The 60,948-nt window shown below is 42.2% G+C and overlaps 1 protein-coding gene and 1 long non-coding RNA gene across 2 annotated transcripts; one reads left to right on the forward strand and one right to left on the reverse strand.

The window, feature by feature from the left end:
• Positions 1-4,903: 4,903 nt before the first annotated feature.
• On the reverse strand, positions 4,904-54,658 carry PLCXD2 (phosphatidylinositol specific phospholipase C X domain containing 2). The gene is made up of 4 exons (XM_081542657.1): positions 53,915-54,658; positions 18,201-18,661; positions 13,136-13,377; positions 4,904-7,253 (listed from the first exon to the last, which is right to left on the reverse strand). The coding sequence occupies exons 1-4, from the start codon at positions 54,072-54,074 to the stop codon at positions 7,094-7,096; spliced, it is 1,023 nt and encodes a 340-aa protein (XP_081398783.1). The 5' UTR covers positions 54,075-54,658; the 3' UTR covers positions 4,904-7,093.
• Positions 51,910-60,392, forward strand: LOC145526586 (uncharacterized). Its single transcript, XR_014069003.1, has 4 exons — positions 51,910-53,021; positions 56,512-56,730; positions 58,056-58,851; positions 59,058-60,392. It is a non-coding gene; the product is annotated as an uncharacterized LOC145526586 (long non-coding RNA).
• The last annotated feature ends 556 nt before the right edge of the window (positions 60,393-60,948 follow it).

The raw sequence follows: 60,948 nt of genomic DNA on the forward strand, positions 1-60,948 counted from the left end.
GAAAGAGACATGGGTTCGATCCCTGGGTCAGGAAGATAGCCTGGAGTAGGAAATGACAACCCACTCCAGTATTCTTGCTTGGAAAATTCCATGGGCAGAGGAGACTGGTGGGCTGCAAAGAGTTGGATACCACTGTGGGACTGAGCACACTCATTCATGCAGGTGACACTTGCTTCACTTCTGTTTGGAGCCAGCCCTGTCTACATCCTGTCATTTTTTATTAAAACCAAATGGAATGATTGGAAATGGTGCTTATCAAAGCCAACCAAAGTATAGTATGGTAGATTTACTCAGGAATCACTAAAATCACAGGCAGAAAATTCTGAATATGACTATTTTCTTTAATTGTTGTGATAACTTGAATAGAAATATAATTATCCCTAATTACCTGTCCTAAAATTCAACTTTGAGAAATGATTACTTAGAATTAATTTGATCTCTGTTAAACTTATAAACAGGACTTTTATCCAACCTATTATTTTTGTGGCGGATAGGGGAAAAAGAGAAATTCACCAAAACTCAGTGGCCTCAGATACACTATCAAAAAGAATTATGAATGAGGAAAATATTGAAATCTTTATTGCCAACAGAAACTGTAGGCCCACTTTTATTTATTCTTTACATGCACAAACACATGATCTCTTCATTGCTCTATTTCTGGGCATTTGGCAACCACTCAGAGTAACATGGGACAGAGGTGTTAGTCAGATGAGAGCATGAATGTCAAGAGGACTGAGCCCAAGCCTTGTAGAAATAGCTGAAGTGCTGAGGGTGAAGCCTGGAAAAGCAGGGGTGACAAGGTTGTGTACATTTTATGCAAGGCTCATTTTGGGAATCCCAGGCATGTGCCGTTAATTCCAGTATGTGTGAGACAAGGCTGAAAAGGTCTTCATCTAATATACTATAGTCAGACATTTTATTGATGCTGAGTCTGTAACTTTTTAAAACAAAATTAGAAGTGAACCAATAATAAATTGTGCACACCAACAAAGGAAAAGTGCCTGACAGAGTTTTATATTTATTTTGAGTTTAAGCCTATTTAGGTAGTTCAAATAACATACAAGAAAAAACATCATGTCACCATACCTATTAAACTTTTTTTCACAGTTAAAATGAGGTAATCTGGCTTTACAATATTTTAGGTTGAATTAAACAGTTTGATCCAGGTTACAAGAAAGACGAGAGAGATATATTTGAACAATTATTTCCTAGGGGGGAAAAAGCCATGTGAAATGCATATGGATAAGATAATTATGCCACAAATTACATTTCAGAGTGTCAAGTAGCATATATGCAAAATTTTCTAACCTTAAAATTAGTATAGCATTATTATTTTTTACTTAGCAAACAGCATGCATTGTCATATAAAACAAGCATAGAGGACAAAATATATTATATAATAGACATTTATCAGATTCACATCATCATCTGAATTGACCAAGACTTATTTTCACTATGACAATCTGTGTATTTTCTAGTCAGTGAGGTTAAGTATTACATTTGGCATATACACAATACAAATAATGCCATACATCATCTGTATGTAATACTAGTATCAGGAATTTAGTAAGTATAATAGCAGCAAGGTACCACTGTTTCTAGAATACGTTCTAAGATTTATCATATTGATACCATAGATTTATGATTGAAGTGTTATTAGTGCTCTAAACTAATAACAAGTGTAAAACTGCAAATGTACAAAGCTACGGAAGGCCTATTTAACTCTTCAAAGTGCTGTGCTTCTCGTTGGGCTCAAAGCTTATGAGCAAGCCCCAACTATCTGAATGAAGCCTACTGGCCCCAGTTCTGGGTTCAAATCAGGTCAAGTTCTAGTGATGGGGTGGGAGTATGGGTGCAGAATAATGCATTGGAGGAGGGTAAGGTGCAAAACCCACTGTGGTCAGAGTGCATTTGCACATTGCTGAATGTATGTGCTTTTTATTGTAAGTTTTGCCAGCATCCACAGTAATCATCAGTTGATCGAGGATGACCACGAGATAAGAGGAGGCAGTGGTATATATGATAGAGATGAGAGGGAAAGAGAAGGAGAACGTCTCTAGGTTATTGATGGAAAGCCTCAGTAGACTGTGAGATCGAATTTTCAGTGAAGAGAAGATTTATCCAAACTATGTGGCTTAGAAACAAACTTGAAAAGTCCTAAGAGCAAGTTTTGTTGGAGTAAAGACTAGACTACTATATCCACTGCAGGATAGAGTTATTGTAGAATATTTTTACAGTATCTTAAGACTGTGCTATTTCAACAACGTCAATAGCATTTTGTATTGTATTCTTCTGGTTTAGGACCAATTCAGTGATGACAGTGCTGTTAGCGTCACTATTTCTTGTAAGAAGCTGGGGAAGCCACGGGATAAGGAGACAGTGGAGCTCTCGGAACAGTAAAGAGCTGTGTTTCGAATGAAAGGTAAAGTTTCTAGCTAAACCACTTATCAACCAGTCAGGTCACTCCTGTGTGTCCCAAGGCAACATCTGTGAGTGACAAAGCTCTGGTAGCAAATACTAGGAGGCAGTATGAGGAAGAGGGAAGTTAGTGGAATTTAGAATATGTTTGTTAGGGGACAGGCATTTCTCTGCCATACAAAATAAATTTTCTATCAGTCTGCCCATTTAATGTTATCAACTTCTATTCACTCCCTTTTGGCATAACATGACTATTTTAGTGTGTATTTAGGAAAGCTCAGCTCACTAGCTCAGGTATTTCTTTCAGTCTCACTCATCTCATCTTACAGATCACTAAAGGTGCTACTGATGGAAAAGGTCTGTCATCCTAAGCCACTCTCTTGAGAAATGAACCCAGGTAGCATTTCTCTACACATGCCAAACAAGGAAGATTACCACCCCTGTGTACCCTCTGAGCACAGGCATTCAACCTAATTATTAAGGACCTGATATTTGGGGGGAGCTAGTCGACCGTGGTTTGCAAAACTGCAGACAGTATCTTTATCCTAGATGAAAGAACCAATCTGTGCAGATTGAGCACAGAAGTGCTTCTTTGCTCTGTAAGGTGGGGGGCGGGGGAGGAGGTGGTTTCTCATGGCCGTGCCCTGATCATTAGCTCATTCTGTTGCCCCTGGAACCTAAGAGTAGAAATCTTCAATCAGCCAATGAAGAACATTACAAAAACTTCAGCTGTAGCATGAACAGATTCTGTAAGAGGGCCTAAATTTGTGTAGGGCTTTTGCTTCCTAGAAAAAACAGCAGTTTAATCTCTATCTTAATCTCTTCTGTTTCTCCACCTTTAGTTTGGCACTAAGCCTCCCAGCTGGGTTGTATGTGATAATAACATCTCTGTGGGCAGCACTTTCTTACTGTAAGATTCAGAAAAAAGTGAAAGTAGAAAATCATTAAATTCCAGAATGCTCTACTACATTGTCTTCTTGAACAGAAAGATAATATGTTTGATGCGAATATAAGGTCATGTTAGAAGTAGGACTTTTAAGAACGATCATTACCTGGGCTCAGATCTTGTGCTTTTGTTTGAGTTTATATAAAATCCTGGGTTTGGGCTGTGGCTTAACTGTTCTTAAGAATTCAAGGGTCTGGACTCAGTGTTGAGGAGGAAACTTAAACTTAATTACTATAGAGTTTAATACAGCAAATGTATAATTTTTGGCATAACCCTCTTAGATCTGCCATTAATTTAAAATTTAATCCTCAATAATTGTTCATTCCCTTCCATTAATTCCACCTTGACCTTGGCCTCTAGTCCTAAGAATATCTTCTGTATCCATGAAACCACGTGGTACCTCAGAAGGGTTCAAAGTTCAAGCCTTTGAACACTGCTCTACTCTGACAGGAGATGTTGTCTGCTGTTTTGCAAACCACAGTCAGCTAGCTGCCCCCAAATTTCAGGTTCTTAGTAGTTAGGTTGAATGCCTGTGCTCAGAGGGTGTACAAGGGTGGTAATCTTTCTCCTGCAGCACGCGTGGACAGTCCCCTTTGCCACGAAGCCATGGCGGTGTGGCCATGAGGGAAAAGGTCTAGGGAACTGTAGAAAAACTCAGTATATTATTTCAGAATAAATGTGGCCCCAAATCCTGTGAAACCAAAGCTCTCTTTGGCTCAGTCAAGTGGCTTTTTCGCTGATCTTGAAGTTCCTCCTGAGTGAATGTTATAGCCTTGTTTGACCTGAAAAGTCCCCAGAACTTGTAAGAACAAGAAATGTGATTGGGTCACCATTTTTTTTTTTTTCTTGTTGGCAGTGGCAGAGGAGTCATAGACCTAAAGTCTCTTTCCGATTGGTCCCATCAGTGAGTCTCCTGCTTGACTTGAGGTCAAGGAGCAGAACACACACATCCTTTACAATATATTAAGCAACTGGGTCTTAGGGCAGCAATTCTGCCAATTCAGGGGTGTTTATCAAGGATGAACTGTAAATAATCCTCCTCCTATCTCCCAGAACTCCCTGTGCAGAATTTCAAAATGCATGCACGAAGGAGTGAGCATCTGACCCTCCACAAAGAGCAAGGCTCCATGCATGCGACCTTGGTACTGTTTTCTGTGCTTTTTTATCATGCGAACACTGAGGTGCACTTAAATGTTACAACCCAAGTGAAGTGCAACTATGTATTTTAACACTAAAGGAGAAAATCATGTAAACATTTTACTGAATAGTCAGCAGCCCTTGGGTGTCATTGGCATCCTGTGTAGATACCTGTCAACACACCTGGCCTCATAGCACCAAGCACCTGGGCAAAGCTGAGGCTGAAATAAAACAGAGCAGAACAATTCTCCTCTTGCCTCCATATATCTCTTTGCCAAGTAACAAAGTATTAAAAGAAAGGAAATGATCTAGTCCTTAGCAGTTGACCAAGTACTAAGATCAAGATCAAAATGAAACAATGACAACACAAATAAAACCCTGAGGGTAGGCTAGGGAATTTCAGAGCTTATCACTGAAGTTTAATACCAGAATTGAAGGAAAATTAAGAAAGCGAGGCACTCACTTTCTTCTGCCTTTCCACAGAAAGCCTTAAAAAATTAATAGCAAAATCCCAGAAACCTCTTTGGAGAGAGATTCAAATCCAAGAGAAGGGACAGTTAAACCATATTTCCCCAGAAGCCTTTGTGTTGTGACCTCTCAAGCTGTGGAAGCTAAAGGCTGGGGCTTAAATTACTCTAAGCAAAACAAAGGCTGGAAGACCAAGCATGGGGTGGGGGTGGGGCGGTGCATGTGCTCTCAGTAGCTCAGCTCGGACACCACCACTGCAGGCAGCATGCAAAATCCAGCCATGAGCATCAGAGAACACGATGGGGAAGCTGCTGGGAGGGTGTCCAACCATCCACATGAACGCACACAGCTGTCCAGCATTCCAGATTATCTTTCCGCCTTAAGATCCAGATGCTGGCACTTCTTTAGGGATTCTCAGAGAGTTGTGAGGAGCACTCAAGTGCTCACACTTCTGTGCCCAGCATTCTTTCTACTACCTTCCTTTTCATCCCTCTTCTAGAGGGTTTTCCTCTGGAACCGAGAGCTCCTTATGACCCATTTCGTCTTCTGTTCCAGTGTGTGGCTTGGTAGAGGTGTCTCAGGTCTGGACCACACCTACACCTACACTTGAGCACCATCCCCAGCATGACTGGGGGGTGGGGGTGGGGGCAGAATGTCTACAGCTTCTACAGTAGAGTCAAAAGTCACTCACGGTCCTGAGATGTGCGGTCCTCTTGAGGGCCATCTGGCCTGCTGAGAAGAGATCAGGAAGCTCCTTGGTGAGTGCTCTTGAAGGAAGAAGCACTGAAGATAGTTAATCTATAAATACATAAATGAATATATAAATAAATAAAACACAAGAGGGCTCTTTGTAGTTAAGCACCTCTTACCAATCAAAAATAATGATAATAATAATAAAATCCCCTCTTGAGTTTCAAAGCCCTCCTGCAGTGATTAGTAGGCTCAGAATAACCTGCAGAGAGTAGAACAATCAAGACACAAATTGGAAGTGTTCCGACACTGGGTATTACTTGCTGGATGACATATCGTCATCCTAAATGTTCCCGAGGTAGTCTTGTGTTCAAGGATTTACAGAATGGCTCCATATCCACTTGGAGCCTCCTTAAATCCATTGCACTTTCCCACGCATCCTGTGTCTGCCTCCATGGTGTCACGGACAAGGTGCCTTCCTTTAGTGTTGAGTCCCACAGAGCAGACTCAAGCTCTAGACAGACAGCAGTGAAATGCAATTCCAAAATCTGGCTGGAAGATCCCACTCCAAAGAGGACTTTGCCAAAATAATGCAGGCACTTGCCTGGCAGCCATTTTGGGGAGACCTACAGAATTAGATCAAAGAAATATGGCATGCAACAGACATGCATGTCTATCTCTTGTTGGGCCTCAGATTGAAAAGATGTACCAGTGTTGTTCCTTTCATTTTTAAGAATGGGTCAAAGAAATGGAGAGGAATCAGTGTTTTAAAAGTGGGAAACATCTTTCTGATACCAGGGACAGTATGCACTGTTTATCTGAAGAATGAAGGTGACCAATTACCAAGCACAAGCATGCCAAGAACAGCTTGCGGCTGAAATACCTTGGTGATAGATACATCTTACTCTTGGGGAGGAACTGGTGACATTCAACACGCCTAGAGAAAACTGGTGCTTGACCTTTCTCCCTTCAGAGCCCCAGGGTGGTGAATGAGCCACCCACAAGGCAGTCCACATCTGCCTTGAGCCATCCTTTGGATCAGGAATGCCTTTCTGCTTCAGCTCTCTCTGGCTCAAATACAGCATCTTAGAAGACAACAGGGAACTGGGCCAATCAGGGGACACTCAGCATCCCAATGGAAACTGGAGACCCCATTTCCATATCACATTCAACATCATATGCCATTAGGGAGATGCTGACCTTGACCATAAGAAACATGCTTTCTTCCCTTGGACTTCAGTTTTTAAAAAGTCTCATTTGGGAAAAATGCAATTAATAGCCCTATAATTTTATCCAAATAACCCTGTGAGGAGGGGAAAAAAATGTCCCGTCCTCTCACTCACTTCACCATCACTGCCCAGGGGCCAATAGGAAACCCTTCAGAACTCTAGCCTGGATCAACAACTTCAATATTAAGTTAAATAAAAAATTAAATCAGCATTTAGCCAAAGCTCTATCCTCCTGTAGGAGGTCATTCAATTCAATGACTGTCGTGGCAAAGTCCACCAGGTCTACGAAGTCAGACGTGATGATGTTGACCCCCATGGCTCCTGGCTTCTGAGTCTTCACCCAGTCCAGGATGGCAGGAAGATTTCTATGCAGGAGAGTATTGGGGCAAGAGAGAACAGAGAATTGTGTTTAGAAAAGGAAAGAACACATTTCTGTTAATATAACAAAAGCATGCCAATAGAGGCATAAACCACAAACCCCCACCTTTGCCTCCAAATTGGTCTATATAAATAATCTCTTTCAGGGACAGAGTGATGTCTATTCCATCAGACACCTGTACTTTCAGAATTTCTGTGCTGGAAGAGGAAATTCTTTGCCTCAATCACCAAAAAGACAAAATGTCAACAGGACCTTGAAAAATTAAGATCAAGAGCCTAATTACTGGAGGGTTCTTTAATTTTTTTTACCATGAAATTTTTTTATCATTAAAACTTTAAACATATTGCAACACTGAAATAAACTTACAGGAAGCATATCAAACATCTAGATTCTACCACTAACATTTTACTCTATTTGTTTACCACATATCTGTTCATTGTGCTCAGTGCATGCTCAGTCGCACAGTTGTGTCCAACTCTTTGTGATCCTATCAATCCATATTATATTTTTTGACAAATTCCAACTACAAATATTTATATGTGCATGTGTGCTAAGTCGCTTCAGTCATGTCTGACTCTTTGGGACCCTATGGACTGTAGCCTGCCAGGCTCCTCTGTTCATGGGATTCTCCAGGCAAGAATCCTGGAGTGGGTGGCCATGCCCTCCTTCAGGGAATCTTCTCAACCAAGGGATCGAACCTGCATCTCTTATGTTTCCTGCATTGGCAGATGGGTTCTTTACCCCTAGCACCACTAGCATTCCCCTCAATACCTCAGTAAGAAGATCATTAACTAAGGTTCAGTATTTCTTTTCATTTTTTCTTTTGACATAAAGTTTGTACAAAATAAAATGCACAAATCTTAAGTGAACACTAGTTGAGTTTTGACAAATGTATATACATAACCCATAGCCATCTCAATGTAGAGAACATTACCAGCATCCTAGAAAGTTCCTGAATTCATATTCCCCATCGAGCCCTGCCCCCACTCTCCCAGAGGCAGTACTTACACTGATTTTCTTTTAACCATAGATTAAATTTGCCTGGTCTAGAACTACACATAAACCATGCATTTTCTGTTCTTGTGTGTAAGGCTCTTTCACTCAGCATTATGGTTTTGAAAGTCATCTGTGTCACTGCACGCATCAGCAACTTGTTCTTTTTTTTAATCACCAGATAGTATTCCATTCTATGAATACACTGCAATTTATCCACTTTCTTACTGATGGGTAAACAAGCTGTTTCCAGTTTTTGGATATTATGAATAAAACTGTTATGGTCATCTTTATATAAGTCTTTTTTATGGACATTTATTTTCATTTTTCTTGGGTAAATATCAAAGAGTGAAGTTGTTTCATTATATGTGAGATTTACATTTGGTTTTATAAGAAGCTTCCAGATCTCTTCCCAAAGAGGTCGTTTCATTGTACATTCCATGAACAAAGTGTGAGAGCTCTGGTTGCTTCACATTCTCTCTCAAATTTGGTGCTATCAGTCTCTTTTAATTTTAGCCATTCTAGTGGGTATGAAAAGTTATCTCACGGTGTTTCACTTTACATTTTTCTGATCACTAATGATGTTGACCAGTTTGTCATGTACTTACTGGCCATTTATGTATCTTCTTTGGGAACTATCTGCTTAATTCTTTTACCCATTCTCCCTTTTGCTCTTTTCTTTTAACTGTTGAGTTGTAGAAGTTATTTATATATTCTGGATATTATGCTTTTGAAGTTTATCCTCACCTGTAGCTTGCTTATTAATTTTCTCAGTGGTCTATTTTGGTGAGTTGAATTCCTTAATTTTGGTGGAGTCTAATTTATCTTTTATTTTCTTTTATGGTTTCTGAAACTTAAGAAACTTCTGCCTGCTCCCAAGTCACAAGATATTTTCCTGTTTTCTTCTAACAGTTTTATAATTTTATCTTTTATATTTAGATCTAAGATCCATCTCAAGTTAATTTTAATATATGGTGTGAAGTAGGGGTCAAAGTTCACTTTTGCCATATGGATACAGCAGTATATGTGGCTTCTTAACAGACCAATGCTTGTTCACAGTTGTCTTACAGACAGACTGTCAGTCTCATGTTATAATTTGAGGACTTTTATGTGAAAGCCAGAATGTTATGTCCAAAGAAGCTCACAATTCAGAGATGTAAACAAATGATGACAGTTTAATGTGATAGTTCCTGTTAGTAGTAAGTGTAAACACCATGAGTGGTATAGAGGAGGGAGTAATGAAGCACTAAGTTTTACATTATGGGAAAATAGCTCACTAAATGCTTGCAACATTGAGGATGCTGTAAGGAAGACACAAACCAGGGCTAATGTTTGGTTAAGAGATTGGAGTATTTTTAGGAAGGATTTTCTCTAGGTAAAATCTGAAAATAAACTGAGTTTATTTCTCAATGGCCCCATTTCTCTTCTTTTGGTAACACTGTCCTTGGTTGTCACCTTCTCTGCTCCTTGTTCCTGGGAAGCTGCCCTCCCTCTTCTGAGCACACAGCCGACTTCTCAGTCTCCCCCAGGCAACCCAGTCAAAGCCAGGCAGCATTGTGTCTTTCTCTTTCTCTCCCTTTTATCCTGACAACTATAATCAGTCCTGGGTCTCTTCCCTTGCTCAGTGGACTCTACGGTCAGCCATGGGCTAAAACACATCTCATATATTGATTTGCACTTTTAGATTCATAGCTGATTCATTCATAGTAGGTCACTATCACAGGGGTACTTCCATTTTTAACTGGGACTCCTGAAGACTTAATAACACCCTTGATTTGACTATAACCTATACAAAGTCTCTGTGGCTCAGTCTCTCCCCCAGTAAAATGGAGACCATAATAATACTTCATATAGATTTGGGGGGAATTAAATAAAGCAGTGGGGGCTTCCCAGGTGGTGCTAGTGGTAAAGAATCTGCCTGCCAATGTGTGAGAAACGCAGCTTTGATCCCTGGGTCAGGAAGATTTCTTGGAGGAGGGCATGGCAATCTACTCTAGTATTCTTGCCTGGAGAATCCCATGAACAGAGGAGCCTGGTAGGCTATGGTCCATAGGGTCGCAAAGAGTCAAACATGACTGAAGCAACTTGGCACAGCACACACATCACAAATAAAGTTGGCACATAAAGTAATATGTGTAAAGTGCTTAGAGGAGGGCCTAGGATGTGATAAGTATTATGTAAGTATTGGGAGAAGGAATCATAATAGTAGAGAGATTCGAGGGTGGAGGTAGGAAACTTTCCTAAAGCACAAAATGCTGTGTCCTGAGAGGGGAGGGTCAAAAATGCAGTCTTCCTTTGGAGACAGATTTGGAACAAGGAGTGGCCCATGGGAAGGCCACAGCAGCACAGAATCTGATGCATTCAAGCCTTCTTAGGAAAAAAAAAAACCACCCGCTTGTCTGTATTTAAGTATGAAATGCAGGTGCCACCTTCTGGTCATCATGGGGAAATGAGAATTAAACGTTTGGTGGAGGCACGTCAGCTGACTCAAGCCAGAGCCAACAAAGAGCTCTGTGTCACCTTTGGGTCATGGCAGCGTTCCCCAGGGCAAGGATCAGATAACCAGGATTGCGCACAAAGAAAGGGGAATGCAGAACCCGCTGTGAGCAGGAGTTGCTTTATTTTTTTAACTCTTAGCCTTCCCCAAGGCCTCTTTACCAAGAGATCAGCGCAGACAGCTGAGCCACATACTGCTTATGGTCTGTGAGGCGCCGAATCTCACAGGCTGCAGAGCAGCTCAGAAACGTCCTCCCTGGCTTTGAGGCCCACTGAGAGCAAGGCTGGTCCATTGTGGGGATGGGCTTGGCAGGCCTGTTTTGTGCCAGGCACTGTGGGAGGCACTTTCCTGTTAAGACTCCACAATCTTGTGCGGTATTACTAACCCCACTTAACTGGTGAGAAAAACCACAGCTCAGAGTCATCAGGAAACTTGTCAAAGGCAGCCTGTTGTAAAGGGACTGCGTTAGTTTTTCAGGGCTGCTGTAAGAAAATGTTTGAACACCAGAACTTTGTATCTCCACAGCTCTGGAGGTCCGAAGTCCAAGATCAAGGTGTTGGCAGGTTTGGTTTCTCCTGAGGCCTCTCTCCTTGACCTGCAGACAGCCACCTTCTCCCTGGGTCCTCACAGGGTCCGTTCTCCGTGCACACCCATCCCCCAGATCTCTGCATATCCTAATCTCCTCTTACGAGAACACCAGTCAGATTGGATCAGGGCTCACCCGAAGGGCCTCGTTTTAAATTAACTACCTCTTTAAAGGTTCTTTCTCCAGATACAGCCACATTCTGAGGGACTGGGGGTTACGACTTTGACATGTGAATTTACAGGGAACACGTGAGTGTGTGTTCAGTCTTGTCTGACTCTGCAACCCCATAGACTGTAGCTCACAAAGCTCCTCTGTCCATCGGATTTTCTAGGCAAGAATCCTGGAGTGGGTTGCCATTTCCTCCTCCGGGGGATAAGATATATCGGGCTAATAAGATATAACAATCCTTATTTTTAAAGACTTCCTCTCCCATGTAAGTACAACTCTCTGCACAGACTTTATCATAGAGAATCCCATGGACAGAGGAGGCTGGCGGGCTACAGTCCATGGGGTTGCATAGAGTTGGACATGACTTTCACTTCACTTTTTTCAGTGTTACACAGAAATTTACATGTTTATTTTTCCTCACAGAATGTACATCTGTGGAGGCAGAGACTAGATTATTCATCTTGTGTCTATGGATCTAGCTCCTATTCATCAGTGAATAAATAAATAAATAATATTACTTGACAAATTTACCAAAGGCATAAGGAAATGGTATGGATATGTGAGCATATACTATACAAAGGAAAGTTCATAATCCTGATCTTGGTTTATGAAACTCTTTCCCAAGTTAAGCACAGGTAATTCACTGAAGACAGTAGAGCCAAAAAGAGCCATGTTGCTCATGGCCAACACAATCAGGAGCTCTCAGGTTGTTATCCAAACCACTGCCAGGTGAGCTCCTGTTATGGGAAGTCATGCTACCCAAACTACCCAGATAGACAGGGACACATTTTTTGGGTGGATCTTTCATTATCTGAACACCAGCGCTCAGCACCTAGAATAGAACTTGGGAAAGAAGTGATTCTTGTAAATATCCCTTGTTACCCAAATATATTAGCTTTCTCAGCTCCGACTGCAAGGGATGCCCTATTAGGTAAATGTATTTATAACATTGCATTTATACACAGGCATAGGCATACACGCATACTTGTACGTATATACAAGCCATACTTTTTCTTGACAACAAATGTAATTTATCAGTGTCCAGGATAAAAAACATCATTTAATACAACATTTCTGGAGCTTCTCCTGCCTAACTGTACAGTCAGGATCAATAATGCTCCAAGGATGTATCTGAAGCTATGACATGGTATCCTGAGCTGCTTCTTAGGACTGTCACTTAAGGAAGGGAGAAGGACACCCTAAATCCTGGGTGGGCCACCTCTGAATCACTAGCACCTGGCCCAGAAGCTTCATTTAATGCTTCATAACAGCATGCACTCTTGGGCAGTTTCGAGGGCAGGGGCAAGAAAAAGACAGAACTGCAAGCCCGACACGAACAGGAGCAGACTGCTGGTGGCTGAAAGAGCTTTGCTTTCCTATTGAAATTTAGAGTATTCATGGTATGATATGTGTATTTCAACAGAATATTTTATTTAGAAATCCTCTGTCTACAGTTCATGCAGGTCACCTCAAGTGCACAGCTTTTTCAAATACTATGCTTTTGAAATTTTGTTATTTTAAATCTTCAAAGTATATAGTTTTACTGCTGTTTATTCAGAAGAAAATCAAGATAAAGAGATTTTTTTTTTTAATCCTCACTTGTGGGAAGGAAGCTCATTCCTACCTGTGGACCAGTGTGTTCTTGAGGCCGCCAACCAGGCCCCGGGCAATGGTCTTCACTCTAGGCGTGAGGATAGCCTGAGACACGTGGAAGGAGCCATGGGGGGAGCGCTCACTCAGTGTGGTCTCCAAGAATAGGATGAGTTTGCGCACACTCGTGGTATTGGCCCAAGGTGCTGGGATCTTCTTTCCAGGCCACAGGAAGGGGTATTGCTTGTAGAAGGGACAGTGATAGAAGATAAGAACCTGAAACGTTCAGAACAAACAAAGGAGGGCAATTCATGAGCCACACTCCTATCAGTGGTTATGCTGATATTCAGTTAGAGGCTGAAAGTAAATAGGCAGTGCTTTTCCCATCCAAATTCATGGACTTCTTCAATTCTACCCTGAGCCCCTTCCCTTGGGAATCTCTGGACCCCAGGTGGAGAACCTCTGCGGTTGGTCCTGTGTGTAAATTAAGACTTCTATGCTCACGGAATTGACCCTGAGCCCTTGGGTTGAGATCGACACACTGAACTAATCTGGGAGGTCTCAGGTTTTCAGCTGTGTGTGCTGATTCTGAATGAAACCTTCCAGATGAGGAAGGGAGAGCAGGAGCTGCACAAGACAGGGAAGACTTTGAGTAGGGGATGAGTCTCCACTGGGACCTCCCAGGATGGTGGTGATACTAGCAATATTGCGAAAATAATTAGCAAGCTACATCGCAGCATTACTTAGCTTCTGAAGGCAGCTGAGAGACAGGGATTGTCCCAGTCCAGAGCTCTGCTGCTTAGGTTTCCAGAGTGAGTGAGTGGAAGTAGCTCAATCATGTCCGACTCTGCGACCCCATGGACTGCATGGTCCATAGAGTTCTCTAGATCAGAATACTGGAGTGGGTAGCCTTCCCCTTCTCTAGGGGAATCTTCCCAAACCAGGGATCGAACCCAGGTCTCCTGCATTGCAGGCAGATTCTTTACCAGCTGAGCCACAAGGGAAGCCCAAGAATTCTGGAGTGGGTAGCCCACCCCTTCTCCAGCAGATCTTCCCGACCCAGGAATTGAACTGGGGTCAGTACTGTATTTTCTCTTCTCCTGGGTGGCAGGGATTCTTTCCTGAGGGAATATCCAGCCTGTGTATTTACATTCCCTGGACTGCAATCCTTGGATAGCTGGCCCAAGAGCATAATCCTCCAGGCACCTAGGGGCAAGACTCTGAATGTGGGTCTTGTTTCCAGGGCACATTCAGCTGGTGGCTAAGGAGCCTAGCTGCTCTGGAAGGCATGGAGCAAGGGAGCGCCAGGCTCCATGCACTGAACAGACTAATGGTTGTTCTCGTTGTGTTTAAAGGCTCTGAGTAATGTCTGACTGACTACTAATGATGTCTGTGGTAAACACATGTGTTAATGAGGTTAATCACAGGCTCATCGTAAGCAGATTGCCTGGGAGATTGGGGAGGATTTCCTGCTGGCATTGTAACTGGCTTGTTTGGAAGGCCGGGGTCTCCAGCATCCAGAAGGGTGAAGAGCTGGCTGTGAATTGGACAGTGGGAGGAGAGGGGGAAGGCTGCATGATCCTTCAACACGGCCCGTCAGACCACTTCCTGTGCTCCTGGCCCCTGGGCAGAGGGTCAGGGGTTGAAAGGACAGTGCCATTCTTCACTCTGCCTTGGAGAATGTGCAAAAAGGACACATTCTACAAAAGGGGCTTTATGCCTTTCCTCAGGAGCCTCTCAAGTAATCTGATCCTGAAGGCTAGAGGGGTAATTTCCTTCTACAGCAGGAGGTTGGCCTAGCACACCAGGACTCCTTTTACAGAACTCTAGGGGCAGCAGCTTGCCCAGGGCCTGTGTTTGGCATCAGACTCCCGACCTCACTCTGCTGTCTTTCCCATTCGAGATATTCTTCCCTCCAGCTCAGCGATTCATGTGCCGGTTGTCTCCCGAGACTCATATTTAAAATCTCATTTCCTGTAAGAATTATTCTTTAACTGACCTCTTCTTATTTTGATCATTCTTTTCCAAGGGCCCCGGGATGTAGATTTAGACTATATACTATTTTTCAACTGATGGCTTACAAACCCTTTTCTTCCTACAGTACATTTGAGGCAGTTTTGACTTGTTATTGTATATCAGTTGTCTTATATTTAACTAGTGTCACATATTCTTCTTACCTTCTCATTAAGATTCTAAATACTGCCAAGTTGTAGATGAAATCTTCTCATTCACTGTATCCTCAAAACCCATAGCCACTAATGTACCAGCATATACCTGTGAGCTGGGATGTAATTGCATATGGAGTAAATGAAATGTGACTGAATGGTTGTACACTTCTTGCCATTAAATTATGGTAATAAAATACTCTGGGGGTTACATGCAAGGCAGCTCATTACATAATGAATATTTAAAGTTTAACCACCAGTGTGGCATGCCCCAGCAGTGGGGAGGTGACTGAGGCTCTGCTGGAGATCTCTCTGTTCAGCTTTGAAGAGGCATGGCAGGGAAACCTTTGGGAAAGAAAGTGGAATAGGGAAGCCCTGAAATTCAAATTGACGACACAAGCCTTTTTTCTGACATGTCATCACAGTCTCTTTCCGTCATAATTTTAGGGGTGTTGGTTGTTGAATGATATAGATTAGCCCACACTTAAAACTATAACAGAGCTTTACTCTCTGCTAGAAATTCACTGCCCACATGATTCGTTACTCCTGAAATTACCTGTTTCTCTTGCAAATTTCTAAATGATCTAGTATGCAATATGGCAGTCTATCTGTGTACAAAATTATAAAACTATAACCTGTTTACCAACTTAGCTCAAAGTTTAACCTTACCCAAATCCTCATATTCAAAGGCCCATTCACAGATCTTCCTTGTCTCCCATTCAGCTAACCTTCTGAAAACCTATGATAATAGAGGCTTATAAATAAAGCCAAAGTGTTTTTGTTAGCATAATCTATGACTCTGGTTGTGAAAATTACCAAGGTGTGTGAACAGCCCTGGGAAAGCATTGAGAATTGTGGAAACTCTGGGGAGCTGACAGCCTGTGACTGTGACAGCCTTGCCACTCACCAACAATGTTCTCCTAGGAAAGCCTCAGTTTTCAAATCTGTAAAATGAGGATAATAATGACAATCTATGTCACAGTGTTGTTGAGAGAATTTAATGAGTTAATCCTTGTACTTAGCACACTGTAAAAGTCCCATAAATGTTATTATTGCTCTTGTTACTAGTATTATTTAATGCTGTACGAGAGAGATTCCACTGGGGAAAAATTTCTCCAAATTAGGCTTGTGAGTCCAAACAGATATAAACTTATGTTTAGGGGAGAGGTGTGGTAAATGTTTGGCAAAATATCACTTATGAAAGTTTTAGTGAAGAAAAATAGCTTAGATAACTTTAACAGACACTAAGAGTTAACTCTTTAGTCTTTGTAGAGCCAAAGGCTCATTAGGCTTTGTAGAGCCATTTAGGGGTGCACATTGCAACCCAGTGTTTCTCGCTCCTCAGGCCACGTCTGGGAGTCATCGTTGAATCCTCATGGTCCCATCAATGAGGAAACCCTATTAGCTCTAACTTCTCCTGGATTCAAAATCTGACCACTTCCCACTGAGATTCTCCTCGCTGGTCTCCATACTTCCCTTATGTCTCTACTCCAAGTCTCTGCTTAGTAACCAGAGGGATGCCATCAAAACCTAAGTTAGGCCATAGCACCCTGTGCTTGGAACCCTCCCAGAACCTTCCTCACTCAGAGTAAAAGCCAAGTCCTTACAAGGCCCCTACGATCCCACACTATCTCTCTCACCTCCTCTGCTGCTCTGTTTTCTAGCCCCACAGCTCCTGCTTTTCCTCAACAATGTCGGGTGCCTTCCTGCTTTGGGGCTCTGCTCTGGTTGGTTCCTCTGCTGGGAAAGCTCTTCCCCCAATAGATTAAACTCCCTCAAATGCCATCTTTTCAACGAGGCTACTCTGATCAAACTATTTAAAATTGTGACTGACTCTCCAACCCACAGATCCCTGGTTCCCCCTTACGCTGCTTGCCTTTCTTTTTCCATTGCTCCCAGGACTTTCTAACACTTTATATATTGTATTTATCATATTTATTACCTATGATCTATCTCCCTCCACCTGAATGAAATCTCCATCAGGGCAAGGATCTTTGTTTTATTTACTGATTTAACCCAAGTGCTTTAGTTTGGTGCTTGGCACACACTTGGTATTCAACATATATTTGCAAATTAGTAATCTTAAATTGATTCTTAATTAAAAGCTCTTCTCTCGGTTCAAAAATAACTGCCTCTTGAAGATGTTTTGGTTAATACATCTATGAGTAAGGGAGCAACTGTGAATGAAAGGTCTTTTTTTTTTTTTCCTTTTTAAAGAGTCTGTATTGGAGCCTGACCATTCCTGAAGCTCTCCTCTCCCACCATCACCATCCTCTGGGGCCAGAGAAGAACTTATCTGAGGCTCACACTCCTTTTCCTGAGTTTCTGCATCATGGGTCTAAGTTTGGGCTCTTCTCAACTTAGGGGTGCTCTTCCAGCCTTGATCCCTTCATGGGCTTTTCCTTCCTTAACTCTGTCTCCCCCACTGACCCAAACACCTTTAAAAATGTTAACACCTCTGAGATGAATCACTTCCTGTGCCTTTGTCAGCTAATGCTTCTACCTATCAATTAACATTTGTCAGGGATGATCTGACATTGAGTTGAAGGCACAATGGGACAGATTATCCCTAAGGGGAAGGAGGAGGGTGAAAACAGACTGGATGGGAGATAGAAAAATGGTAATGGCTAACTGGTTCTATTTCACAACTCTGCCTGGGGCGGGTTCTGGCTAGGTCATTCAAAGTCAATTTAGATGCTCAACCAATTGCCAAACAAGTAGTAAATATTAGGCAGGTGTCAATCCCGGTTAGGTGGTACCCAGGGGAGCCCTTGGAGCCATCTGAGAGCCCAGGAACCAGATTTTTATTATCCCAAACACTCTACGCCTTCTACCCCAAGGGCCCTGGAGTGAGATATCTTAGAGCTGGTGACACAGGAAAAGCAGGAAGAGTTCCGTTCTTGCCCTTGGAAGTTTCTCTTTGTTTCCTCCTACCTGGCACTTCTTCTCCCACAGGGTCCGCAGCGTCATGCTCTCCACACTGCAGGCTGAGCACAACTTGCTTCCAAAGGCCTCCTGGATCTGCAGAATCAGGCGTTTGTGATGGGCCTCATCCATGGCGTAGAAGTGGTTGAAATCCAGGAAGACAATCTCTTGGGGGTGCTGGGTGAGGAACGAGTCGATCTCCATCAGCCCATCCCAGACCCTGATGCCAAAGAGCCCGTGAATGAAGTAGATTTCCTGGTCAGCGTCCCCAGGCTTGGAAGACACACGCAAGTCAAAGTAACGGATCCCAGCATCCAGCTGTTCTCGGAATGTCAGGTTCTGAGTCACAGACCATTTCTTCATGACCTTCTTCACGAAGGAGATCCTGGCGAGGCGTTTGATTGCTGGGGTTTGGTCAGGTCCCACTGGGGACTTTTCATCTACCCAGTAGCTGAATGAATCATGGGAGCCTACATAAAGCAACAAAGGGGAGGTGAGCAGATGAGACTGAGCTGGGACAGATAATCCGAAAAGACAAGAATTAAAAAGCAAGTACACACACAGAATACTGAGAACAAATAGCTGCAAAAATTTTCAAGCTTGCAAGGGATGAAATAAACATAAATAAAGGTAATGTAGTCTTATTAGCAGCTTGTTCATAGCTCAGTTGGTAAAGAATCCGCCTGCAATGTGGGAGACCATGGTTCGATCCCTGGGTTGAGAAGATCCCCTGGAGAAGGGAAAGGCTACCCACTCCAGTATTCTGGCCTGGAGAATTCCATGGACTGTATAGAGTCTACGGGGTGGCAAAGAGTCGGACACTACTGAGCGACTTTCACTTTTCACTTTTCAGCCAAGAGTAAAATGATAACTTCATACATTGCTGGTATAAGGTAAATTAATAAATAGCCTTTTGGAAAGCTACTTAGAAAAATGTTTGAGAAGAGCTTTAAAATATTCACACCATTTAATCCAGTAATTTCGTTCCAGAAAATTTATTTTCAATAGGAAATCTATTCTGAAGAACTAAACTAATGTCTGGAAAAATAAAGATGTCTTCTGAAGAATATTCCTAATAGAGACAAACTAGAGGTTGCTCAAGTGTCCCTCATAGAAGAATGTTTAATGGTGGCACAGCTGCTTTATTCAAGCAGGCATTGAAAGAAAAGATAAGACAATTCTGTGTCTATCTCAGTAATGCTGGGACAGGCATTTAAATTCTAAGAAAGGCAGAATTTTTTTTTTTAACTGTCTGCTTACACTTCTGTATATACTATTTTCCTACTGTAAAAATGAGTCAGTGGGAATGATTTCTTAACAGATCATATAAACATTCTGAAGAGCCTTGGTTAGTTATATGCCCCTTTTTCTGAAATCATCTCTTAATAAGCCAAAATTGCTATTAAATGATCAAATGCATGTGGTATTTCTCTTCCTTAAAGAGGGTAAGGATCCTCCTAGACACTGAGATGATCTTACTGTTATAAAGTCTAAATGACCATGAGAGACACTTTTCTAACTATAGTGAGAAAATATTTCAGTAGTAACTTAAGTAAAAATTATCTTCGACAAATATCTTCCATTTTGTCATCAGTTTCTATCTGGTGTCAACCATTATTATTTGGTTGGCTTGGTGAGTGGCTCTGACCCCAGGGGTCTCCTCACAGGGTGCTGCACTTCGCAAGCAAAATCTAAGAGGAAAATGTTGTGTTCTGACACAACACACTTGGCTACCCCAAGAGTGGGTAGCCTTGTCCTTAATCACTACGACCCACACCAGAATCAAAATTCTTATATTCATATAGAATGCTCTTGACTGTCACCAGTTAATACTTTTCAGTAAGTTTTAGAGTAGGTATTTCATACATAATGTAGGATTTTATACAACTCTACTGTTTTACGTTTTATTATTTCCATTTTCTTGAAAATAAGTCATTCTGGGAATGGTTTTACTCTTTTATCTTTTTAGAAATAAAGCCAAAAAACAACAAAAAAAATGTGACAAGAGATGCTTTATTGTTATGTAGTCTCTAGAACATGAAGGATATTCAGTAACTATTAAGAAAAAGCATAGTTATCAATCCTCAGGCCAACTAAATTTTGTGAGCAAGAAAATTACTAGCATGTTTCAGGTAAAAAATGGCTGTTACTAATAGAAATGTGGAGCGAGTCCCTCTGGAGTTCCCATACTGGTTGTCTCTGCTAATGAGACTCGATGGATACTTGCCAAATGCTCTGTTTCCCTGGGCTGCAGCAGAAATAGGAGTTCTTTATACCTCTTCACTGAGAGATTTATTATGAATACATTATGTATAGATGGAGGACAGCCAGTTCTCTCTTCTTTTTAGATTTCATCAGTAGCCCAGCTGTTTGGGATTGAGTGTGTAATATAGTATGAGTTATGCATTGTACTTAATTCTTCCCTGGGTATCAGGGAATAGCCATTAACTAAGCATGGAGAAGAGCAAATCCCTGCTGGTATTCTCTGGCTGGTGCTGAGCCCAGTTTCATGTCCAGAGGGAGATGTGCTAACAACCTCCAGGGTTTTCTCCGTGTCTGAGGACTTTGCAGCAGTGTGACAGCCATGGGGCCCCAGGGACCATTTCTGAATCCATGGGGACAGACTGGGTACCAGCGCATCCTGCAGATGAGGAAGGGCATGCATGCCCCCTGGCAACTCAGAGTCTCTCTGCACCTCTTTGATCTCTTTTCTGTTCTAGCTGCCTAGCATTGCCCACTGCCATCCCCTGGACAGGAAGGGACAGGACAAGGGAGCAGGTTGTTTGCTGACTGTTTCATAGCGTTTGTCCTTCCGAGGCCTCTAGCAGTCAAAGCCAACACTCATCCATTAACCACAGTCAATATTTTTGCCTTTCTACTTAATTTTTTCCCAGGAGGTTGTTGAGTTCACTCACATAGAGTAAGAACAATAACATCCAGACACTTAAGTGCACTTAACTATCTCTTTTTCGAAAAATCAGGTAAAAGTGACCCAACATTTACATAGAGTATTTACAAGGTTACACTGTGCAAGGAGTACTTACAAAAGGAAAATCTTAATATTTTCCACCCCAGATTTATTATCAAAGTCTCCTCTTCTCCCTACACCTTGAAAGAAGATATTTTACTCTTTAGACTGTCTTGGGGCTTCCCTGGTCATCCAGTAGTTAAGAATCAGACTGCCAATTCAGGGGACACGGGTTCAATACCTAGTTCAGGAAGATGCCACATGTCTCAGGGCAACTACTGGGCCTGCTCATCCTGAGCCTGTGCTCCACAACAAGAGAAGCCACTGCAATGAGAAGCCCATGCATCACAACTAGAGAGTAGCCCCTGCTTGCTGTAGCTAGAGAAAGCCTGAACAGCAACAAAGACCCAGCACAGCCAAAAAAAAAAAGTTTCAAGACTCTTTAGAACTGCTTCTCTCCCTCTGCCCTGGGATATATGGATTAAATTCACATATTTCCCCCAGAGAAGTGGACTCCGCCCCCACCGGCACCCTCACCCCATTGCCTTGTTCTCGAAGACAGCTGCTGTGTGGACTTGGTTAGGATCATGGCTCCATGACCCCTGGCTTGTTTTATGACAAGGTTAGGAAACAGTTTAGAACTTCATTCTGTTGCCATTTCTGCCACAGGAAGGGTTTTTGCTGCTAGCACCTGAGAGTATCTGTGCATCTTCACTCATCCTCTCTAGGGCTTTTTTTTTTTTTAATCTCTGACTACAATAGATTTAAGCGGTCTTCTTTATCTTAAGAACAAAACAAATCACTTTCCATGTCTCACCCCTTCAAGTGACTGTCCTCTTTTTTCCTGGCTGTTGAATTCTTGAAACATAGGCCAGTGCTGTGAACTTTGTCTCCCTGATAAACTCTCTCTTTTCAGTTGGAAGCGACCTCCTACCCTTGTGTTGCTACTCTTGATCCTTATATACTTAGAATCGACAACTCCAAATGGCTTTATTCTTCCTGGCCTCTGTGAGGGTCTGCTAAGTCAGCTCTTTTCTGGAACCTTCTTACATTTTCGTATATACTATTGGGCTTCCCTTGTGGCTCAGCTGGTAGAGAATCTGCCTGCAATGCGGGAAACCTGGGTTTGATCCTTGGGTTGGGAAGACCCCTGGAGAAGGGAAAGTCTACCCACTCCAGAATTCCATGGACTATATAGTCCATGGGGTTGCAAAGAGTTGGACACGACTGAGACTTTTACTGTCACTTTCCGTTCCCTTGTGATGCATGACGCACACCTTCAGGAGTTCCTGTCCTTTGACTGCTCTCCTTTGGCCTCCTTTGCTGGCTTCTCCCTCCTGCTTGTCTCCCAGTTTAAAGTTTCCAAGGGTCGTTATTCTTTCCTTTTCCCACCCTCAGTGATTTCATCCACTTCCCAAGTTTCTAATCACAGCACCATTATGCAGATGACACCAAAAGTTTCCTTTCTAGCCCAGACTCTTCTAAAGTTCCAAATTTATGTGTCCAGCTTCTGCTGTGGTCTTCCGGCTACACCTGCCTGCTCACATAACAAATGACAGATTCTCCATTTACTCCATAAAGCCAGCCACTCATGCGGCCCCTCTGATCCCCACAAAATGCCTCTGCTAAATCTGTCAATAGTTCACTCAGTTACTCAGACTTGAAACTTTGGATTCTAATTAAATTCTTCCCTCTTCCTCACCCTCTGCATCCAACCAGTTACCGAATCTTAGCATCCGACATGTAAAATAGACATCAAACATGTCTTTTCTTTTAACCTTCACCTGTCACCCCCCTCACTACCTATCCTATAAGCAGGACCAACAGAGCCCTGACTTGTCCTTTGAGTCCAGCCTCTCTAATTTCTTCACATTTAAAAGTCGATCGTCTCAAGATAATAGTGCTGATTACATCATTTCTCTCCTACCCACAGATCAGGTTCAAACTCTGGTCACTGGTGTTTAGGGCTCTCCTCAACAAAGTTCCAATGTATTATTCCGGCCTCATATCTCACCAGGCCCCTTCCTCGGACTCGATGCACTTACTTTGCTGATAGCTTTCATAAAAACTCATATCGGGTAAGGTGCTTACCCTATGCCTCAGTTTCTTCATCTGTAAAATGGGCATGATCGTATTCAGTTCAGTTCAGTTGCTCAGTCGTGTCCAGCTCTTTGCGACCCCATGAACTGAAGCACGCCAAGCCTCCCTGTCCATCACTAACTCCCTAAGTCCACCCAAACCCATGTCCATCGAGTCAGTGATGCCATCCAGCCATCTCATCCTCTGTCGTCCTGTTCTCCTCCTGCCCTCAATCTTTCCCAGCATCAGGGTCTTTTCCAATGAGTCAGCTCTTCGTATCAGGTGGCCAAAGCATTGGAGTTTCAGCTTCAACATCAATCCTTCCAGTGAACACCCAGGACTGATCTCCTTTAGGATGGACTGGTTGGATCTCCTTGCAGTCCAAGGGATTCTCAAGAGCCTTCTCCAACACCACAGTTCAAAAGCATCAATTCTTCTGTGCTCAGCTTTCTTTATAGTCCAACTCTCACATCCATACATGACCACTGGAAAAACCATAGCCTTGACTAGATGGACCTTTGTTGGCAAAGTAATATGCTTTTAATTATGCTTTTTAATATGCTATCTAGGTTGGTCATAACCTTCCTTCCAAGGAGTAAGAGTCTTTTAATTTCATGGCTGCAGTCACCATCTGCAGTGATTTTGGAGCCCATAAAAATAAAGTCAGCCACTGTTTTCCCATCTATCTGCCATGAAGTGATGGAACCGGATGCCATGATCTTAGTTTTCTGAATGTTGAGCTTTAAGTCAACTTTTTCACTCTCCTCTTTCACTTTCATCAAGAGGCTCTTTAGTTCTTCTTCACTTTCTGCCATTAGGGTGGTATCATCTGCATATCTGAGGTTATTGATATTTCTCCCGGCAGTCTTGATTCCAGCTTGTGCTTCCTCCAGCCCAGCGTTTCTCATGATGTACTCTGCATATACGTTAAATAAGCAGGGTGACAATATACAGCCTTGACGTACTCCTTTTCCTATTTGGAACCAGTCTGTTGTTCCATGTCCAGTTCTAACTGTTGCTTCCTGACCTGCATACAGGTTTCTCAAGAGGCAGGTCAGGAGGTCTGGTATGCCCATCTCTTGAAGAATTTTCTACAGTTTATTGTGATCCACACAGTTAAAGGCTTTGGCATAGTCAATAAAGCAGAAATCGATGTTTTTCTGGTACTCTCTTGCTTTTTCGATGATCCATCTGATGTTGGCAGTTTGATCTATGGTTCCTCTGCCTTTTCTAAAACTAGCTTGAACATCTGGAAGTTCACGGTTCAAGTATTGCTGAAGCCTGGCTTGGAGAATTTTAAGCATTACTTTACTAGCGTGTGAGATGAGTGCAATTGTGCGGTAGTTTGAGCATTCTTTGGCATTGCCTTTCTTTGGGATTGGAATGAAAATTGACCTTTTCCAGTTCTGTGGCCACTGCTGAGTTTTCCATATTTGCTGGCATATTGAGTGCAGCACTTTCACAGCATCATCTTTCAGGATTTGAAATAGCTCAATTGGAATTCCATCACCTACACTAGCTTTTTTCGTAGTGATGCTTTCTAAGGTGTACTGACTGTTACAAAAATTGTTGTGAATGTTGGAATGCATGCAAAGTGCCTGGAACAATGCTGATACATTCCAAGTGCTGAACTATTGTTACTGTTATTATTAGTCACTCTCTGTTACTTGGAAACTAGAGGGAAAAATGGGTGATCAACTGAAGTTCCTTATCTTAAATACTTAGGGTCTGAAAGATTTTCTTTCCTGCACCGGAAGCACTGTTCCTCTCCATCTTGTTGGCTAATGTGGAGATAACAGCTTAGCCTCTACATTTTTGAGAGTAGCTGTCACTCGCCCTCTGGGTCATTGCCTAAGCTCTGTCATTGCCCACTTTTAAAATCTCAAAACACAATATCTTACTTTCTGATCACAACTTACTTTTCTTCTTCCTCATTGTGACTTGACTTCTATTTCCTCTAAGCTGAGAGCCCAGAGTAGGCTCTATATTATCCTTTGGCTGGCTACAACCAAGTTGCTACTTGCCACTTTTATCTGCAGAATTATTAATTATAACCATCTGAAAGCTGCAAGGATCACTGTGAAGTCACGTTGTCTATCTATACATACCAATCATATGCACAGGCCCCAAATGCACATGGAAATAGTAACATGATATTTTCTAACAAACTTCTCTTCTAACAACAAACATTTTACTTCTCTAATATTTATCATTTAGAGAGTAGACTAAATAAGGTTTTAGAAAATAATAGTCATTAAATACTGGATAACTATTTTTAAACTTCTCTGGGAAGGGAATTTTTGTCATCTCAAGAATATTCCAACAGAGCAGGAAATATGAACAAACAGGCCTTTCCTTAATGTTCTACACTCCATGGATTGATATCATCCCTAATTTTAGCCCTACACAGGTGAAGGTATTTTCCTCCCATTTTTGGAAACATTTTTCTGTAATCTTTTCATTTTCAGTTACCACTCTTGTCCCTTCCTGTTTCCTTATACAATAAATAAGACTTCCCTGGTGGCTCAGATGGTAAAGCATCTGCCTACAATGCGGGAGACCTGGGTTCGACCCCTAGGTGGGGAAGATCCTCTGGAGAAGGAAATGGCAACCCACTCCAGTACTCTTGCCTGGAAAATCCCATGGGAGGAAAATCCATGGGGTCGCAAAGAGTCGGACATGACTGAGTGACTTCACTTCACTTATACAATAAAAAGGAATTAAAATGTTTCTACTTCATCTCTTTATGTATACATAACCCTGAATAATGTATGTGAAAGCACTCTGTAATCTAAAGTAGTGATTCTCAACCTTGAATGCACATCAGAATCCCCTGGGGGAGCTTTTAGGAAACACAAGTGCCCAAGATCCCACTCAAGACCTATGAAGTCAGAATCTCTCTGGGGTGGGAGTTGAGAAGGAAAAACATGAAAAGCTCCCCTAGTGATTCTGTCTATCCAGGCTCGGCAGCGCCGCTTATAAATGTAAGATTATCCTTTGCCAACAAGCTCTCTGACTTCTTGGGGTCAGTTTCTCTGGTTGGTTTCCAGTACTTTCACATCTTCAGATGATAATCTGGCGGACTGCCTTTCCCATGTCTGAAGAGCAGCTCTCTTCACCAACCTTTTTGTTCTAGGAATGCCTCCAGCCCTTTGACCAGTTGAAAAATCACAGCTTGTTTGCAAGAAAAGAAAAATATAGGAGCACCTTACTTCTTTATCATGCCTTCTAGTAAGTAATTATATGAGGATATTAAAGTTTAATTAGGGCATTTTATATGTGTACTGGGTTACTGAGTTCAGAATAAAGTTACTGAAGCAGCAAAATCACAAGAAGAAAGATATTCGAACAAGAAAAGTTCAGCAGGACATTTATCTAGGGAGTTCTGCCTAGGTTAGGTATTTCCTCCTACACAGCACTGGGGTTCCTAGGTGGTAATTAAATGATAAAGAACCCACCTGCCAATGCAGGAGACAAAAGAGACACAGGTTTGATCCCTGGGTCAGGAAGATCCCCTAGAGGAGGGCATGGCAACCCACTCCACTATTCTTGCCTGGAGAATCCCATGGACAGAGGGCTACAGCCCAGATGGTCTCAGAGTTGACATGACTCAAGCGACTTAGGGACCAGGTAGGAGAAAATAAGCTATGTCAGGACAGGGGACAGTCAGTTTGCTCTTTATCTGGAACACCAACTGCTGCTTGACTCTTTCTAAAGGACGTTATTTGGGAATTCGGAGATCTCAAGTGAACACACAACAGTTTTTAGTTAAAGCACTTTCATTACCCATTTCTTGCAAATTGGAATAGTAGCCATTTTTCTGAACTTAATTAAAAAGAGTGTAAAGCAAGCTTCTTGGGAAGCTGATCTCTAAATAAAACAGACAATTCAAGTCACCACCATGAAATGATACATACCATCAACAACACAATGGCATTTTAGATTATGTAGTGACTACACTTAAAAACACAGAGGGAAGGATAAAACAAGAGTTAAGTGAATAATAAGAGGAAGAGGATGAAATGGTTGGCCGGCATCACTGACTCACTGGATGTGAGTTTGAGCAAACTCCAGGAGATAGTGAAAGACAAAGAAGCCTGTGTGCTGCAGACCATGGGGTTGCAAAGAGTCTGACAGGACTTGGTGGCTGAACAACGAGGAAGAGAGAAAATCTTCTTTAACATACCTCTGGGTGGCATCTGGGGAGGTGGGGATGGTGACCCAGGTCAAAGAACACACGATCTCATATATTTAAGAAAATTTCTTCTCACCTACCTTAGGTACTACCCTGCCCTTGGGGGGCCCTTTAACCTTGAAGCTCATGAGCCCCCTCCAGGCCTGTTTACTGAAGGTCACTCTCTCACCCAGTGTTTACTCACATCACTCAATGTATTGGTGCCTCCAGGCTACACGTTCCCAGTGGGGGTGACACTGCCCCAAGGAAGCAAAAATTGTTTTTTGGGGGATGAAAACCCCTTCTTTTTATGGGTAAAGCATAAAGAGAATATCCAAACAGATGTACTGTGCGGTGTATCTGTGGAATTAAAATGTCATTGTTCGGAGGTGGGGGCGCTGAGCAGGAATATAAATGGCCAAAAGTTCTCCTTAGCATGGCTATAAAGAAAACCAGGCTGAGAAATAGCACTCCAGACAGAACTCCCTAGTAGTCACATGGACAGCTGACTTGTCTGGATCTCTGACCTTGAACCTCTTTTATCCTTAAGTGGCATATCTGTCAATGCCACCAGTGATTGTTTCCCACGGGGCACCATTCAAAAGGTGAGCTGGAAGTGGAAGGTCCTCTTCCCATTCCCTGCCCCTAGAGCACTAATGGGTTGGGAATCAACTCAATTCTCTCTTTCCTAGTTATCTTTTAAATATTCCCACCAGGCATCTTCCAAGTCATTTCTCCACCTACACAGCCCTGAAGACCCAGAGATGTAATGTACAAAATACAGGTTTAAGAAGAAGAGATTTACCAATGGTGAGTCGTTAGACCTCACTTGATGAATCACTATAGCTCTGGATAAGCTACATGAAAAGTTCCCCCAGTGATAAAGAGCCTAGGGTCTGGTGCCAGGCTGCCTAGATTCATGACTGTGGCTCCACTGCTTACTAGCTATGGGACTGAGATGCTGTACCTTGTTTCTCACTTGTCAAGTGGGCACAACGGTACCAATATCAGTGGTTTGTGGTAAATGCTAGGTGATTACCTCAGGTAAGCATTCAGAAGAATCCTTGGCCAACAGAATGAGTTCCAACATATTATTATTATTATTATTTCATTATTAAGGAATTTATGTTATCTTCTACTTGAAAGACATGACCTGAGAAACAAATAATTCTAGTTTTTAAATAATGTTGCGAAATCTCATTAAATATTCATATTCAGGGATCTACTGTGGCAGTTAACTAAGAAAAACGAAGTTTTCAGTTTAAGGGATTTACTTTAGGTTACATCCAGAATTAACATCAGAAGAAATAAATTCAAATCACAGTATTATACAGGCTAAGTATAAATTGGCACTAAAAGTTAATTATAAACAATCTCTAGTTTGTGCCTATGTCAATAACAAAAATAAATAAATGCAGTGACTACACAACTTGAAAATATAAGAGAGAAAGTTTCAAGGTTCCTCTTGAACCTTTTATTTTTAATATCATAGAACTAGACATCCTCATTTCTATAGAAAAAACAAACACAAAAAAACCAAGTCCAGGGACTTCCCTGGTGGTCCAGTGGTTAAGAATCTGCCTTGTAATACAGAGGACATGGGTACAATCCCTGGTTAGGGAACCAGGGACCCACATGCCACAGGCCAACTAAGACTGCGTGTCACAATGAAAAGATGCTGTGAGCCTCAGCTAGGACCCAATGCAGCCAATAAATAAATACTATTAAAAATTCAATCTATTGCTTAAAGCATGTTGGATAGCAGATTTTTGGAGAATGAAAAGCTATAAACCATAACTGGGAACGGAAAAACCAGTAATGCTTTTCTGATCCATCAAAAAAACCCTATCAGTTCTAATTGTTTGTTTTAGTCGGTAAGTCATGTCAGATTCTTTTGCGACCCCATGGACTGCAGCCCATCAGGCTCCTCCGTCCATGGGATGTCCCAGGCAAGAACACTGGAGTGGGTAGCCATTTCCTTCTCTGGGGGATCTTCCTGACCCATGTATCAAACTGCATTTCCTGCATTGCAGGTGGATTCTCTGAGCCACCTGGAAAGCTCATCAGTTCTAATAAATATCACAAAAACACTCAAACACTTACATAACCATCCATAAAGAATCTTTCTATAATAGAAAGCATTTAGAACACCAAACACCAGTTTTTCTGAAGTTTTCTTCAGAAGTTTTTTCCTGAATTTTCTTACATATTGAAGATATTAGTGGGTAGTCCTTAGGGACGTGACCATGGCCACTTTATGCAGTTCGCTTCTCTCAGCATGTTTTATCACTTCGTTTTTTCCTTTGCACGTACAGGCTTTTCAAGCCTCTTGGGTTCACCGATTTAATTCACAGGCTTTTGGCTTTCTTAGAAGACATTTCCACTTGGTAATGTGGCAAGTTGAGAGCACGAATGCGCAGCTGAGCCTATTGAAAGAGCAGCTGGGCCCTGGATGTGACACATTCTCCATCTCCTGGCCTGGATGCACCTGCAACTTAAATGCTTTGCTAGCCCACACGTGTGAATTCACTATGAGATTTTTTCATTCAGGTAGTGAATTCCAGGTAAAATACATCTTATATAAGTTGTTATGGCAAACATTTAGATAGCAAAACCTCATAGTAGGGATATCTACAGAGGTTTGGAATTAAGGTCTCTCAGTGTCCAAAGAGTTTATGTGCATGTCTCTGTGTATATATTGACACTAAAACGGCCCATCTGAAATAAAATCCAGAAAAAACTTTTATTCAGGAGAAAAAAAACATGCTTCATTTACTTGGAAACATATAAAGGAGTTGAGAGAAATCCACTATTTCATGGAAGTATTTTTACTAATATCAATAAAGAGCTTCTAATAGACATGATCATCATTCTGCATATTTTCTTTTAAAGACAATTACTATTCTGAGCTTATTTTTTAAAAGAGCCATCAAAACTCCCAATTTTTATCAGGACTTCATCATACTATTAATATGTCTGTCAAAATAAAATTGATTTGGCCCATTGCAAGCCTGGTCTTAAAATATATAATGAATTGACATGCATTTTCTGTTAAGGATCGTCAGAGTGGCCAATTAGGGCTTGTATATTTTCATCTCAGTTTGAACTTTAGGCCATATGATTTGTAATTTCACATTCTTTCACTGATTATTAGTTTATACCCTGTCAACTGAGGCCCAGTTTGCAAGAAAACAGGTGCAGCCATCCTGACAGTTACTCAGTGGACCTGATCCTGCATAAAATGGTACTGAAAGTCAAATTTATTTTTCTAAATTAATGTAAAATACATACCAAAAATTATTCCAGGAAAATGAATAAGATCTTAGCTGCAAAGACTCTTCCTCATCTAAAAAATACAGCAGGAGGATATTAAAGGTGCCCAAACACGAAAGACCAAAAATCTTGCTTACACTCTATCTGAATGAAGCTAGGTCATTCAGATAACCAGCAGGAGTCTGGGTGGGAATAAAAACTTAATTAGATCCAATGATGACCAGTGCAAACAGCAGAGCTTATAAAGTGCAACAGCAGGCTTTATAAAGAGAGAAAAGATAAGTGTTCAAGCCAAAGAAAGAAAGAAAGAAAGCAATGTTCTCCCATCTCCTAAGGAGGAAAAGAAAAGAGAACAGATCTCAAATGGAGTTAGGATCAGAAAATGAGAGTCCTAGCTGAACAACAGCTCTTCCTGATACAGTCCATCCATCTTGGAGAGTTCTGGGAGACAGTCTGGTGATGTTTTCATTCATTTCAAAGGGCCAAACTTTTCTGAGAAAATAAGAGGATTGTATGCCTTGATTTACATAGAGATCAGAAGATTCTATCTTCATATAATTTCTAAGAAATTTTCCAACAGTATTTCTTAGAAAATGAGCAAAAAATGAGCTTTGGGTGCTCAAATACACTATTTCACTGAAAGCGTTTGCATTTTAAAGAGTCTGTGCTTTTTAAGAAATTACAAAAAATATTTTTCCAAAGTACTAAGACTAAGATAATAAAAAACATTCCCACTTAAGATCATTTGATCAAGAACTCTAGATATTCTTTTGAGGTTTGGAGAGACCACTGCTTAGTTTTACAAGTGACCAGGAACATATATCTCAAATTCTGTATTGAGCTTATCAGCAAGGTCAAGTTTCTGAAGAACAGCCACTTGGAAACTACTCACTCCCTAAGTGCCAGGGTCCACTCTCAGACTTAAACAGTGACAAAGTATATAGAGGGACCCCTCTCTGGCCCTTCAGGGAGCAGTGGTACAGCCATACTCCAGATGGAGCATTACTTGGCTCTCACTTCTCAAGAAGGCTGTCACTAGCTCATCTTCCTCCTGGGCATCTTCCTGCCTCCTGATCACCACTGTGGGCTTCCTGGGAGAGCTGTGTTGAGGGGCATAGTATCAGAGTAATGGCTGAAGTGACCTGGCAACAAGGGATGTAAAAGAATCGCTGGGATAATCTCTCCAAATTTGATGCCAGTTGATGTAGGTTTTCACCAGAGACTCCTTACAAAATGGGCAAGATGTTTAAAAAAAGGGAGAAAGAGTGTGCGCTCACTTTAAAGCACATAGTAAATCCTTTATTTTGAATATGAACATGTGATAAGAGAAAAAAAAAGTCATTTTCAGTTCACGCTATCCTTTAAGCAGAGCAGTCCTGATAACTGTGGTATCTTTTGTTTGTGAGGCACAAATAAAATATTCATCTTTGGTATTAATGGCTTTTGACATACTTGCAGCAGTAGTAAGCAGTGGGTGGGGGTGTGCAAATCTGGAGACAGAAGCTTGGAAGGACCTAAACTGTTCTGCAGAGGAAAGGGAGGGGGACCAAGAGCCAGAAAGGAAGGGCAGAGAAAGAGGAAACCCTAGGGGAGCAAGGCTGAGGAGAGAGGCCTGGGGGAGGACAGACCTAGTGGAGAGTTTTCAAAGATGTGGTAAAATTTCATTTCTATATCCAAATCACGAATTCTGTTGTTGCTGCTGTTGTTTAGTCTCTCAGTTGTATCCAGCTCTTTTGTGACCCCATGGACAGTAGCCCACCAGCCTCCTTGGTCCATGGGGTTTTCCAGGCAAGAATACCGGAGTGGGTTGCCATTTCCTTCTCCAGGGAATCTTTCTTACCCAAGGTCAAAACCCTCCTCTCCTGCAATGGTAGATGGATTCTTTACCACTGAGCCACCAGGAAGGCCCAAATCACGAATACATATTTTCAAAGTGACAATGTGAGAGGTGCCATGATTTTAACTGGTCAGGAGCAAATACCTGTCTGGGTCCTCGGCTTTCCAGGCCCAGTCACACCGGGGTTCCTCCTCCCCCAAACCATCCCTCCTTTCCTCCTCCCTCCCGCCTGGTGCTGGGCCCAACAGGCAGAACTCCCTGGGGAGTGGGGAGGGGGTCATTAAAACTGAAGGAGGCTTCCCTCAGGTTGAGATGAGCTTCCTCCATGAAAAATCTTTTTGCATGGTATGCTGGAGTTGAAACAGGACCACAAGGGCTAGTATGGAAGCATCTGTAAGCAGGATATATAGCTGTTCAAAGGCATTCTGAGGAGAAAAATGATTATAAAAGAACAAAGGCATAAGGTAGAAAATGAGATGAGCATCAGGAACTGAGTGCTTCACAAATGCTATCAAGGTAACTACAGCAGCTAGAAAACTGCTGCTGAGTATTGTTGAGTTAATCCACACAAAGAGGAGACTTCCAAGTTATGAGTCGGGAATTACCTCATCATTGGCTGACTGATGATTTATGCCCACAAAGCGAGCTCAGCAAAGTGGCGCACTGCACTGCCTGGAGAGCAGCGGGGACCACCGCGCTCTATAGTTGTAGGGCTGCCGCGTGTGCATCCACCGCAGGGCAGGCAGAAGCAGTGCCAAAGGCTCCAACTCTGCAGCCATGAAGGAACCCGAGGATGAACTTTCCATCAGTAATAAATACCTTGGCCTCACGTGCTGTTTTTGTCTTATGTGAAGTAGCAGATTCCCCAAAAGGATGAGCGACCCCAGGGGCAAGGTGACAAAACTGACCAACCTCTTATCTGCTCTTGCGGTGCGACAATCCACATACACTTCTCAGCGATTGTGGTATCTAGGCTAACTTTGTGGATCAGAGTCCAGTCCAGTCTTCCCTCCCCCTCCCTGGTCAGGTGAAAACAGAGAGGAACAGGTAAGGGGTTCCTGTCTCCCTGACCTGCTTCCCACTTAGACACTTCTGGACAGTCTCTCTCAACTCTCCAATGCTAGTGGAAGAAAAATACTGACAGAATCTCAGACTCCACACTTCCATTGACATTTAAAGGTCAAGTGTCCCTGTATTGTACATAATGATATCTCCCGCCCACATGTGTGAAAAGGATGGCTGTGAGAATTACTGGAGGGAGGAGGGGACCTTTGAAAGTTCACTGGGGGCAAAAGGACTTGATTTAGTGCCATTTTGTGGGAACACTTAAGCTGAGAGAGCTTGTTTCATAAATAAGGAGTTAAGGAAAATGAAAACCAAAGGATGAATTCATCCAGCTATTGTTTTTCACCTCTGTTCTTTACTGATTTTAATATGGCTACCCTCTCAATAAAGAAAGACTACTAAAAGAACTGGACCAAGGCCATAAATAAGACCTGGTTTTCAAACATTTTCTTTTAGAGCAGACTTTATTCTTTGACTGCTGTGCTCTTAGTGCCAAAGAACAGGTGTTACCTCTACAAGAGAGACCATCTGTGGTAAAGCCATTGGGCCTAGCTCCATTTTAACTTTACCATCTAAAGGAAGAATTTATTTTGGAAGAATCACATATTTATATGTAAGGTAAGGTACGTGTTAGTCCCTCAGTAGTATCCAACTCTTTGCGACCCTATGGACCGTAGCCTGCCAGGCTCCTCTGTCCATGGGATTTACCAGGCAAGAATACTGGAGTGGGTTGCCATTTCCTTCTCCAGGGATCTTCCCAACACAGGGATTGAATGCAGGTCTCCTGCATTGCAGGCAGAGTCTTTGCCCACATACTAAATGTACTAAATATGTACTAAATACATCTAGTATATATTTCTTTACAAATGTACTCCCTCTGACTCTCAGAGCACATGGAAACCTTTTTTCCAAGAGCTAAAAACATCCCAAGGACATTCTGTTCACTCTCTGGTGTTTGCACTTCAGTTCCTTCATTATGAACTTGCTGGTGATTGATCGCTGGTGGGGGCTCACATTTGAAAATGACTAACAATTTCAATTTATTGTTTATTGTGTACCAAATATCCGAGATCTCATCTGGTCTCTGGCAGTCCTGCAGGGTAGGGATTATCTGCACTTTACAGATGAGAGGACTGAGGTTCAGACTGGTTAAGCAGCTCATTCAAGGTTACCAAGATTGCCAGTGGCTGCCTGGAACAGAAACCTAGGTCTGCCAGACCTGAACCCATACAAAACCATTCTAGGGATGATGTTATTGTTTCCATATCTTTACTGATGAAGTAGGTCAAATGCATTGTGCATTTACTTCTGAGAACATGGTGATCACAGGATTTGTTTCCAGAGGTACGTGTCTGACACATCCCAATGCAGTAAAATTTGTGGCGAGATTAAAGTGATTTTAAATTTTGTAAAGACATGAAGAATTTCTGTGTTGCAACACAAGAGGGCACTCTAACCCTCTTTCATTTGAGAACATGACTTTTTTTTTTTTTTTTTGCGGTTAACACACCTCTGAGCCTTGAATCCCAGTGTGGGTTCTGCTCTGATTACTTGTATGAACTTGCGCTTTTAGATTCAGGCTGGAGTTCACCTTCTCCCTTTGCAGAATTAGGAAGGTAAGTGAAATGAGCTTTAGGATCTCTTCTGTCTAAAGAATTGAAGGATCCTAACTCATTAACAGTTAATTAAAGGAATTTATGACCCTATTTAAGCAAGAATTATTAAGCACTGCAAAGAAGTAAGATATGTTCCTTTCATACTTGATAAACTGGGCTTCCCAGGTGGCATTAGTGGTAAAGAACCTACCTGCCAGTGCAGGAGACATAAGAGACTCCGGTTGGATCCCGGGGTTGGGAAGATTGCCTGCAGGAGGGCATGGCAACCCACTCCAGTATTCTTGCCTGGAGAATCCCATGGACAGAAGAGCCTGCTGCAAAGAGTAGGACACTAAAGTGTCTTAGCATGCACACTTAAACTGAAAATGGGCTTATTGATTTATCTATTTGCAAAAAGCAAATCATTCCCAAGCCTGGCAGTGGTATTAATTTTTGGCTCATCTGAGAATTTCTGGAGAAATTTTCTCCCCTCTCACCAGCTCAGGGTGGCAGGGATAGATCTGCACTATGCAGCTGAATACATCGGCCAGTAGTTTGCTTCTTGTCTAGCATTTAGGTGACAGTTCCCTTTACTTCAAATCAACTGGCATTTGATTGCTTTGTAGGACATTTCTATGGAATTTATTGTAGGGGCCTTGAGAAAAACACCTTCCTAATTACCTAGTGTGGGCTGAAATTTTTCACAGGGCAGGGTTATTTTAAGATTCATTGGACAAACTGCTGAATGGCTGAGATCCAGGGATACTCCTCAGCTAGATCCCCTCAAAACAAGAGGGTTTTTCTCTTTCCTGTAAATGATGGACTAAGTCAGGAGCTCTGACAGGGGAAAAGCAAAAAGGGAGTGGGAAAATCCAACAAGAAGTGGTCTAAGTTACAAGAAATGATGAGTTTAAAGGAAATGTGTACATTGCACACAGCAGGGAAAATGAAGGAAAACACACCCACCCAGGGAGACAAGTGTTCTGACAAGCACACACCTGCTGAAAGCCTCTGCTGACCTTTCCGCCGAGAGCCAGAAAGACGTTTTCTCTGCTGGGGCTTGCTGGGTTATCACTACATAGTCCCCTTCAACCACTGGGCTGCTTTTGTTCTGAGTTCAGAAGAAGCCTCCTAGATGGGAGGTCTTGGAAAAAAACTAGAAGTGACTTGATCAGCCAGAACAGGTGAGCAGGCGGTCCTTCAAACACAACCGTCCTCAGGGGTGCTCAGGCATTAGAGGCCTGGCATGGAAACATGTGCCTCAGATGAAAAGAACACTGCCTTTTATTCCAGCCAGCACAAAGAACTGAAGTTACAGCCCCACGCTAGGTCAATCTCCAACTCTACAGATGTCTTTTATTCTGACGCAATTAAATGAATTTGGCAAGACTAAGTTTTTACAATCCTAGGATTGTTATCAGAATTTCTCTTGCAATTTGCTTAACTTCTCTGTACCTCAGTTTCTTTCTTTGTAAAAATAGAGATAATGATAGTACTTACACCACTGAGTTGTAAAGATTAGCTGGGTTCATATAAATCAAGCAGAGCTTATCTGGTGCCTAGGAAGTGCTTTCTAAGTGTTATACAAGTAAGCTGCCTATTACTATACAACTACTACTACTAACGCCTTGGGACACCTTGAGAAGACTCTGCCATGCAGTTATAGATTCTGTCTTACTTTAGGCACTATTATTCACTTTCTGTGCGTCTTAGTTTCTCTTTAAATTAACTAGAAACATCTGCTTTTTAAATTTTTTTTTGATATTTCAAGATTTCATGTCTCTCTCTGCTTTCAGTTGCTCCCTTTTTTCCTTTGAACCTTCCTTTGGACAAGTACAGAGACACTGAGTATACAGAGATGACAAGATGCAGTTGTGTAGAGTGAGTGGAACACAGGTCCCGATGACATACAACATGTTCTATTATGGAAGTGTGCACAGAAGTAGTTCTCAAGCTGCGTCTTGCAGGATGAATTGTAATTAGCCAAGTGAAGTTGGGGGTCTTGGGAGGAAGAGTGAAATGGGTGAGGAAGACTGGAGACATGAAAAGAGCCCGCATATTCTCTTTCAGGGTGTTATCTAGGCCCCATATTGTCACTGGCTCCCTAGTGTCTATGAGAAAAGGCATAAGGTGCTCAGCATCACATTGAAAACCTCTCTCAGTCTGTCTGTCCAGTGCTTTCCCATGTCTCCCTCTGGTTGCTTCTAGAGGTCGTCACATTCCTTCTTTGTTTCCTGAAGGTACACTTGCTTTCCTCCCTCTAAGCTTATTCCTTGGGTTCCCTCTGTCTGGAATGCCCTCCTCCCTGCTTCGGAACCCCCCCACCCCTCAGAGCAGCTCAGGCGCTGTGAGCTCAGCGGTCCTTTGACCCCTACCTGGAAATAACCTCTCTTTTCTCCTGGTCCCTAACACAAGTTGCTTGTTTCATTACTGTGGTACTCGCCTCACTCTACTTCCATTGGTTTTACTTGAATCTTAGTATCTCTCCTATAAGATTATATACTGCACTTTGTTAATCTTTTAATTTCCTATAGTATCTAATATGACGCTATAGGATCAAAAAGGATTGTTAATGATAATATCTATATATTCAAAATTTATGCTTGTTTTGTACTAGGCAATATTCTAAGCCCATTGCAAGGATCATCTTACTTAATTCTTAAACACATTTGTTGTGTAGTAAAGAATTTAACCTTGTCCAAAGAGAGGTCTGGTCTTTGTCTTAGGCCTCTGGGAGGCAATCTCTTAAGCCCTTGGAATATTCTGCCTGATAAGAGTATCTTTGTTTACCTGAGAGCTTTGGGACAACATCAAAAAGTCTGAGGATGTGATTTATGACAGGGGTTTTGAGTCATGCAGGAACAGGCTTGACCTCTGTGGGGCAGGATGCTGAGATCAGGCATGTGGACCCTCAACAAAGACTCTGGACACCAAGAATTGGGTGAGCTTCCTCAGTTTGCAATGCTTTGGATGTATCATCACATATCAGTACCAGGACAGCATCTCTGTCCATGTCTCCAGAGGAGACGACAATTGGAAGCTCCACATTTGGGATTTCTTTGGACTCGTCATGTGGATAATTGTAACTTGTGGCCTTTAGCTGTATTCAAAAGCAACTGAGTATAACAGCTTTCAGTGAGTTCTGTCAGTCCTTCTAGCAAATTGTCAAACCTAAGAGTGACCTTGAAGACCCCCAAACTTGCAACTGGTGTCAGGGTGAGGGTGGTCTTGTGCACTGTGCTTCCTCTTACTTGGCACTTCTGAAATAAGTACTATAATTATTTCCATCTTACAGATGAGAAAACTAAGCCACAGAGAGGTTAAACTTTTTATTTGAAGTCAAACTTTTTATTTGACGTCACATAACTATTATCTAGGATTTGATCCCAGGGCCACTAAAACAGAAACCACCCTTGGAACTACTATATATTGCCTCTGATGTGAATAAAAATTAAAGATAGATATAAGGTAAAACTGTGAGGTTCTAAGTCAGAGAAAACAAGACCTGAAGCTAACTGTGGCTCAGATCATCAACTCCTTATTGCAAAATTCAGGCTCAAATTAAAGAAAGTAGGGAAAACCACTAGGCCAATCAGGTATGACTTAAATCAAATCCCTTATGATTATACAGTGGAAGTGACAAAAAGATTCAAGGGAATAGATCTGGTAGACAGAGTGTCTGAAGAACTGTGGACAGAGATTCATAACATTGTACAGGAGGTGATGACCAAAACCATTTCCAAGAAAAACAAATTCAAGAAGGCAAAGTGGTTGTCTGAGGAGGCTTTACAAATAGCTGAGGAAAGAAGAGAAGTGAAAGGCAAAGGAGAAAAGGAAAGATATACCCAAATGAATGCAGAGTTCTAGAGAATAGCAAGGGAAGATAAGAAAACCTTCATAAGGGACCAATGCAAAGAAATAGAGGAAAACAATAGGATGGGAAAGAGATGGGTTCTCTTTAAGAAAATTGGAGATACCAAGGGAACATTTCATACAAAAATGGGCACAATAAAGGACAGAAACAGTATGGACCTAACAGAAGCAGAAGGTATTAAGAAAAGGTGGCAAGAATACACAGAAGAACTATACAAAAAAATCCCTTAACGACCTAGTTAACCACGATGATGTGGTCACTCACTTAGAGCCAGACATCCTGGAGTGTGACGTCAAGTGGGCCTTAGGAAGCAATATGAACAGAGCTAGTGGAGGTGATGGAATTCCAGCTGACTTATTTCAAATCTTAAGAGATGATGTTGCACTCATTACGCCAGCAAATTTGGAAAACTCAGCAGTGGCCACATGTCTGGAAAAAGTCAGTTTTCATTCCAATCCCAAAGAAGGACAATGTTAAACAATGTTCACATTACTGTACAAACGCACTCATTTCACATGCCAGCAAGATTATATGCTCAAAATTCTTCAAGCTAGGCTTCAGCAGTACGTGAACCGAGAACTACCAGATGTGCAAGCTGGATTTAGAAAAGGCAGAGGAGCCAGAGTTCAAATTGCCAACACATACTGGAACATAGAAAAAGCAAGGAAATTCCAAAAAGACCACATCTACTTACGCTTCATTGACTATGCTAAGGCCTTTAACTGTTTGGATCACAACTGTGGAAAATTCTTAAAGAGATGGGAATACCAGACCACCTTACCTTACCAGGAACAACAGACTGGTTCCAAATTGGGAAAGGAGTATGTCAAGGCTTATATTGTCACCCTGATTATTTATCTTATATGCAGAGTACTTCATGCGACATGCTGGGCTGGATGAATCACAAGCTGGAATCAAGATTGCTGGGAGAAATATCAACAACCTCAGATATGCAGATGATAACACTTTAATGGTAGAAAGTGAAGAGCCTCTTGATAAAGCTTAAAGAGGAGAGTGAAAAAGCTGGCTTAAAACTCAACATTCAGAAAACTAAGATCATGGTATCAAGTCCTATCACTTCATGGCAAATATATAGGGAAAATGTGTAAATAGTGTCATATTTCATTTTCTTGTGCTCCAAAACCAATGTGGACAATACTGCAGCCAAGAAATTAAAGACGCTTGCTCCTTGGAAGAATACCTATGACAAACTTAGACAGTGTATGAAAAAGCAGAGACATCACTTTGCCAGCAAAGGTATATATAGTCAAAGTTATGGTTTTTCCAGTCATCATGTATGGATGTGAGATACACACATCTTTGGGCCATAAAGATGGCTGAATGCCTAAGAATTGATGCTTTCGAACTATAGTGCTGGAGAAGACTTTTGAGAGTCCCTTGGGCTTGCAAGGAGATCAAACCAGTCAATCCTAAAGGAAATCAACCCTCAATACTCATTGAAAGGACTGATGCTGAAGCTGAAGCTCCAATACATTGGCCACCTAATGTGAAGAACTGACTCACTGGGAAAGACCCTGATGCTGGGAAAATTTGAGGGCAAGAGGAGAAGGGAGCAAAAGAGGACAAGATGGTTGGATGGCATCATTGACTCAATGGACATGAGTTTGAGCAAACTCAGGGAGATAGTGATGGACAGAAAAGCCTGGTTTGCTGCAGCTCATGGTGTCACAGAGTCCAACATGACTTAGCGACTGAACGAGAACAAGATAAAAAAATATTAAGAACAGACATAAAAATGAACATGTCTTTAAATGCTAAAGATGTTTATGGCAGCTTTTTTAGGAAAGCATCTTGTATTATGACTCGCTTATTTAATGTTTATGAATATGGCAATAAATTTGATCTGAACAGACTGCAATTGTGCATATTAAAATAGGTCTGTGGCCTGAGCTAAGAACATACTTATTTGCAAAAGTATGTAGAGAATTGAGGCTGATGGTAATTAAATACAGCAAAATATTTGTTAAAAAACAAAACAAGACAAAACACCCTTAGAATCCTTGGGAGAAATCTCATTGTCCCTTGCCTTTCCACTTTAATTACTTGTATGTGACTCAGGTCACAATCTTTGGTCTGTGAGCTCATGTGACTTAACCACGCAGATTTAACTGCTCTTTGCCCTGTGCTGCTTGGGACACTGTTGGTAATTATCTCCATGTCTGTCACTGACAGCTGACTGTGAGATTTTGAGGATGGGGATCATATCTGATGCATGCCCATATCTCCATACTTAAGAACTGTTTCTGACATATAGTAGGTATTGAATACATGTACACAGAATAAGTGCAAGCATGCCTGTTTGAGTGAATAGCTCTTTAAAGGCTTGCTTAAGGCAGATGAGCCTAGGTCTCCTCATCCTTTCCCAAACTTCTCTTTGGTCCATCCATCTTCCTTAAACAGATAGAGTTCACTCTCTGCACCTTCCCTCCCCCAGCACCTGAATGTCCCCAGCTCCATTTATCTCTATTTGTCCTTCTAGCTTGAGTTATCTGGGTCAATGAAGAGGAATGTGTTAGAAAACACAGAGGACAGAAATAAACCAGAAAGGATGATGAAAGGAACAGCTAGAATAAAATATGGTATTGCACAATTTAAAAGAAAAAGTCCCAGAGAGTAGATTTCTTACAACTTAAGCTCATGTAAATTATCTTTTAATAACATCTCCTTGGGGCTTCCTATCTTATGCACCTAAATTAGGTCCTTGGGGGAAAAAATCCGCATTTATAGAGAACTTGACTCCATTCTGATAAGGGCGGAAAGGCTGAGGCATCTTTAGGATGTACAAAATAGAGCCAACATGCACCCGAGGTTAATGATCAGGGGACTGCTTAGCAGTTTCCCAAACCAATGAATAATATCTTTAAAGCTTGCCAACCCAAAGGGATAAACTTGATCCATTATACTTGATCATCTTCCATGGGGCATGTGAGAGAGTATTAAAAATAACCATTATACTTTGAGCAAAATTTGCAAGGGCCATGTAGCCAATTTAATTTTTAATCAGTTGCCTATTTAATTCACATTTATTCACAGTGCAAAAAAGCAACTGCGTTTTGAAGCAAGGCAGAACATTTGGAAGCAGAGGATGTAGATCAACATATTTTTCATGTTCTGAGAAGCCAAAGGGCACACCATTGTCTGAGAACAGACCTCAATCTGGGAATCCAGAGAGCTGCTCTTGGTCTAGCCCAAGTGGCTTGATGAGCTAGAGAAAACTGAAATAAATCAGGGGTTCTCATGGTGCTTTCAGACCTGAAATGTTGTCAAGTGAAATATTTACATATAACAACAAATGCAAGTAAAGCTTCTTTGGTTCAAAGGCCTGTCCAGACAGTCCCACTTCTGGCCTGGAGATGTCCTTATGGGGCTCAAGGGGGAGCCAAGCCTCCTAAGAACTCTGCAGGGGATCAAGGAAATTCATTGCCTGAGACAGTCTCCAAATAGCCTATGATTTATGCAAGTCAAAGTGTTTTTCAATTCCATGTATGGGAGGCATTTTATATAGATGGGTATCTATTTTTCTTTGAAAGACTTTCTCTTCCTTAAATGTCCCTTAAACACTAATATCTAAATAAGATACTGTAGAGGTAATTCATTAATAAGAAATTCTTCCTCTATTTTGCTAATTACAACCCTGATCTGTCTCTGAACAGATGGCATAATTTTTGGTGAAATAACACCTCACAAAGGGCACTTGATCATCCTTGGATAATCATACTTTAACAGCTTTTCCTTTCAACACAAAAGAAAGAACAACATGAAGGTTTAGGGAGAACAGGAAAATGTTCAGAGTAGGAGAAAAAAATTTGATTAAATACTCAACTGCAAAATTCTCCCGCTTTTACTAAGCCTCCTGGTGTAACCCTAGATGTCAGTGTGTAAAATAAATGGTATTTGATAATGTGGTAATGTAACTATTAATAAAAAGTTTCCATTTCACAGTTGGTTTGTGGTGTGATGCACATAGCTAACCTCCCCTCCCCCACTGCAAGCTGCCAACATGGTAGGGGAAAGAATGAAACAAGAAATGACAGAATTCTTACAGAAGCAGAACAGTAAACAAGTTTGGGAGGGTTGGGAGGGACACTTATCTATGACTAGAAGCTCAGGATAGCTTTCTTGAAAGAAGTAAAATTTTAGTTGAAATCTAAATATGTATGTATACACACATACACATATGTATATAAATATAATGAAGACACTAATTTCAAACTCAGATCATCTTACATTGAATATAATAGCAGATGTGAGTGAGCGTAGGAGGTTGGGAAAATTGTAAGATTTAGCTCTGGCAATCATTTCCACTGGATGCCATCTATCTCTTCTCCCAATTCTGAAATGTTCTATGGGCACTTCAAACCCAGCATGTTCAAACTAAACATATCTGTTTCCCTCCATCACCCCTAAAACCCTAAAACTCGTGTATCCCTATTTCTGGGAATACCAACTCCCTCCTCCCAGTTACCCCAAACAGTTGTAATTCTCTTTGACCCTCCAATGACTCGCCAAGACCTGCTGACACTTCCTTCTATATATCTCCCACATCTATCCTTTCTCTTTTATCCACATGTCACTCTCCTCCTCAGGTCAATATCATCTCCCACTTGGAGGAGGTCATCAACAATCTAAGTGGTCCCCTTGATTCCCATACTTCCCAACTCAGACACCTTTTGTGGACTGCAGCCAGAGTGATCTTTCCAAAACACAAAGATTCTCTGTCCTTCATCTGCTTAACACTCTTCCTGCGCCTTTTAAGGTAGAGCTAAATCACTTTAAGGGTTTCCCTGGTGGTTGAGACGGTGCAATGCAGGAGACCCAGGTTCAATCCCTGGGTTGGAAAGATCGCTTGGAGAAGGAAGTGGCTACCCACTCCAGTATTCTTGTCTGGAGAATTCCATGGACAGAGGAGGCTGGCAGGCTACAGTCCATAGAACTACATGGTCAGAGGAGCCTCGTGGGCTACAGTCCTTGGGGTTGCAAAGCTGGACATGACTGAGTGACTATACAGTCAAATCACCTTAACATGGCTTCCAAGACCTCTCGGTATCTGTCACTTTCCTCCTGGCCCCCTCTTCTTTGTCTACAGTAAACTACAGTGAACTATCTGGGTTTGTTAAATGGGCCATTTTCTCTCTTCAAGGTCTTCACCCATATTGTTTCATCTCCTAGGATACTCCTAGCCTTATTCCTCTTATCCTGGGGGCTGGTTCTGACATGTTCTTCAGATTACAGTGTATTCATCACTTCCTTCTAGGGGTGTCCCTGTCTCCCAAGTCTTGTTAAGATAGCCCTGCTGTTTGCTTCTATCAACAGCAATCTTTACCTCCCCTATCATCTTACATAGCATATTGTATTATAACCGTTTGATTAAATGCCCATTTCTCCAACTAGATTGTAAGTTCTCTGAAGGCAGGAGCCATGTCTGTATTGATCATCACTGAATCACCAGTGCCCAGGAGAGGACCTGGCATATGGAAGATGATCAACACATATGTATTAAGTAGATTGAAAGAAATAATGAATTTCTCATATTACCCCTCAGCAGCCCTAATAACAGATGGGTCGTTTTGTTTCTCTTCAACCTATGCAGTTCTTTTAGGATTTTTAAACCATTCCTGATCAAGTCTTTAACTAGCTGCTTTTTTGCCTTTGGGATAACGTTTAATGTTTCATCTTGGCATGACACATAAGGCTCATTAGCCTACTTTCCCGGCCTTATCTCCATTACATTGTTTAAATGAAATCGATGCTTGGGTTTCCTCAAGGAAGCTTTATCTCCCAGTCCTTGGTACCCCTGCACTGTGTCACTCTTCTCTCTACCTGTAACTACTGGATACACACTCATTGCTCTTTGTGCTCTTTATATCAACCCAAGGGTGATCTCCTCTTGGAAGTCCAATCTACCAAGCTTTCCTCCTCCTACCAATAATGGAATAGGTGTTGGTTTTCTGAGTGTTTTTGTGCCCTGTGTATTTTTATCCATAATGTTTTAATTTTGGCTTTCTACTTTTATGATCAGAACTTCACTAAGAGCAGAGAGAATAATCTTATTTATCTATCACCTAATTTAACACAGTACTTGACACAAAAGGGCTACTTGATAAATATCCTTTGAATATTTTCCTTTTAAATGAATAACTTTTTAAAAATACAGGTAATGAGAAGCAAAAGGAGCAAACAAGCACCAGTAATTTTTTTTAGCTAAACTGACATGATGTGCTCATATTATTCCTGTGAGGGTCTATACAGATACCTCCTGCCAGGGCAATCTCTTAAACTCAAACCAGGGAGGAAGGAGACAGGGAGGGAAGGGAGAAGGGAGAGAGAGAATAGGGAGGGAGGAATGGATGGATGGACACTGTCTTCACCTTTATCTGTTCAGCATGTGTTTTTTTGTCTAGCTTCAATACGTTAGCATATTGCTTTCACTATATAAGCCTTCAGCCTGCCAGAGTCTAGGATGTCTCACCATCACTGCAGACACCTCCAAGTTCTAAGACATTTGCAATATGAGGTACAACTGCTTCCTATACATATTTTTTTCTTTACTTAGATTTTGTTAGGTCTGATACTGATAGGATATTCTCTGAGAAGACATAATGCCCTCCAGCCAATAGTTCTAGAATAATTGGAAATTATTTTTCAAAACCCTGTTATTCTCTTAGAAAATGTCAACTGCTTAGTAGCCAAGGAATCCAAAAAAGACTGCCGACGTCTCATAGATAACATGAGCTAGACATCCTCTGAGAGTGGTATAGGCCTCTGTGGCCAACCCACATGACCTGGGAGCTACTCAGAGATCTACTAATGCCATCCTCCCAGGGACTGTTTGAGCCTCACCGGCATTCAGCAACCTAACTCCCACATTTCTGTAGATGTGAGAAGGCGGAAGGATTCCTACTCACCACATGTGTGTAAATACTCAGACAGATTTAGTCACAGGTCTCCTCCACCTAAATTTGGTTCTTGATGTGTGTTCAAATTCTTTTCACATACACAAATACACCCACCTATTACAATTTCTATAAATAATCCCTCCTCTGCAGGCCTGGTATGAAACTCTAGTTAGGGTTAGTCAGCATTTACAAAGTGGTTTGTGCTTTTCTCAAAGGCAAAGTTACAGGAGCTAAAGTGCTTCACGACCATTCCCTCTAGTGTGCATGTACATAAAAGCTCTTAGAGGTCAGGAAGAGTTGTGGAGCCAGCCTGTCACATGGAGCAGAGATCAGGTCGGAGCACGTGTCAGAAACCAAATCCCCAGCCTCAGAATCTTGTCTGAAACAGCAGCACGCAGGTGACAGCAGCAGACTCATAGGACCTGAAATGTCAGTGGTTATGTCTTGCAGGATTTTTAGAAAGGGGAAACAATAGCAGGCAGTAGAACTGGGGCTCTCCTGAGAGTGAGACTAAGGGCACGGCTCAGTGTGTATGCACTTTGTATGGGTTTGGTGATGGGTAGTATGTGTGCATTTGCATGTGTGGATGATGCATATGTTTGGAGGGATCAGGAAGCTTGCCACTGCTGGGGAAGGTGTTATAAAATATGTAAAAAGATTTGTTTAAAGGAAAGCATTTTGCAATATTCCTACTCTTCATCTGGTGATAAAATGACTGGGTTAGGAGTGTAAGTTCTGGGGCCACGAGGAGAGCAGAAGCACATTTAGCAACATGGTCCTGTCACAGAGAGTCAAATTTTCCCAAAGGCTTTGGATGGCTGGAGATGACAAAGTTTGGGATAGGAGGATAAAGTAGCTGAAGAGGATTTCTGGCTCTCTTGATCAGTTCCCCACAGACTGCATTTAAGACTCCTTTGGTACTCACAACCTGGGCTACCCACTAGGTAGCCTTCCCTTAACTCCAAGTCCCCTTGAAGGGATGGCCATTCAAGTTACCCTGATCTGGTAGGACAGAGAACATGGAGCCACATGGCTTAATTGGAAGGTCAGCCCCTTAACCAGATTGCAAATTACCTGAAGGAATAGACTGCATTTTACAACTCTTTTTTGCTGTCCATACCCAACACAGGCTTTCAATAATGACTATCATGACTCATTTTTTTAAAAAGACGCATTATTTTGTGACAGATACTGTTCTTAGTATGCTCTATGAATTTATTTAAATTCTCAAACTAACCAAATGAGGTAGTGCCAACTATTATCTCTGTTTTGAAGAGGTAACAGTGAGCATTGAGACACTGAGATGTTAAGTAACTTGCTCAAGGTCACAGAGTCATGAGGGGCAGAGCTGGGATTCAAATCCAGACAGTGTGGCTTTAGCATTCATACTCCAAACCAACCCATGATTCTACTTCTTACAGATATGCGTGATTCCTGAATTTCTTGCTGCTTTCGTGTGACTAGGGCAGGGAAAGGATCTCGGGAAGTGATGAACCTTCTTAGAAGAGAAACTTACTAATACAAACACTAAATCACAGCCTCTTTTTATTCCTCACCATGACCACCTGGAAGAAAACAATGAAACACAACAAAAATGTACTTCCACTTAAGATATGATTTTGGTTGCGAGTGATTTTTTTTTTTTCTTGATTGGGTCAGCCCTGGTAGATTGGGCTTGGTCCTTGGTTTTCCACAGCCTCAGATTCCACAGCCTCTGTAGGCAAATGAGTCTCTTCTAGGGCCAGCTCATGGTTTGTGATATCCCCAGAGTGGCGCCAACATACCCTTCTGGTTCCACAGTGGATCTTGCGCCCTTTTGGGTCCCCATCCCAGTAAGATGCGCCAGACCTGATCCAACTTCCAGATGCAGGACTGGAGTAGTGATTCTCTCCGTCCTGCTCTCATAGGGATTCTGTCTCCCTGCACACATGTGGGACGTGAGTGTGGGGCCACAAGAGAAGAGCTATAGAAACCGTCAAGTAGTCAAAGGCAGGACTGTATAGGAAAAGGACAGGATTCCAGAAGGATGAAAGAGGAGTGGAGGGCATATCATCTGCCACATGAGAGCAGAGAACACTCTGGGAATTGAGAGCAGTGAGGTCTGCACGAGGGCTGGTGCTGGAAAGGGAGAAGCTGGGACACAGGGCAGGTCAGTGGAAGGAAGGGGAAGAGTGAATAAGAAAGGAGAGCAGGCTGAGGCTGCAGCCACACTGGAAACATGAGACGCTCACCTCTGACCAGGGAAGAGGGAAGACAGAAAGGATGTGGGGTGAAAGAACTGTTCCCAGGGCGGAGGTGACACCAGAGACCTGCTTCTGATCCTGCTGACCATCTGATTCTGACTCAGAATTTCCATGTCCAATGGGGCTCAGTGATGAGCGTTATCTAGAGCTACAGTAATATTATGCAAAGATAACAAGAAACCAATTGGAAAATATTCAACAGGGTTCCATTCGGCATTCACAGAAGGTGAACCTAACCTATCTATTCGGTTTAGCTCTGATTACAGTTGAACATGATGCGGGCTGCAAGCCACTTCTCCAGCATTCTTACTGTCCTGTTCCATGCACTAAATGACTGACTCAAAGGTTATCAGTGATGGAGCTGCTATCCTGTGCTAGGACTTAGGATTGTAAAGGGAAATAAGCCATATTCTCTGTGTACAAGTTGTACCCAGATGATGCAGAAGAAGATGGATGGAGAAGTGCAATGATAAAGATGTTAACAAAGCCTTCCTGAGGGGCAGCAGAGGCAGTCTTCCAGCCATTTCCCAAATATACCTCCATTCCTAAGCTTAACTGCTTTATTTCAAATGGAAATCTCCCTTCCCAACCCTGACCCCCTCAGGCCATATTTCTTGAAATTTTGACCATTCTTCAAATTCCAGGTCAAATGTCCTTTTTTTCAAAAAAGTAGTTTCTATTCTTAAAAGCTGAAATTAATCTCTTCATTCTATATGCTCAGTCATGTCCAACTCTTTGCGACCCTATGGATTATAGCCTGCCAGTCTCCTCTGTCCATGGGATTCTCCAGGCAAGAACATTGGAATGGGTTCCCATTCCCTTCTCCAGGATATCTTCCTGAACTAGGGAGCAAACCCCGGTCTCCCACACTGCAGGCAGACTTTATCGTCTGAGCCACCAGGGAAGACCTAGTTGCTACTCTTAAAAGCTGAAATTAATCCTTCCATTCTATGTGCATCTGTAACACTATTTACATCTCTGTTTTACTATTTAACCCAATTAGTTTTTTAAAATTGTGTATGGTGAATACACGTGTGTGTGTGTGTGTGTGTGTGTGTGTGTGTGTGTGTATGTATAAATATCTCTAAGTTGTAAGCTTGTTTGACAGTAGGATTGATGCCTGATTCTCCCACAGGCCTGAGCGTGAGGTTTCTTTAAATGTACTCGGAGTATGTACAATTTGAACTACTCTACAGTCTGTTTTAGGATGCTAAAGTGAGAAGACTGCTTCATTCTAGCAATTGTGAGTCCTTGTCTGCACATGCCAAAAATAATTTCTTGTTCTTAAAAGGCATAAAAAAGTAATAACCTTCAGACAAAAATGACCCAGTCATTTTTCTATGTTTGTAGGTCAATAGGCAAAAAAGAAAGAAAAAACCTTCAAACTAATCAAAGAATTTTTAATTTGGAAAGGACTCTACCCTGGTGGCTCAGAAAATATAGACCCTGCCTGCAAGGCAGGAGACTCAGGTTAAATCCATGGGTCAGGAAGATTCCCTGGAGAAGGGAATGGCTACCCATTCCACTATTCTGACCCAGAGAATTCCATGGACAAAGGAGCCTGGCAGGCTACAGTCCATGGGATTGCAAAGAGTTGGACATGACTGAAGGGTTTTTGCTTTCACTTTTCTACATTTCATTTAATCCATCATGTTAATTACAAATGAGGAAACTAAGACCTGAGAAATTCAGATACTTCTACAGTATCAAATGGCCAGAATCAACAATATCAAATTTCCAGACCCTTATGTTCAATGCTCTTTCCAACAGACCAAATAGATTATTTTAAAAAGAGAGAAAACATGGTTTTTTAAAAAAGAAATAGCACTAAAATATAGAGAGAAGAATTCACTGGAAACCACACACATTATAGAGAAAAATTTTCCTATCAGTTCATTGTCCATAGAAAAAAATCATGCTTTCACTAACATGAACAAAATTGTTTGTAGAGTTTAAAGCTTTAGTTAAAAAATCTGACTTTTCCAGATTTTTCACCCTTAAGGTCTCAAATTATTCTATGCAGTTGGCAGGGAGAACTGTTCTGAGTTTCTTCTCCAAGATAGGTCAATATGTCTGGGTGAAACTGGTCATTAATAGGTGTTCTTAACAGTTGTGGGCATGAAATAACACATCAAGGCTTTGCTGAGAGGTACACGTTCACGCTTGTTCTCTCCCATCATGCTTTAGGCAAATGCAACAGATGCACTCAAATCTAACATAGTGAACTCCATCTCAGTTCTTCTATTAAGGTCAGAACCCCTACCTTCTCCCTGCCCTTTCCCATGTCACTGCTGCCCCACTCCCACCCTGACAGAGCTGACCCATAGTAAAGACACACAAGCACATGTGCACATAAAGAATAGGTCTAAGCACTACGTTTGAATTTAAAACTTACTGGATTCCAGTTCCAAATGGGGATATCTTATTGGCTTCTGTTTCTGGACAGGGATATATATGGGGCTCCCAGGTGGCTCTGTGGAATCTGCCTGCTGATGCAGGTGACATGGATTTGATTCCTGGGTTGGGGAGTCCCCTGGAGAAGGAAATGGCAACCCACTCCAGTATTCTTGCTTGGATAATCCCATGGATGGAGGATCCTGGCAGGCTATAGTCCATGGGGTTGCAAAGAGTCAGACATGGCTTAGCAACTAAACAACAACACACACATACATTTGTGTGTAACTTAGACAGCATATTAAATAGCAGAGACATTACTTTACCAAAAAAAGTCTGTCTAGTCAAAGCTATGGTTTTTCCAGTAGTCATGTATGGTTGTGAGTTGGACTATAAAGAAAGCTGAGCACCAAACAATTGATGCTGTTGAACTGTGGTGTTGGAGAAGACTCTTGAGAGTCCCTTGGACTGCAAGGAGATCCAACCTGTCAATCCTAAAGGAAATCAGTCCTGAATATTCATTGGAAAGACAGATGTTGAAGCTGAAACTCCAATACTTTGGCCACCCAATGTGAAGAACTGACTCATTGGAAAAGGTTCTGATGCTGGGAAAGATTTAAGGCAGGAGGAGAAGGGGACGACAGAGGATGAGGTGGTTGGATGGCATCACTGACTCGATGGACATGAATTTGAGTAAACTCCGGGAGTTGGTGATGGACAGGCAAGCCTGGCATGCCGAAGTTTATGGGGTTGCAAAGAGTTGGACACGACTGAGCGACTGAACTGATATATATATATATATGTATAAAATAGATGATAGATATATAATATGTGTAGATATCTATGTACATAACTAGCTAGACAGTGATATATAATTGGTCAGATAAAAAAATCACCCAGTTTTAAAAATTCTTTCATTGGTTGCAGACGACAGTCTGAAAACTAGTTTTCAGTTACAGAACTCTCCCCCTTCCCTCCCTCTAGCTGCTCTGAACTTCCCAGGGCCTCCTTAGGAGCAGAGGGAGAGTGCATGGGTTTTGGAGTCAGCTACACAGGAGCTTAAATATTACTTCTGCTGTTTGTTACTTGCGTGATCTTGAGAAAATTACTTCATCTCTCTGGACAATAATTTTCTTATTTCTAAAATGAGGTTACTACCCATCTTGGAGGTGTAAGGGTTTGAGGTAATATAGGCCAGAGGGTGTTGTGTGGGTGTGCTCAGTGAATAATAACTATTATGATGAAGGTGATGATGAGGGGAAAAGGAAAAGAGGAACAGGGAGGAAGATGGTGGCCTCCACTTCCTGAATGGCTGTCTATATTTCAGAATCTCTCAGCAAGTCCTGGCAGAACTCAACTGCTGGCCTTCAGCTGGGGAATATTAAGCTCAAAGTAGAGAAAGGAGAACTAGCGTCAAGGAAGGGGTGCAGGGGCTCGGGGAGGAGGGGGAAAGGGTTCACAAATGGCTAGCATTTAATATGTGATTTTCCTCTTCTGAGCTTTATATCTTTACATACACTCATGTCCCATCCGCTGCTGGGAAAAGGGTATTCACAGCAATGAGTTCAGTGTCTTTTGAGCGGTCAAAGACACTATTTTTTTTTGCTTAGAAGGACAGGACTTCACAAAGCAGTGGCTGAACAAATTTCTGTTCCCCCTCGGTGGATAACCACAGAATTTCCAGTTACAGCAGCAGGCCCCACTATTTGCTAACTCTGGCAATTCTAGTAACTGGGAGAAACCCTAGAGATTACAGAACAAATGCCCAGCTCCTTTCTGGAGTCATGGGGTCAGAGTGCACAGCCACACCATGGACAGAGTTGCTGCTGTGGTCTGAACTGTCCAAAGTACAGCAGGAAGGAGGAAGTCTGAGCCTACCCGGACATGCCCCGAACGACAGAGTCATTTTGTGCCTGCCTAAGATGCCATTCTGTGTGCAAACACATTCTATTTGCCATACCACCTGACAAAACAATTCCATCAAAAAGCCTAAAGACAAATGACTCATGTTAAAAGAGGCCTGTGCATCATTTCAGTAATGACTCCACAGGCGTCAATTAAACAAGGAAAAGACCTGTTCTGAAGCACCACCATCTGGTATTTCCCAGAGAGCCGTAGTCAATGGCTGATAAAACACAAGTGATGATAACTATAAAGAGATTTAGGAACCCTCTCCTTGCTCAAAAGCAGCAAGAGCCTATGAGGACAATGAACCTGGAAGACCTCCAAAAGAAGAGGCGACTCAGGAAAGGCTGCACCTGAAGCCAGCACAACTCTTCCTCATGCATAGGAAGCAAAGACCTGGGGTTACATGAGGTCATCCTATCTGCCACCAAAAGGCAGACTGCTCCCAGGGATGTTTGGGAGTTTGCCTGGTAGTCTAGGGATAAAGGCAATTGTTATGTCTCCAGGTGAGAGAAAGGATTGGCAGGGGTCCATTCCCCTGCTCCTGGCAGTGCTTTCCAAGTATCAAAATCTAGATCTTGCCCAGCACTTAATACCAGGATCACTGTAGTCAACCTCCTTCCCTGGAAACCCAGCTTTAATCAGCTTTTGGATGGAAGGAAAAGGACAAATCTAATGAGAGTGTTGTCACAGTACAAAACCCCCAGGAGGGAGAGCGGCTAGTGCAGAAGTGGGTTCCAAGCCTTTAGTTCTAGATCAGCCAGGCAGATACCTGTGTATATATAGACAAAGCTTCAAACACCACTTCTTCATCACACCTAATGACTGGCTGTGACAAGCACCTGTGTTCTCTATTTCTGGCTTTTCCAACAACAATAATATGTGTTTGGATACTCAGTCCTAGTTCTGAACCTCTTCTTAAATGCTAATCTGTTTCTTGTTTCTCCACTATGCAAGGTCAGATAAATGAGAAAGAAAACACTTTACAGTGTTAATTTTGATCCAGATCTAAAATTGTTCATGACTTTTTATTCATTACCTTGATCTCTCCTTTTTATTTTGAGTGATTCAAGAAAACACATCCCTCACATACCCTGGCCCCAACATTAAGAAGGTAATGTTCTTAGAGTGAGTCTATTCAAGAACAAAACAAAAAGACCCAAACAAACAAACCAAAAATGGGGCTTCCATTCTCAAGTCCCTTTTTGCCAATGATGCAGTGTACTTAAATCTCTTTACAGCAGCTGCTTCCATGTTAAGCTTTTAGTTGGAAATAAAAAGAGGTTTAGTTAAGGTCATTGACAATTATTTTCTCAGCACAATAGAAAGGCAGCCCAACCCATTAACCACACTAAAATGGCAGAAGCAAGCAGACTGGGTACAAGTAGGAATAGAATACCTGGAATTGCCAGATTGGAAAGGGGGACGTTGTGGAGGTGAGGAGGTAGTGAGGCCATCCAGTCGGCATTGCAGACCTCCAGTGTCTTTGTCCCGCTGGGGTTGGGGGAGCAGATGGTCCCCATTCTGAGTTTCCTTCTTACCTTCCTAAATGCTAGCATCCCTTTCTGTCAGTCAGCTGTTCAAGCTCAGCCCAGTGCCACTCATTCAACGATCATCACCGCCCAGGTTCTCCAGCATTTCAGGGCCACCTTTGTCACGCCAGTCTTGCCCAAAGGCCTTCGTGGCCCAGGAAGACGCGGGGCAAGGACGAGGTTCCCTAGCCCCCAGCTCCCGCAGTCCCCACCCTCGCCGACCCAACCGCTGTTCCCTTAATCTGCTCAGACCCAGCTTCGTTAAACTTCTTACGTTCCCCCTCTGGACCGGGGGAACGTAGGCCCCTCGCAATAAATCTGACAGAAACTGAAAGTCCTACGAGCAGCCACGCCTGGAGCCACTCACACGACAGGTGCCCACGCGACACATAGACACGCCGGTGGGTCTCTACACTCGTGAGCGCCCGGACGCACCATCCTCAGCTTCATTTACGCGTTTATGTGTGTCACTGGGCTGGCACATAAACTGGACCTGCCTGATCTCCCTCCTCCGGGCCCTCCGCACAGGTTCCCCCAGGCCTGTGGCTTCCAGAAGGCGCTCAGAAGTGTAACCGGCGGCGCTCGGACTCCCGGCAGCCCCGCCCGGCACTGCCGGGCAGATTTGCCGGGCCTGGAGGCTTGTGATTGGCCGCTGGCGGAGGGCGCTCCGATTGGCCCGCGCCCTCACGGGCTGCCCCTCCGAGCGGCGCCCACCCCTCCGCTGCCCGCCCGACCCCCACCTTCTGTTATCCCGCCTTCCTGCGTTTACAGCCGCCGCAGAGACTGCGGGCAGGGGAACATGCACGCTTGGACCAGTCAGGGCTTGGATCGGACAGGTCTTCTTTCCTCAGGCCTTTCACACAGTCAGCACAGAGGTTAAACACAACCACACGTTGCCTTCCTTCTTTCCCTTACACACACACACACACACACACACACACACACACACACACACACACACACACATGCACAATGACAATTACACAGGGAGTATATAACATTTCCAATAAGCCATATAGGCAGCAGAAATATGAGAGATAAAGAGGCTGAGAAAAGAGCACTATATCATATCTGAATGACAGTTTCAAGGATGGTTTGTATTTCAACCATTACCTAATTAAGATTCACGTACACACTACTTATTCCCATTTTGCAGAAATGGAAATAATTATACTTTACATTTGCATTGCTTGTTGTTTGGAACCTTCTTCCAAATTCTTTGTCCCATTTGCTCTTCATAGTATCCCTAAAAGGCAGGCAGGGTTGGTGGTAGGTTGAGGGTACGACCCCCTTTTCATAGACTAAACGAAAAAGTCCGGGAGCCTTCTGGGAACAGTTCATGTGGTGGCTCTATTTGGAAATCGCATTTTGGAATAAGATCCTTGAGCCCAGAGGCTCGTGGGCATAGAAACCCATTTCTGTGCTTCAATATTCCCTGCATTCTCAAATGGTCCTTTTCCACGGTGTAAACTATAGGGTCTCTGTAATGATGAGACCTTTGTACATCGATAACCGCAGGAACATCCTGGCAAATAGGCAACTGGAGAAAAACAACCAGATCTTGATGGTGGGACCCTGGAGGGTGTCAGGCCAGGCAGCTCCCCAGTGACTCCGGAGGGCTTCCTGGAAAAGGAAACAGCAACTTCTGCCAAAAGCAGACAGAAGGCTCCTGTACAAACAGACCTACAGGTCAGCTGACACTTAATCACCGAAAGGCCCCACCTCCTATCTCCGAGGTAACTACACCGCAGCAAAGCAACTACTTTTCTGTACACTTAAATCTTGTTGCATAGTGCCCCCTTTAGACGTTTTATCAAATTTCCTCTTCCAGCCTAGTACTAACATTCGTTTAAGCCTGCTTTTCAGCCTTTTGAGCTGTGTAATAATACCAAAAGTTTTGCTTGTTTCCTGAAGGAGTGAAAGTGAAAAGTGAAAGTGAAAGTCGCTCAGACGTGTCCGACTCTTTGCGAACCCATGGACGACACAGTCCATGGAATTCTCCACGCCGGAATAATGGAGTGTGTAGCCTTTCCCTTCTCCAGGGGATCTTCCCAACCCAGGGGTCGAACCCGGGTCTCCTGCATTGCAGGCGGATTCTTTACCAGCTGAGCCACAAGGAAGACTTAGCTAATAAAAAGAAAGTCTACACTATTTATCATATAGCTTCTGATTCTTAGAGAGCATTTCAGTGTAAGTGCTGTACATGTTGGGAATGACTGTCACCTAGCAGTTTTAGTCAATGAAATGCCTCCTCACCCCCACCCTATATTCTTGAAGAAATATCCCAAGATTTACTTTTGAAATGTCACCTTTTCTGGGCTTCCTTAAACGTACAATTAAAAAAAACAAAACTCAAACGTAAACCTTCATGTTTTATGTTTGAAAGCTGCCTAAAGAAAACAAGAAGTGTTTTTCAGCTTTACCTGGGATGTTAACCTCAATGACTTTCCCCCTTATTTTTCAGCTCTTAATGGAAAGAAGGAGCAGAATAAGAACACATTAAACCTTAAACTGAGAGCGATCACTGTGAGAGAACGAGAGAAGTGGGACCACTTCAGAATGAGACGTTTTGCACCTCTGGCAGTTTTCAGTCAAAACTACTTGGATTGTGTAAGAAAACATTCAAAAGAAGATAGCATGCTCTCCATGTATTCTTGAGTCAGTCCTGGAAGAAATTTTGCAGGTGAAGACACAGGCTCTAGTACAGTACTTGGCATATAGCAGGTGTTCTATAAACATTTGTTAGAAGGAAGGAGATGCTCAGTAAACATGCCCTACTGGGTTCCAAGTATTACCTTAAAGCAGTGCTTTTCAACCTTTAATGTGCAAATCAGCCGTATTCTGATTGAGTTGGTCTGAGACAGGACTGAGATTCTGCGTTTCTAACCAGATTAGAGCTGCTTCTGCTGCTACTGGTTCAGATCATGCTTTGAGTAACAGGGCATTAGGAAATAAGCTCATTTGCTAGCTGGGAATATGCACTGCATTTTCACTCTCTTTTCTGAGGTTTTATAACATTTTTATATCACTTTAAAAATGAAAAAATAAACTTGCATTAAAAATCCCAGCTAAGAATTTCTAAGTATTAGAGGATAATTTTTCTGTCATACTGTCTTGGAGGCCAAATTATGAGTGGGGTTTTTATACTATGCCACGTTAGCTTTGGTAAAACTAATTTTAAAATATAGATTAATACCTAGAATATGAATAGTTAATATTTTGTTACATACAGTATTATGAAAAAAAATCAAGCAGAGAGGAGACTAAATTAATAGGAGGATTGAATTTTAAAGCAAGTCCATTTTAATTGACAGTTACAACCAAGAGAGTGTTGATCCTGTGCAAATTATTTTGATAGGTGCTAGGAATGGAGGAAAAGTTAAAAGGTGGCACATGATGAACGTCAGATAGTATATAATCCAGGAGAACAGAGAGTCAAATATGTGAATTTCAAAATGTAATATGAGGCTGAATGAGGGGTAATAATAATAGAGGTGCATGTGGAGGACAATAAAGAGATATACATTTTGATGAGCTAGGGCCAAGGGACACATTAAAGAAGAGGTGGCATTTCAAGGCAGGTCTGGAATTCCGAGAGTTTCTGCAAGTGGAAAATGGATAGAGGGCTTTGGTGCATGAAACGGATTGTATAGCTGAGAAAACATAAGCAAAGCTATGACAATGAATGGGAGATGTGAGAAAAAGAAAAAACGTGAGGGATACATAGGAAATAGAACTCATTTACTCTCACTGGACCATCACAAGAGCTCAACGAGTTAAATGCTCTTCCTATCCCCATTTGACAAAGGACACTGAAGCTTAGCCCTAGAACTCTTAGCCCTATGAACTCTGCCCTAGAGCTCATAGCTAGTGGCAGAACTGTGATCCTAGTCTCCTGATCATTGTGCCAATGGCTTCTCATTATATGTTACCTATTATTATTGCAAACCTGGTAAAGGATGTTTAAGACCACAGTACGTTAAAGAGTTCGGACTTCCTTTTTTACAGATAAAAGGGGCCATTGCAAGTTTTTGAGAAGAGGAGAAAAATGATCCATACTGTATATAGAAGATAATGCCAGCATAATTAAGAATTGTTAGAGAAATACAGTCATTTGGGTAAGTTATTGAAATCAGTTATCTAATCAGGAAAAAAGTGAGAAAGCATGCAGAAACTCGGGCGCACAGAGGCTAAATGCACAGCCTTTGAAACTAAGGTGCTTGCTTCTTGGTTCTCACTTCTTATCTCCAAGGACCTATAACTCAGGGGCCACAGTAGACAGCCTGACTTCCTCTGGGACTATTTGCATCACTTGAAATTCTTATCAAAATGTTCATCAATTAATCAAACCTGTTTCTGCGAATACATCTACAACGTTTATTTTCTTTTCTGGAACTGTTTTTCTCCATTGCTTGATTAAGGACCCTACCGAATTTCTGAAGAGGTGACTGCAGGCTTTGTCCTGTCTTGGAGGCTACATTATATTTTGGAAATGTTAAAAATGGTTCATTTTCTTTGGAATCATTTCAAAAATGAACACTGATGCTCCCAGAGCAAACAGCTTGTCATTTGGATATGTCTGGTTGGCAGGGCAAGATGGCCTGGGTTTTGCTTGACTGAAGGCACCCTAAGAGCTTCAGAGGAAACACATCAACTTAATGATACTGAGGTTGGGGCTGTCTCCAGCCCCCACATCCAAGACCCTGTGCTACCTTCTCTCCCAGACTGTGTGCTTAATGGGAAAGGAACAGCTTGAAGAGCATTACAACCAGGCATGTGCTTGTTCCAGGAACATGGTCTGGAGGTGAGAGTTTGTACGATGCTTTGAGTTCCACAGTGATGCCTCATTCATGACTTTTTTTCCTGGCTGGAGGATGTGGTGAGGGTGAGGAATTGAAATGATGAACCAGATAAATGAAAGATGAAATGGAGTGTAAGCCTGCTTTGCTTTATGCCTCATATCAGCAGAGTTTATCTCTAGTCATTCTCAGCCTCATTTCCCCAATACAGGCTCCCAAAGCTATGTGATAAGGATCAGAATAGAATGAAGAAATGTCCCCAATATGGGCAGTGCTGGGGACATGATGACAGCAGCAACAATTACCTTCAGGAAGAGTGATATCATTGTAGCAGCTTGGGACATTCAAGAACCTCCATGGAAAGAGATGTCACCAAGTACACTGCCTTGTGAACACGTATGATACACCTCAGACATTCCTGACATGAGGAATGAGTCAGGAGCTGGGGGTCAGTCATTTTGTTGATTCAGCCTAGAGCCAGAGACCTTGTGGTTGTGACCCAGACCCTGATCATACCCAGCTGAGTGTCTTTAAGAACCTGAGTAAGGAGCAGCTGCAGCTTAAACAGGAATTGTCCATATGTGGCTCCACCTTGTACCTACCTGGTATTTGTGGTCAACAACCAGGATTCTGTAACAAGACAAGTTATCTAAACAGTTAAGTTATCTAAGCTGATACTGTATGTAGCAGTATCAGCCCTGAGATTTTTCCTCCAGATGTGAAAGCTTGGTGATCGGGAAGAGCCTCTGAGCCTCTCTGTCTTTTATTTTTTAAGATAATTTTACTTATTTATGTATTTAGGCTGTGCTGAGTCTTTACTGCCACGTGAGCTTTCTCTAGTTGTCTAGTTGTGGGGAGTGAGGGTTACTCTCTAGTGAAGTGCATGGGCTTCTCATGGCCAGGGCTTCTCTTGTTGCAGAGCATAGGCTCTAGGACGTGTGGGCTCAACAGTTGCGGCACACAACATGGGTTTAGTTGCTTCGTGACATGTGGGATCTTCCGGGATCAGGGTTCGAACCCATCTCTCCTGCGTTGGCTGGCAGATTCTTTACCGCTATGCCACCAGGGAAGTCTGCATCTCTGCCTTTTTTATTTATTAGACATCAAGTGTTTCTGGTATATTTAAAGATTTCCTTTAACAACATATGTTCACTATAATACTTTTGAGAGAAGCTAAATAACAAATGATCGTAAAATTAGTTTAATGTCCATTTATTCCTCTTAGCACACCATATTCCTGCAGCCTCTTCCATTCTCCCTCCCCACCCACCCCCTTCACTAAAAGAAAAGGTGACTAAGGGAAGCTCCACATCTTTATTTTTCCAGCTAGTTAGCTTGTTTTTGTTTAGCCAAGTCAACGGTCTTTTGTTGGCTAGCTATAAAGTGCCTGATTTAATATGTTATGGAGCCACCTTCTGGTAGTAAAGGCATACTTCATGCACATAGTAAGTTCTCTTTCAGTTACCCTAAAAAAAAAATGTCTCTACATCACCAGCACCAACAGAACAGCTGGGAACTTATGTAAATACAGACCCCTGGTTCACACTCCAACCCTACTGAATCAGATCCGTTGGGGGTGGTATCTTTTTTCTGTCTTTAAAAAAAAGCTCCCCAGGGGATTTTTATGTCTCACACGCTTCAGATCGACATTTTGGCATATCAATCAATTTCTTTAAAAAAAAGTTAGGATAGGTAGAATGGCAGTTCTTACCCATGTTGTGTATAAGTTTAAGTGATTAGAGAAAAATATTTCAGTTTAACTGGCAGGAAAACCAACCGCTATCTCTACTTACCCCACCCCAAGGTTCTTGGAATTATGCGAGTGACATCAGTTGTTAGAATGTGTGTGTACGCTAGTATGTATCTTCATCATCACTTGACCTTCCATCACAATTCTGAAAGAGATGGGAATACCAGACCATCTGACCTGTCTCTTGAGAAACCTGTATGCAGGTCAGGAAGCAAAAGTTAGAACTGGGCATGGAACAACAGACTGGTTCCAAATAGGAAAAGGAGTACGGCAAGGCTGTATATTGTCCCCCTGCTTATTTAACTTATATGCAGAGTACATCATGAGAAATGCTGGGCTGGAAGAAGCACAA

Source organism: Giraffa tippelskirchi, chromosome 2, assembly GCF_054371585.1.
Source record: "Giraffa tippelskirchi isolate mGirTip1 chromosome 2, T2T-mGirTip1v1.2.pri, whole genome shotgun sequence".
Taxonomy (NCBI): domain Eukaryota; kingdom Metazoa; phylum Chordata; class Mammalia; order Artiodactyla; family Giraffidae; genus Giraffa; species Giraffa tippelskirchi.

What these genes read in the sequence shown, in the direction of transcription:
- PLCXD2 (XM_081542657.1), bottom strand. Translation starts at nt 54,074, where the DNA reads ATGCTAGCATTTAGGAAGGTAAGAAGGAAACTCAGAATGGGGACCATC. An exon ending in TTCCAATCTGGCAATTCCAG is followed by an intron (nt 18,662 to 53,914) that starts GTATTCTATTCC and finishes TGCTTTATGTAG; the next exon opens with GCTCCCATGATTCATTCAGC. An exon ending in TGTGGGAGAAGAAGTGCCAG is followed by an intron (nt 13,378 to 18,200) that starts GTAGGAGGAAAC and finishes TGAACGTTTCAG; the next exon opens with GTTCTTATCTTCTATCACTG.